This window comes from Bufo bufo, chromosome 2 (genome assembly GCF_905171765.1).
Source record: "Bufo bufo chromosome 2, aBufBuf1.1, whole genome shotgun sequence".
Classification (NCBI taxonomy): domain Eukaryota; kingdom Metazoa; phylum Chordata; class Amphibia; order Anura; family Bufonidae; genus Bufo; species Bufo bufo.
The window spans coordinates 332,389,625-332,461,713 of record NC_053390.1 but is presented as its reverse complement, the minus strand read 5'-3'; the positions used below and the strand labels follow the sequence as shown (position 1 = coordinate 332,461,713).

Sequence of the window (72,089 nt, the reverse complement as noted above, 5' to 3'; positions counted from 1 at the left end):
ATGTTATGTCTGTGTGGACCAGGAATGTGACCTTGTGTGTTGCCAAATAGAAAACTGACTAGAAGAGGAAGATCACACAGTCAAGTTTACTGTGAGCGAAATCACCTCTACTGATATGATGATGAGACCAAATTAAGAGTTAAATTGTCACAGAGATATAGGGAGGTGTGCGCTCTGGCTTTAGGCCAAAAAGGAGTGAAATTATTGCAAATTTTCTCATAGGAGTGAACACGGGACATTCGGCCTTGAATTTAGAACATTCCATTCCAGATATTATCAAAAACAATGCAACCACGACCAGCATGAAAATAATAAAGTATAAAAATTTAGGCTGAACAAAAATGTATGATGAACAGACGAGTAATTATTTTTATATGCCGCTGATACTACACTTCAAGATGGCGCTGAGAGACCCTACCACACCTCCAGCGGCCATCTTAACTAAGGTAACTTCTTCACCAGCAGCCATCTAAACTAATCCAATTTCCGGCCTGGCTGCCATCTTAACCCCTGCAACTTCTGGCCGGCCCAGCGGCCATCTTAACTGAGGGAACTTCCTGCCCAACAGTCATCTTAGTTACTGGTATTTTTTCTTGACATAGCTACAAACACAAGAAAATGCACATATTAGCACCATATAGAGTACTGAATTCAGTAAGTGCAGGAAATACATATACCTGTAATTAGTAATTACTGGTAGTATTGTTTAATTAGATGAAATGCCTTAAATTCCATGTTTGTGTTTCCTTTACTAGGATTAAGTCAGCACTTGGTGGCAACTTCATCTCGATCCATAACAGTTTGTTGTGGTTGGTGCAGATGTCCAGGACTCCAGGTCAAGTGAAGTACTCAGCCCTGGGGGTCCTGCCCATCTGCTAAAATTACAGAAGGAAGGGATTGGGATCGAAGTGGTCTCCAGTCAGATTCTGTTCTTTCTGTCTTTCATATGATGTTGCTGAAGAATGCTAACCTTGAGATAAGATGCTGCACAAGTAGTAAGGAAGAAAGAATGCAGACAAGCAGTGAAGGACATCAGCAAGCTAATGAAATGTGTAGACGTGCCCCCCCCCCCTAGTGGTAAACTGAGAGTAGTAGTGAGAAAAGGCATGTAAGGAAATAAAGGGTGGCTGAAAGATAGCATGCTCACAGAACAGGCAGAAGTCTGGCTGTGAGTAATGAAGAAAGTCTATAGAGGAGATGTAGAGAGACAGAGAAAGTCGGGTTATGAATGTTATATGATAATGTTAAACCACCTCCCAAACAAAGAAAGGAAAAAGTAAGTCTTCCACCCTATAATGTTCCTGGGGGATGGACCTGCAGAGTCTGTGGGACCCAAAACCCAGATGGGAGAGAGTGTTGTGCTGTGTGTGGTACTCCTCATTCACACCACATGAGAGGATTGTATTCTTTGTTGACCGTGCCCGGATCACCGTCCCCACGGACACCCATGTTTTTAGGGATGGCTAGAGAGGCAGTGAGGATGACACAAAGACAGGTGAGCGGGAAAAGTTAGACACTTTAGCAGATTCAAGTCCAGCCCCAATGATATCCCGAACTCTGGGTGATAAAGTAGTCACGTTTTTTAATGATACTGGAGCAACCAAGACAGTTGTGCATAGCAAATATGTCCTCCCCCTGACTTAATCTCTAAGAACACCAGTCCTTGGGCAGAAGTGGATGGGAAAGTAGTACACTCCCATTTTAACAGAACCCATCTGTGTTAGATTTGCCCTTAACCAAGAAGTGTTTGCCCGGTTGCTGGTCAGTGATAACGCCCCCTGTTGCCTTCTGGGTGCAGACTTGCTTGCAAAAGTACATGCCAGCATCTCATACCAGGAAGATGGTACTGTGAAACTTACAGGTGCCCTCAATGACTAGGAACTTTGTTGGCCGTTAGTGATAAAACTCCATGGTCCATGTTTGTGTCAGTACTCCCAGAAGATGAGAAGGAAGCTCTGCTTTCCATTCTCGGGAATGTTGGGACATCTGTGGGCTACTGGACCCACGGATGTTGGCAAGCTCCCCGTTCCTCCTGTGGAAGTGGATATGAAACCTGGCACCCCACTTCCCAGGAAGTTGCAGTATCTCTTGAGTATGGCACAGTCAGATGCCATATCTCAAACAGTCCGAGACTTTTTGAAAAAGGGGTTTGGAGATTGTATCCACTTCTAACTCTCTTTTGTACCCTGGGAAAAAGAAAAGTGAGAAGGGAAAACCCACCCAGTACCAGATGGTACGTGACCTACGTGCTGTCAATGAAGCCACAGTTTGTAACAGCCCCAGAGTGCCCAGTACACACACCTTGTTGGCTCAGGTTTCCACTACCCCTACCCACTCCACTGTGATTGATTTGACAAACGTTTTCTTTTCAGTACCACTACATTCAGACAGTTGGTGGTAGTTTGTCTTCACACATGAGGGTAAACAGGATACCTGGGTGGTACTGCTGCAGGGAACGCAGAAACATGAATGCACTGAGGACATTTTTGGACCTTGTTCCTTATTGCAGACCTTGGATATGCACATTTGATGCAGTCTCTTTATGATTGTTTATCTTTTAGTCCCTTCCAGTTTATAAATGAGGTGGTAGATATCTTTATGCCCTAAACCTGGCAATTTTGTGCTCCGCCGCACTGGGCCTAACAGATTTTTAGATTTAGATTGTATTGTATAGAAGTAAATGGCCATGCCTCAGCTGTCCTCACCCAACTGCATGGCCAGCAACAGCGCCCTGTGGCATATTATTCAGACAGACCTGTAGAGCTGTAGCAGTTGTACAAGCCCTGCGTCATAAAAGCTCTGAGATAGTCCTGAACCACAAAAGTGATAGTATATGTTTCTCATGAAAGCACAACCCAAAAATATTTTTGTTGCCCGCCATTTGAGAATGCAGTGTTCCATTAACAATGTTACTGTCCAAAGGTGTAATACGTTGAATCCAGCCAACCTGTTGCCTCTGGAGCAAGCGGGGAGGGAAGAGTTAAAGCATTTAAAAAACTTTTATTCCAGATCCAGAGGAAGAGGCTCATGACTGTTTGCAGATTATGTCACGAGAGACAGTGGGATTTGACCAGATGGTAAATCAGTCATTATATAATCCAGATCATGTGCTCTTTGTGGATGGATCGAGGTATGGCCAGGATGGCAGGTACTAAACAGGTTGGGCAGTGGTGATTAAACATGACACTAAAAAGATAAGTCCTTACCACCACACATGTCTGCCCAAGAAGCAGAGCTAAGTGCTCTGGAGATGGCTTGCAGATGCGCAGAGGAAAAAAGCAGTCAACATTTACGCTGATTCCAGGTATAGCACATGACTATGGGCCCATTTGAAAGCCAGAGACTTCCTGACTGATTCAGGTAATCCCATCAAAATGGGGAAGCAGTGAGGTCTCTGATGGAAGGCCTTATGTCACCAAGTTGAGTAGTGGTGATAAAAACAAAGGTTAATTTAAAACAAACTCAGAGGAGTCAAAGGGAAAAGCCAAGGCAGATCAGGCGGCAACAATGGCTGCCAAATTGCCTAGGGAGACCCCTTCCTTAGTAGGCACAGCTCAGGTCCCTGAAATAACTTTTCCTGTTTCCCTGGAAGTTCTTAATACATTACAGGACCAGGCAGGAAAGGAGGGAAGGGACTAGTGGATGTAAAAAGGGGGGACTGCAAATGAGGAAGGCCTAATACAGTTCCAAGGGAAACTCTGTCTTCCCAGGTCCCTCTAATTCACGGTGGCACAGGCAACCCAGGCAACTACTTTGTGTGATTTAGTACATGGTACATCCTAGGGTTCAGCACTGTAGCAGCCAGATATACTCAAGGATGTATGATTTGTGCCCAAAACAACGTCAGCAAGGTGGTTAAGATACCCCAGAAACACACGTCTTGCCATTTGTATCTGTTTCAAAGATTGCAGACTACATGGTGGGCTTGTATGAGTATGTATTGGTGTGTGATGACTTGTTTTAGATGGCCAGAAGCATACCCGGTAGCTAAGACCACAGCAAAAAAGATTATGGGGTACCTGAGACCATTGAAAGTGACAGAGTTGTTCACTTCACAGGTGAAGTGATGCAGGAGATGATGAAGGTTTTGGGTGTAGAACAGGCCTTACATGCTTCGTACCATCCACAAAGCAGTGGCAGGGTATTTTAAAAAGAACTGAACGGGACACTAAAGTTAAAGATTCAAAAAGCCATGAACAGAGTGCCTGCTGGTAGCCCTCTTTTCAGTAAGGTATACTCCTAACCGTAAGACAGGCCTTAGTCCCTATAAGGTCCTTTTTGGGTCAGCCCCTAGGACAGGATTGTATTTCCCACAGCCGCTCCAGATGCAACATGGTTGTCTGACAGATTATGTGATCAGTTTACACAAGCATTTGACTAAAATACACTCTCAAGTTTTTGCTTCCCTTCTTGATCTTGATTAAGCACCAGAAACCCACCCACTTGTGTCTGGAGATTGGGTGCTTGTATAAAGACACATTAGAAAAGTGCTCAAACCCTGTATTGGTGGTCCATTCCAAGTGTTGCTGACCACAAGCACATCAGTGAAGCTCAAAGAAAAGCCTAATTGGATCTACGCCAGTCATTGCAAGAAAGTGTTGAGTCTTGTGTGCTGTTGTTCCCCTTTGTGTGACTGCTGATTCTGACTATGGATTTCAAATGAGATAGTAAAAATAGGTTTCTGAGCTGTGAAAAAGTTGTGTAAAAAGAAGAACAAAGCTGTTACAGTCAGACACTTCCAGGCCAGTGATTCATGGATAGTATTGCCCAAAGATTCTCAGTATTAATAGTTTTTATGTTCACAATAATCAAGAAACCACCACTCAACATTGCCCCCATATATTCTGTATTAGGGATAGGTGAGAATCTGACTTCCCATTGTATAAGTCCATTACGAGGGAGTCTATCCAATAGGGATAGGTTGTCTCCAAAGTGGTGAAACAACCAACAGGTACAATGAGACAGATTGTACAGTAGAACCTACTTAGATTAGGGACAGTGTTAGGCCAATTGAAATGGCTTCAAAGGGGGAACTGATAGAGATGTGGATATCATTCTTGATTAAGTAAAATGGCCCCCATATCCTCCAGCTCTCAGCTAACGCCTTATTCACTTAAGTTCCAAGAGGACCAAACCTCCCTGATGTGTCATATATGACGTATGCTGTACTGCTGTTAGAGTGAAGCCATTACAATATGGCGCTTGCACTTAGATGTTTACATAGTCTGCATACCAGAGTTAGTAAAACAATGCACAATGCACAGATGCCAAGTGTTATCTCTTTTCTTGCTTTGGTATTCTAGCCAATGTAACAATGCCACGAGCCTCAGGGGGATGCCCCCTCTGATGTACTTATATACTGCTTGACTTCCTGTAATAAATAAGAAACTGCTTTGACCCTTGCCTGGTGTCAGTGTGGGTTCTTCCATGCATGTATAATCCTAGGATCAGAGCAATTTGGAGCAGTAGAGCAAACATAATTAGCCCCAATTGAGGGCATCTTCAACAGTATTCATGCACACATAGTTCCCCCATACAATAATTATGCCCCCATGGTGCTCACTACACAGTACTTATGCACCCATAGTGCCTCCACATAGTAGTCATGCTGTCATAGTGCCCCCACACAGTAGCTATGCCCCCATAGTGCCGACTACACTGTATTTATGCCCCATAGTGCCTCCACATAGTAGTCATGGCATTATAGCTCCCCCACACAGTGCGTCATATGTTTTATACCTCCATAGTGCTCCACACAGTCTTTATACTCTCATAGTGCCCCCACACAGTATAAATGCCCTCATAGTGCCCACACATAGTAGTCATGCACCCATAGTGCCCTTACACAGTAGTCATACCATCATAGCCCCAGCACACACAGTAGGCATGCCCCCATTGTTCCCCTATACAGTATTTATACCCCTATAGTGCCCCCACACAATACATATACCCTTATAGTGCCCCTTCACAGTATTCATGCCTCTATAATGGCCTGACTCAGTAGTCATGCCACCATTATGTCCTCATACAGTAGTTATGAACCATGTAATTTTAAAATAAACTAACACTCATCCCAGCCCCATTCCCCAATGATTGGAGCACATACTGTGCTCCCCAGCAGATGTGATGCAGTGACACATTGTGCCTGCTGGGCTGTGTAGGAGGAGCACGGAGGCCGATTACCCAGTCTGTAAGCTGCTCCTACACAGCCCAGCAGACTTAAAGTGTCACTGCATCACACCTGAGACATAGCACAGGCTCGGAAACTATGAAGTGTCCTTCCCAGGTCCAAGGGACAGCTACCAAAATTTGGTTAGGAAGTTTTCGGTAGTAAAATGAAACTTGTGCTGTAATTGGTTGATATGGTCAAAAACGAAAGCTGTGCTGTGATTGGTTGATATGGCAACAAATTGTCTTTTAGACAGCACATGTAGAGAGATGAAAGGCAGACTGAAATGCAGAGGAGATGTAAAATTCAACAAACTCTACGCAAAGGGACACTCCCAAAGCAGCTATGAAGATGTTTTCTCTGTGAATGTGTACCTGGGGCAGCCATACATTTTCAATAATTGTTGGCCGATATGATCAGCTATCTCTCTTGACTCTCTGCCAGTTCCCCCATTCACATCGTCTTAGTCTAAACGTATATGTGTTTTTAATGGGGGGGAGAGGAAAAAGCTGCTGCCAGAGAAATCTGGTGGTGGCTTATCTCCTAGGGCAACAAAATTATCAGAAGCAGATGATGTCGGGGGAGAGTTGAGAGCTCCTCATACACATTATTCTGTTCGCCGAACCAGCCGAAAACAGCAGGTTCAGCCAACAATACACTAATGTGCATGGGGGCCTATAAAAAAAAATCACATAAACAACATAAATGTTGGATTTTCTTTACCTCTCTAATTAGGCCAAAGATAACAATGAGTATTTCTAGGAAAGAAATAGCTTTGCAAAATATTTATTTTTAGATAGATGTAGTACACCCGGGCAATGCCAGGTAGATATGCTAGTATATTCAGCAGAATTTTTTTTATAAAAATGTCCCATGTATCTCAAGATAGTATCTCACATCACTATAGGCTCCATTCACCATGGGCGAGCTTTCCATAGCTTTATCCCAGATGCCCCTGGGGAAAAGCCCTGGACCTGACGGCCTTCCAGCCTCTTATTATAAAACATTCAGAAAGCAACTATTACCCCATCTTCTTAATGTCTGTAACCAATCCCTCCAAGGTAGTCCTCTCTCTAGTGACATGACGATTGCTCATATAGCTTTGATACCCAAAGAGGGGAAGGACCCCAAATTGTGCTCAAACTACAGGCCCATCTCACTTCTAAACATTGACCTCAAACTTTTAGCTAAATTACTTGCCAACCGTCTAGCAAATCTCCTTCCTCTCTTGGTACATATGGACCAGGTGGGTTTTGTTCGTAATAGAGAGGGTAGAGACAACACGACTAGAGTTATTAATGTGCTTTGTCATGCTAGACATACCTCTTCCCCACTAGTACTCCTCAGTACTGACGCTGAGAAAGCGTTCGACCGCATCAACTGGAACTATTTAAAACACGTACTAGAAGGCTTTGGCCTACCTGGTCCATATGTGAAAGCTGTTTTTGCTATGTATAATCATGCTACAGCTCGCGTCATGGTGAATGGGGACCTATCCTCTCCCTTCCAAATTCACAATGGAACCCGTCAGGGATGCCCCTTGTCCCCCCTCCTTTTCATACTAGCAATGGAACTCCTCCTCGCCACGCTTCGGGCAGATACTGACATCAGAGGCCTGAATTTAGGTGGTCATGATCATAAATTAGCGGCATTTGCTGACGATGTTATTATAATGACAATTAACCCCAAAATTTCTATCCCTATGATACAGGAACACCTAAATCATTATAGTACACTCTCCAATTTTAAGATTAATGAGAGTAAATCCCTCATAATTAGTACTGGCATATCCCCCCGACTTAAACTTTCTCTAATGGAAAATTCCCCATTTAACTGGTCTTCCCCGACTATTACATATTTAGGAGTCAAAATTAGTCCCAATATTACAGACCTTTTCTCACTTAACTATATCCCCCTAAAAGCTTCAATATTCAAAACAATAGATAAAATCACCAATTCTGCCCCAACCCTCTCCTGGTTCGGTCGAAAAAACCTTCTTACTTCTCTCATCATACCCCGCCTCACGTACCTGAAACAAGTCCTTCCAATTCCCATAACTAAGTCCTACTATACCTCTCTTAAACAGAGATTTAGGGCCTTCATATGGAATGGGAGGAAAGCTAGACTTTCCTACTCTCTCCATCTCGATCCCGCCTATTAGGTGGTATTGGGCTCCCAGATCCGGAACTCTATGGGAAAGCCATATTCCTGTCCAGAATTGTAGATTGGCTTAGAAACACGAGAAACAAATCCTGGGTCGCGTTGGAACAAAGCATCATAAGGATGCCTACCCGCGCTCTTTGGGACACCGCTCTCCGCCTCAAACCAATTTATCTGCATATTCAATTATAAAAGCTGCTCTGGAGGTTTGGAAATGGTTTGGTTCCTCCCATTGCTCAGTGCCTTTTCCCTCTCCCCTAATTACAGTCAGTGATATTTTGGGCTCATACTTCATTGGTCCACGCGACTCCTCCTCCAAAACAGTTAGATCCTCTTCCCTGCCAATTTCCCATCTTCTAGAATCTCAAGGTTCCCTTGCTTCCATAAATAGCCTCAGAACTTTGCTTAACCCACAACCCTGCGAATTCACCCTCTTATCACTTATCAAAACCTTTGTTTCTAGAAACAACATAAGGGGAGAGCTCCTACGTCCCCTTACATGGTATGAAGCTTTAATAGTAAACCCTAACCCCCCTAAAAAACGTATCTCACAGATTTATAATAAACTACGTTCCCCCTTCCTTACCGTTAAGCCTGCGTTCATCCGCACTTGGGAAAAAGACACTGGGATAGATCTGCCCCTCTCAATTTTGCCCACATTTGAAATACCACATAAATCATTGCGATGTGTACACATCCAGGAAAATGGTTACAAAATCTTAACACAGTGGTAAATTATCCCAGTTAGATCCTCACACTTTTCCGGATCCTCTTTGGACAGATGCTGGAGATGCTTAAAGGAGAAAGGTACCTTTCTCCATATCTGGTGGCAATGCCCTACTATTAGTAAATGGTGGTCGGATATCATACAGATCAGTAACCAAATTTGCTCTACATCTGTCAAGATATCCCCCTATGGAGCCCTTCTTTCATACTTCGAAAAGGGTATAACCCCCCCATCCCCCCTTTCTCTTCAAACAACTACTGATCGCGGCTCGCCTTTTGATACCTAAGTATTGGTTACAGACCTCTCTTCCCTCGGTGGAGCAGTGGAGGCTCAAGGTGGATCAACTCTACCGCTTTGAGGAACTTGCCTCTTGGGTGTCTCGTACTCATCCGGCTTTTATTAAGTGTTAAGCCCTATGGACAAAATACAGGTTTCTCAGTACCCAGTAAATTTCAGTCGCAGCCCACTAGCATTTTATAGCTCTACCTTCGGTGTTCCACTGCTAAACAGAGAGAAGCCCTCTTATAGCCACCATTTAACTTAGATGAAAGAAAGGAAAGTGACCTAAGCCGCCTTTTAACATCTCACATGCTTCTATATGGGATAGAAAATTGTTCAAGGAGCACTTGACTGTTTTTCTCTTCTCCCCTTTTTCTCCTGCCAACCTAGGAAAAGTGATGTCTAATAATATTATGATTATCTCCTCTCGAATCTTAAATTTACAAAAAGTATGTTTGTCCAATAACTACTTGAAACCGGCTGTTCATTACCATCCTTTATACAAAATGATGTCTCTATTTGTGTAACGGGGTTCCGAAGGTGCACTCGGTCCCCCATTAGCCGCAGACCTGCTGCTTAGCTTCGGGAGCGAGGATCTGTGTTTGACCTCGTTCCCAGGGCGGCTTTACTAGCTGGGTGGCTCCCTGCTCCTAAGTCTGCCTTGAGCGCCGAGCTGATCACTCGGTGCTCGACAGGTTGGTCTGTCGGTCATGTGACGCTGGCCACGTCACATGACCCTCACTCCCCACTATAAATACAGGCAGCCTGCTGGCCACAGTTTGCCTGTTAATTTAGGTTCCACCTGTGGTTTTGTCTTTCCTAGCGTACTTACCTCCTGCTGAATTCCTGACGATTCTCTGCCTGCTCCTTGTGTACTTTGCTGCTCTCCTGGTATTCTGACCCCGGCCTCCTCCTGACGATCCTCTGCTGACTCCTTTGGTACTACACGACTCTCCTGGTATTTATGACCCCGGCTTCTCCTGACAATTCTCTGCTTGCTCCATTTGTACTTTGTAGCTTTCCTGGTATTGACTCGGTCCGTTCTCATTCTGTTGTTTGGCTGTCTGTCATCCCTGCACTTAGTCCAAGCTAGGGATTGCCGTCCAGTTGTCCCCTGTCATTAGGACTCGCGAGGCAAGTAGGCAGGGCCAATGGTAAGGGTGGAGCGCAGTGGTCACTTCCATCCCCCCTGTGTGTGTGTGTACACGACCGTTACAATTTGACTTTGTATCTGGTACCGTGTTACACCATTGTTGGTGTCTTGTTACTATGTCTTTTTCTGATAATAAAAAAAAATATTTAAAAAAAAGATACTATCTCACACAACTCCATTGGTAGAAAAATAAAGAAAAATGTTCAGGTGTCAGAATATGGCAACACAAAGCAATCTTTATAAAAAGAGTTTCTTTATTTAAAAAAAAAAATAGTAAAACTTTACAAAATCCATATAAGTGTAAAGGCCGATTCATTGGCCTGTATTTGTGGGAGGGGCTTGGCCACCTACTTCAACGGCCGGCACCCTCCCACATGCGTACGAATGCAGAGTTCTGCGTGCGCTCGTACCTGGCAGTCCTTGGTCGGAAGTTTAGGTGAGTGGACGTCCGTGCGGTGGTTCAGCCCTTGGGTAAGTAGGGGCCGCCATGCGCCGGGCCACTGCGTGCCTAACTGTAGACAGCGGGGGGCGGGGCCTCGGCACTACGGGGGGCCCCTCCTGCCCGTTGCAAAACGGCGGTACTTCTTAGCCGCCGGCGGGGGTGGGGGTCCGAGCCTACCGAGACGCACCTCTCTCCTCCACCGCCCAGGTCCGGTCACGGCTTCACTCTCCGGCGGGGGGGCGGGGCTCGTGGTCACAAGAGGACCTCCCCCCGCCCGCCTCCCCGGCCACTTCCGCCTCCCCGGCCGCTTCCGGCCTTCCACCCCGCACACACTGCCAGTGCTACCCCGCTCCCTCACGTGGTGGGCATACGCAGTCTGCGGGGGGCCGGCCCCCTAGCTAGGGGAGGCACCCCTGCGACGAGCGCCCTGCCGGGGAGCGGGGCGGCACCACGTGGCTCCGCCCATCACGACACAGAGTTGGGGATGAGCCACACAAGCTCCCCCGTTACCCCAAGTCTGCCAGGGGGCACCACCGTTCTCCCCACGTGGTGGAGGGGCCCAGCCGGCGGTGGGTCGGCCCCTCATGGAGTAGGGGGGCACCCCCGCACTGGGCACCCCATCAGGGAGTGGTGGGCCCCCCACGTGGCACGCCTTCACATAAGAAGGGGGGAGGCTGTGTCTGATAAGGCCTCCCCCCATGCCAGGGGGCAGCACCGTTTCCCCACGTGGTGAGGGGCCCAGCCGGCGGTGGGTCGGCCCCTCACGGAGTAGGGGGGCACCCCCGCACTGGGCACCCCATCAGGGAGCGGTGGGCCCCCCACGTGGCACGCCTTCACATAAGAAGGGGGGAGGCTGTGTCTGATAAGGCCTCCCCCCATGCCAGGGGGCAGCACCGTTTCCCCACGTGGTGGAGATGCCCAGCCGGCGGTGGGTTGGCCCTCAGAGGTAGGAGGGCTCCCCCGCACTGAGCTCTCCATCAGGGACCGGTGAGGCCCCCCACGCGGCATTTCTAGTTTTGGCTAGGTGAGGCCCTTGACGCCGGGGGCCCCCCCTGTGTCAACTTCATGCCAGAGGGCTGCGCTGCTCCCCACGCGGCAGTAGTGCTCAGACGGCGGGCGGCCCAGCCCCGGGACGGCGGGGGGCCCCCGCACTGAGCACCCTGTCAGGGACACGCGCTGGCTCTCCACGTGGCACCTGAGACATGTTGGCGTGGGGTGTCGGCCGTTGCCCAGAGGACCACCCCCACTTGGTTCACGGTGCCAGGGAGCCCCGCGCTCCCCACATGGTTACCGTGAAGCACGGTGGGGCTCGCAGCGGCCCCGCTCCTCGCCCACACCAAAGTCTGGCACAGGCCGCTGTGCCGCTTAGACAGGTAGGGGTTTTCACCACCAACGTCGGGTAGTGGTCAATGTCAATCAGTACACCTACTCTCGTTAGCCGATCATACTGTCACGGAACCATGAACCAGACGTACAACAAGAGATAAGTGAAAATAAGAAGGCTTTATTGAAAATAAAGCTGTAAAGCAAAAGTCCAAACGGATGGTGAAACCGAGCAGAGTCTTTGCGAAGCCAGAGGTCAGGAACCAGAAGGGTAGTCAGACGAAGCCAGGATCAGGAACCAGCAGGGTAGTCAGACGAAGCCAGGATCAGGAACCAGCAGGGTAGTCAGACGAAGCCAGGATCAGGAACCAGCAGGGTAGTCAGACGAAGCCAGGATCAGGAACCAGAAGCAGCAGCAGTCTTAGAAGCGTGTGAACACAAGAGGACCAAGCAAGGAACTGAAGCCACAGACCTCCTATATATATGAGCTAGGCATCCAGCTCCTCCCAGGGGAAGGAGGAGCCGCAGGGTGGAAGGCTACAAGAAACCCAGGACCCAAGATGGCCGCCAGCACATGTCAAACGAAGGAGAGCAGCAAGCAGGTAAGTCCATGACAGTACCTCCCCCTCAAGGGCCCCTCCTCCGCGGAGCACAAAACGGTTTCTGAGGGAAGCGTGCGTGGAAGGCTCGGAGCAAGGCAGGAGCATGGACATCTGCGGAGGGAACCCAGGAACGCTCCTCTGGACCATAACCACGCCAATGGACCAAAAACTGCAACCGACCGCGGACCAGGCGTGAGTCCAGGATATTGCTCACCTCATATTCCTCACGATTGCCCACTTGGACCGGACGAGGCCGAGGAACCGAGGAAGTGAAACGATTACACACCAGTGGCTTCAACAGGGAGACATGAAACACGTTGGAGATCCGCATGCCAGGAGGAAGCGCAAGGGCATAGGCTACCGGGTTTACCCTGCGAAGCACTCGGAAGGGACCAACAAAGCGAGGCGCCAGCTTGGGAGTGGGCACTCGAAGGTTGAGGTTGCGGGTGGACAACCATACACGGTCTCCGACCTGGTAGGAAGGAGCAGGCGCTCGTCTGCGATCAGCCTGGAATCTCTGGCGCTGCGCAGAGACCTCAAGGGACTTCTGGATCTGTACCCAAGAAGCACGTAGGACGGAAAGGTGATCCTCCACAGCCGGAATATCCTGGGGAGAGAATACCTCCGGTAACACGGCAGGTTGGAACCCATAATTGGCCATGAAGGGAGACGTCCCAGAGGAAGAGTTCACCGCCGTGTTCCTGGCAAACTCAGCCCAAGGCAGGAGGTCAACCCAATTGTCTTGGTGATCGGAGACATAGCAACGAAGGAATTGCTCCAAGGCCTGATTGGATCGTTCTGCGGCCCCATTGGACTGAGGGTGGTAGGCCGAGGAGAAGGAGAGATGAATCCCCAACTGGGAGCAAAAGGCGCGCCAGAACCTGGACACAAACTGACTCCCCCGATCCGACACAATCTCCTTAGGCAAACCGTGCAACCGGAAGACCTCCCTGGCAAAAATCGTGGCCAACTCTTGTGCAGAGGGTAACTTCTTGAGAGGAACACAGTGGCACATTTTGGAAAACCGATCCACAATCATGAGAATGACCGTATGGCCTCGGGATGCAGGGAGGTCCACAATGAAATCCATCCCCAGGTGTGACCATGGGCGCTCCCCGGTGGCTATGGGTTGCAGAAGGCCCAACGGAAGGTGCCGAGGGGACTTACTCTGGGCACAAACGGAGCATGCCGCTACATATGCGGCGATGTCGGAACGTAGGGAAGGCCACCAGAACAGACGTGAAACAGCCCAGGACAGCTGATTCTTTCCAGGATGCCCCGCGGTCTTGGAGTTATGGTAGGTTCGCAACAACCGAGTGCGCAACTCCTCAGGCACAAAACATCTGCCGTTGGGTCTCCCAGAGGGAGCACCAGATTGAGCCGCCAAAATCTGCTCACCCAGGGGAGAGGTCAGGCTGGTGCGAATGGCGGCCAGGATCTGATTCGGAGGTATGACCGAAGTCGGAATCGACTCCTCCCTGGACAGCTCGGAGTACTGCCGTGATAAGGCATCCGCCCTAATGTTCTTGGAACCGGGTAGGTAGGAGACCACGTAATTAAAACGTGACAAGAACAGAGCCCATCTGGCCTGACGTGGTGTCAATCTCTTGGCCTCAGAAAGGTAGGTCAGATTCTTGTGGTCCGTCAGGATGAGAACCGGAACCACCGAACCCTCGAGCAAGTGCCTCCATTCTTTAAGGGCCTGCACGATGGCCAATAACTCCCTGTCACCAATCTGATAGTTGCACTCCGCGGAAGACAGTTTCCGGGAGTAAAACCCACAAGGAAGCAGAGGACCCTCTGGTGTTCTACGCTGAGACAGAAGGGCGCCTACTCCCGTCTCAGACGCGTCCACCTCGAGGACAAAGGGCAACCCAGGGTTGGGATGCGACAGAATCGGAGCCGACACAAAGGCGGACTTTAGGGCCTCAAAAGCTCGGATGGCCTCGAGCGGCCAGACCTGGGAATTACTGCCCTTCCTGGTCAGATCCGTGAGAGGCTTGGCCAGCATGGAAAAGTCCCTGATGAACTTCCGATAATAATTGGCAAAGCCCAAAAAGCGCTGCAGGGAACGAAGACCACTGGGCTGGGGCCACTGTAAGACAGCCGAAACCTTCTCAGGATCCATGGAGAACCCCTCAGCGGAAATGATGTAACCTAAGAAGGTTACCTGGGATCGGTGAAATTCGCATTTCTCAAGCTTACCGAACAGCTTGTTCTCTCGTAACCGTTGCAACACTCGTCTGACATCCAGAATGTGGGCCTCCATGGATTCAGAATATACCAAGATGTCATCCAAATAGACCACCACACACTGCTGCAACAGGTCACGGAAAACATCGTTGATGAATTCCTGAAAGACTGCGGGCGCATTGCACAACCCAAAGGGCATAACCAAGGATTCGTAATGACCGGTCCTGGTGTTAAACGCGGTCTTCCACTCATCGCCCGCCTTGATCCTTACCAGGTTATATGCCGCCCTCAGGTCGAGTTTGGTAAAGACCGTGGCCCCTTTAAGGCGATCGAACAGCTCGGAAATCAAGGGTATCGGGTAAGCGTTCTTGATCGTGATGCGATTGAGACCCCTGTAATCGATGCAAGGCCTCAACTCACCGCCCTTCTTTTTCACAAAGAAAAATCCAGCCCCTGCCGGGGACGAAGATTTGCGAATGTGTCCGCGTGAAAGCGCCTCCCTCACGTACTCCTCCATGGCCTCATTCTCCGCTACCGACAGTGGATAGACTTTGCCACGAGGAGGAACGGCACCAGATTGTAACTCTATGGCACAATCGTATGGGCGGTGCGGAGGTAGGGCAACCGCGCGCACCTTATCGAATACATCCCGGTACTCCTCGTATTCAGGAGGCAACAGAGAGTCCGAGGAAGTACACAGCAACTTGACAGACCCATGGATGCAACTAGCCCCACACTGCGGTGACCACGAGAGGATCTCGACCGATCTCCAATCGAAAGTCGGATTATGCTTCTGGAGCCAGGGGTACCCCAAGACCACCGAGTAGTGTGGAGACGAAATAACCTGGAGGCAGACCGATTCTCTGTGAACGGCACCAATGGCTATCCCCACTGGAAGGGTCTCATGAGTCACGTGTGGCGGCAGAAGGGGTCTGCCGTCTATCGCCTCAAGAGCCAGTGGGGAACCTCGAGCCTGCAGAGGAATGGAATTGGCGGCAGCGAACACACTATCAATGAACAAACCACCAGCACCAGAGTCCACCAACGCCTGGGTCGTCACCGAGCCCCCGACCCAGGAGAGGACAACAGTGATCAGTGGTTTGTCAACACGGGAAACCGGGGACGAGGAGACTCCACCCAAGATCTGCCCCCGACAGGATCTCAGGGTACGAGCGTTTCCCGGACGGTTCGGACATGCCAACCGAAAATGCCCACCAAGACCACAGTACATGCATCGGCCCTCGCGTCTCCGGAGTGCCCTCTCCCCCTCGGACAGGCGAGCAAACCCCAGCTGCATGGGTTCACCCCCAGACAAGTCATCCCCAGGAGGCGTGGGAGGAGAGGGAGGCACGGGTGGGACAGCAAACGTAGGCACCAATCTGTTAGAAGACCTCCGCAGGTTCTCCTTAAAGGAAGGTCTCTCCCTGAGTCTGGTGTCAATCAAAATCAGGAAAGAAATAAGAGACTCGAGCTCAACTGGTAGGTCCTTAGCTGCAACCTCATCCTTCAAGGCATCCGAGAGACCATGAGAGAAAGCAGCGACCAGAGCCTCATTATTCCAGCCCACCTCTGCTGCCAGGGTACGAAACTCAATGGCGTATTCAGCTACGGATCGTGAACCCTGTCTGATGGACATAAGGAGCTTCGCAGCAGAGGCAGCACGAGCCGGCACATCGAATACCTTCCGAAGAGAAGCAACAAAACCGGAAAACTCGGCAACCACCGGATTGTTGTTCTCCCATAAAGGGCTGGCCCAGGCCAAGGCCTTGTCCGAGAGCAGCGAGATCAAGAAGCCCACCTTTGATCTCTCAGTAGGAAAGGCATGTGGCAGCAACTCGAAATAAATGCCCACCTGGTTAAGGAAACCTCGGCACTGAGTTGGCTCTCCCCCAAAGCGCTGTGGAAGAGGGGCAGAACCGGTCATACCCCGAAACACCGCAGGCGCAACAACAGGTGTCGGGGTAGACTCTGGCGCAACAACCGGAGCGGCAGTAGGAGCGAGCCCAGGAGCGACAACCGACCCATCGGCAACGGGAGCGAAATGAGCCATGCGTTCAAGCAGGGTTTGCAACGCCACAGCGAACCGACCCAACAGGTGATCCTGCTGATCAAGTCTGGCAACCAGCGTGGGTAGCGAGGATGGCCCTGTACCGTCAGAATTCATGGCTTGGTCCTAATGTCACGGAACCATGAACCAGACGTACAACAAGAGATAAGTGAAAATAAGAAGGCTTTATTGAAAATAAAGCTGTAAAGCAAAAGTCCAAACGGATGGTGAAACCGAGCAGAGTCTTTGCGAAGCCAGAGGTCAGGAACCAGAAGGGTAGTCAGACGAAGCCAGGATCAGGAACCAGCAGGGTAGTCAGACGAAGCCAGGATCAGGAACCAGCAGGGTAGTCAGACGAAGCCAGGATCAGGAACCAGCAGGGTAGTCAGACGAAGCCAGGATCAGGAACCAGAAGCAGCAGCAGTCTTAGAAGCGTGTGAACACAAGAGGACCAAGCAAGGAACTGAAGCCACAGACCTCCTATATATATGAGCTAGGCATCCAGCTCCTCCCAGGGGAAGGAGGAGCCGCAGGGTGGAAGGCTACAAGAAACCCAGGACCCAAGATGGCCGCCAGCACATGTCAAACGAAGGAGAGCAGCAAGCAGGTAAGTCCATGACACATACCTTCTACTCACAACCCACGTTCTACAATTGAGCCTTACGCATTGACTGGTTCTTTCGTTGTTCCGTTGTTGTTTTCCAGGTTCAAAGCAGTTATTAGTCAGAGAGAAGTTGGTTTGGATCTCAGTTGATTTTCCTTATCAACCAAGGTAGTGGGGGTACACCTTGGGGGACGGGTAGGTGCTGCCTTTGTCAGGCTTGTGTCTCATGCATTACTTTACGTACAGGTTGTTCTGTGTTCATTGATACTTACGCGAAAGTCAGAGTATAGTGCTTCTCAGTTGGTAAGTACGGCAGGTCTCCTTGCATGGACTACCGGGTGGCGGTTCCTGGCCTCTCCTTCACGGCTCTTCTGGTGTCACGTACATTCCTCACGGGGATAGTTCACCCTTTCGTTACGTGATTTAGACTGCTGCACGGTTACCGGCGGTCATTTAGGCTAGACGGTCATTTTACGTTACTGTTTTCACAGCCACGATGTCACATGCATCAGACATCGTCGAGGCGTCAGTGGACGAGGTCGTAGCAGAGACATCCGAAGGGGGCAGTATACCGTCCCTACGTGCTTGGACCATCCCCAGGCTTATGGCGGCGCTGACAAAGCAGGGCGTCCCTTTCCCGGCATCTGCCAGAAAAGCGGAACTGTATCGCCTATGGAAGGACTCCCTGGTACCCAGTACCAATGATCCCCCTGCGGCCACGATGCAAACTTCGCTGACTCAGATACATGTCATGCTAAACAGTCTGACGTCTGCCGTCACGTCCATGCAGGCGTGGTTGGAGTCTATCGAGGCTCGCAGCGCAGTCCTACCAGTTTCCTCCCTCGAGGTTGCGGTCGCCTCCACCTCTGCCGCCGCAGACATTCGCTCTGTCCAGTCCGTCCCCAACGTGACTCCCTCCCACTTTGTCCCGATCAACATCAGGAAGGACATCCTGGAGGGTAGGGATGTCAATCTTGCGTCTCTATTGATAGCCTCCAGGGACCTATCTGACAACAAGGTCATAGCTTGCGGGGAAGTGTCAGTGGTACTGAGAAGCCGCGACCACCGGCTCAACCGCAAATTGTCCATACCGGAATTCGTCATGGCGTTCAGCCTTTTCAGGGATGTGATTTGCACTGCCAGGCCGGACAGGAGGGAGGAACTAGACCTGTATCTCTTTAGGGTCACAGAGTTGGGTCACAGGTATGGAGGGAGCGCATTCTATGACTACCACTGTTCGTTTTCAGCTAAGGCGGCAGCGGCTCTCTCCCAGTTCCAACACGTTACTGACTGGTCCAACCTGGACACTGAGCTTTTCTGCAGGCATTTTGCAGGTCTGAAGGCTCCCTCCTGTTCCGCCTGCCAGTCTATCTTTCACTCTGTCGAGTGGTGCGACAAGTCCGCCGTCAGCACGGCATCCTACCCCTCCAGCTCTACAGCTGGTCCACTCGACGTCTTCAGACCCCCCAACTCAGTAGACAAGCTGGGCCGACCCATCGTTCAGCTAGGGAGGGCACAGATATGTAACAATTTCAATTACGCGTCTTGTAATTTCGGTCAATGCCGTCTGTTACATATCTGTACCAACTGTTTTAGGGCCCACCCCCGAGTAGCGTGCTCATTAAAGTCGGTGAAAAATTATATGAGTGTGGTCAATATTAGCCGTCTACAAGAGTACTTGCAAGGTCATCACAATCCAGGGTTCGTACAGTTCCTGGTGTCAGGATTTCATGAGGGTTTCCATACGGGCTTGATCACGACTCCGGAGTTCACACACGAATGCAGGAACCTTCAGTCAGCCGAAAGAAATCCCGCTTCGGTAGACACACTAATAGAGGCCGAGTTAAGCAAAGGGTTCTTGATCGGTCCCTTTAGTGTGCCCCCTTTTCAACGCTGGAGAGTCAGTCCCGTGGGGGTAGTTACAGGCAAGTTCAGTAAAAAGGAGAGACTCATTATTGACTTATCGGCCCCACACGGCTCCCAGGTCCCCAGCCTTAACTCCCTCATTCCTTCGGAGGAAGTGGGCATGAGATATGCTTCGATCGATCAGGCTATCGCCATCATCATGAAAACGGGCCCAGGGTCCATGTTGTCCAAAGCCGACATATCGGATGCCTTTAAGTTGCTTCCCATCATGCCAGCCCTCTGGCAGTGGCACGGCATCAAGTGGAGAGGCCTGTATTATTTCTCCACCAAGCTCACCTTCGGTTCCAAGAGCAGCCCCTGGCTCTTCGATCAGTTGGCTCAGGCGCTCCACTGGGTCTTGGTTCACAAGGTCCTCTGTGAGTTTGTCATCCACTATCTGGATGACTTCCTGCTGATTGAGAGGCCAGGGGCAGTTCCCCTAGGGCTGGGGAAGTTGCTGAGGTGTTTTTCCCAGTTAGGTGTCCCGGTTTCCCCCAAGAAAGTAGAAGGCCCGGCCACAGTCATCACCTTTTTGGGCATTGAGTTAGACTCCCAGCACATGTTAGCTAGGTTGTCTGCGGATAAGTTAACAAGGATTAGAGAAGTCATCCACAGGTTTACAGTCACAACCGTGGTCACTAAGGCTGACCTTCAGTCTCTACTGGGTATGTTAAACTTTGCCATGCGCATCATCCCGCAGGGCAGAGCGTTCATATCCCGCCTACTGGCGCTCTTAAGTTCCGCCCCGGAACAGGACAGCCCAGTGTGCCTGGACAGTCAAGCCCTAGCGGATCTCCACATGTGGGACCATTTTCTGAGCCAGTGGAACGGGGTGTCCTTATTCGTACCCGAGCTGTCTTGTCGGTCGCCTACAGTCTTTTCGGATGCAGCTGCGGGCTCAGGGTTTGCCGCCATTTTTGGCACCCACTGGGTTGCAGACGAATGGCCTGCCGAGGTGGGTCAAATTCCGGGGTTCCTCCAAACCTCGGCGCTGTTCGAGCTGTACCCCATCGTGGTAGCCGCCCACATTTGGGGCAGTCTTTGGGCGTGTCATTCTGTTCTGTTCGTAACTGACAACGCAGCCGTGGTAGACATCCTTAACAGTGGGCTGTCTAAGTCTAGCCAAGTCATGTGTTTTCTCAGACGGTTAGTGCAGCTCTCCCTACGTCACCACTTTCATGTTTTCAGTGCCCATGTGCCAGGTGCGCAAAACGGGGCTGCTGACGCCTTGTCGAGGGCTAACTTCTCCCGTTTCTTTCAGATCATGCCAGAGGCAGACGCGACAGGCACCACCGTCCCTCCTCTCGAGTCCTTAAGGCTAGTGTAACCAACCACCTTGAGATGGCTCACGCTCTGATACGCAATTCCCTCTCACCTAACACAACCAGGGCATACAACACCGGGTGGAAGACGTTCTGCAGGTTTCGAGGGGAATGTCCTCAAGGGGACTCCAGTTTTCCAGAGTACATCCTGGCGTTCATTGGTTACTGCCACTCAGTGCGCAGGCTCTCCCACGGTACAGTGAGGTCGTACCTGGCGGGAGTGCAACACTTCCTCTCTGTTAGCCATCCCGAACTAGCGTCAGTATTTACCATACATGCTGTCAAAGCCGCTCTCAAGGGTTTGAGCAAGTGCGGGCCGCAAAGCCAAGTACGCAGGCAAGCGGTCACCGGCCCTCTTTTCCGCAAACTGTCCGACGCCTTGGACGGTAATCCTTTCGGGGTTTTGGCCAGCTTGGTACTCAAATCCGCCATCTATCTAGCCTTTTACGGCTTCCTGAGACCTGGGGAGTTCACCTGTTCGCCAGGCAGTAGCAAGTTCCTCACGGTCAGTCAGCTGGTCCAGAACTCCGACGGGTTCATATTACTGCTCAAAACATCCAAGACCTCCCAGATGGGCCCCCCTGTTCCGGTATCCTTCTTTCCCACAGCACACCAATGGTGTCCGGTGACGGTGCTTCGTCAGTTACGGTCTGCCTTGTCCGTGTCATGGTCTTACCTTCTTGCTGTTCTCCTTCGTTTGACATGTGCTGGCGGCCATCTTGGTTTCTGGGTTTCTTGTAGCCTTCCACCCTGCGGCTCCTCCTTCCCACTGGGAGGAGCTGGATGCCTAGCTCATATATATAGGAGGTCTGTGGCTTCAGTTCCTTGCTTGGTCCTCTTGTGTTCACATGCTTCTAAGACTGCTGCTGCTTCTGGTTCCTGATCCTGGCTTCGTCTGACTACCCTGCTGGTTCCTGATCCTGGCTTCGTCTGACTACCCTGCTGGTTCCTGATCCTGGCTTCGTCTGACTACCCTTCTGGTTCCTGACCTCTGGCTTCGCAAAGACTCTGCTCGGTTTCACCATCCGTTTGGACTTTTGCTTTACAGCTTTATTTTCAATAAAGCCTTCTTATTTTCACTTATCTCTTGTTGTACGTCTGGTTCATGGTTCCGTGACAGTCCGAGGCCGGACCGAATAGTCCATTGTTACCCTTCGGGGGGGTTCCACTCACCACCCAACAGTTCATATCCCATGTAAGGTCACTCGTGGCCAGCACGGGCGGTGACCCTGCCACTATTTCAGGTCATTCATTTCGCATAGGTGCCGCATCCGCGGCCTCCAAAAACCGAGTGCCTGCGCATGTCATACAGAAACTGGGGCGTTGGCACTCGTCTTGTTTCAATCGTTACATACCTCACCCCGAGACAGAAATGTCGGCAGCCTTTCAAACTTTGGCTTTGTAATGACTTTGCAATAAATTACTTCTGCCTATCAGTATGTCTTTTTGCCCTCTTTCAGGCGTCCCTCCACGACGCGGTTACGGCACAACTCTGACCGCTTAGGGATAGGGTATACTAGGTAGGATAGGTACGTACTTGGTTGCCACGACCACAAGTGTAAAGGCCGATTCATTGGCCTGTAATTGTAGGAGGGGCTTGGCCACCTACTTCAATGGCCGGCACCCTCCCACATGCGTACGACGTGCAGAGTTCTCCCTCCCACCCACCCCTTTCTTCTGTTACTCTCAAAGGGGATGCCCTCTTTCAGGCGTCCCTCCACGACGCGGTTACGGCACAACTCTGACCGCTTAGGGATAGGGTATACTAGGTAGGATAGGTACGTACTTGGTTGCCACGACCACAAATGTGGTATCTACATAATTGTACTGACCAGCAGTTCAGCTAATTTTTTAAAGTTATAAAATTCTCCTGATGTACCCAAAAATGGTGCCATTAAAAAACATAACTTGCCTTGCATAAAGTAAGCCCTCATATGTTAATATGTTGATGGAAAAACAAAATAGATATGGCTTTTGAAATGTGGAGTTCAAAAGCAAAACAATTAATAAATAAAGCCTTAAATATCAAACTAGACTGAGTCTTTAAGGGGTTAAAGTGTATTTTTTTATATTGTTTAGGATGAAAGAAAATAGGACTGCGTGAAGGAGCTCTTGGTTGAACTTGATGGACGTATGTCTTTTTTCAACCGTATTAACTATGTAAAAAGGAGTCATATTACGTTCCAGCAAAATCAATAAACATAAGTATCATGGGGTATATAGAATATATATCACGGTTCCAGCATAGAAAAAAACCCTAAAAATATCATTTTAATGATATACCTTAAAAGGATCCCAATTGGATCCACTATATAAAGCACAAAAAATACATATAACAAAACAATAACAAACATAGGTGCACTCTGCAGTCTCACTAATTCTCAAACTGATTTTAAAATTGAGAGATTAGTCAACATGTCCTACGGTGTAGAACATGTCTTAAGCCCGGACACCACGACAAGGTTCCTCAAGTAGCCCGGGACCCTCGCAAATGCGCTCCACAGGATACTTCCATCCCCAGTCCATCGATTTAAAATAGAATATCGATGTGTGTCAATCCAAGTAAGGCCCTGCGATACAAAAAGATCATTTCTAGGTCTACATCACGCCATAAAGAAATCCCCATCTATATAGTGGACCCTGACGTTTTCTCCCAGTAAAAACACACCTGCAATATTCAGGTATATTTCTACAACCCATATCATAGCGATCGGTAAATTGGTAGGTAATAGAGGGGGGGTGGACAAGACACAATATTGGGGGGGAGGGGGCACAGTCATTATAAGGCGCTAATCATACAAACCGGATTCCAAAAAAGTTGGGACACTAAACAAATTGTGAATAAAAACTGAATGCAATGATGTGGAGATGGCAAATGTCAATATTTTATTTGTAATAGAACGTAGATGACAGATCAAACGTTTAATCCGAGTAAATGTATCATTTTAAAGGAAAAATACGTTGATTCCAATTTTCACGGTGTCAACAAATCCCCAAAAAGTTTGGACAAGTAGCAATAAGAGGCTGGAAAAAGTAGATTTGAGCATAACGAAGAGCTGGAAGACCAATTAACACTAATTAGGTCAATTGGCAACATGATTGGGTATAAAAAGAGCTTCTCAGAGTGGCAGTGTCTCTCAGAAGCCAAGATGGGTAGAGGATCACCAATTCCCACAATGTTGCGCAGAAAGATAGTGGAGCAATATCAGAAAGGTGTTACCCAGCGAAAAATTGCAAAGACTTTGCATCTATCATCATCAACTGTGCATAACATCATCCGAAGATTCAGAGAATCTGGAACAATCTCTGTGCGTAAGGGTCAAGGCCGTAAAACCATACTGGATGCCCGTGATCTCCGGGCCCTTAAACGACACTGCACCACAAACAGGAATGCTACTGTAAAGGAAATCACAGAATGGGCTCAGGAATACTTCCAGAAACCATTGTCAGTGAACACAATCCACCTTGCCATCCGCCGTTGCCAGCTGAAACGCTACAGTGCAAAGAAGAAGCCATTTCTAAGCAAGATCCACAAGCTCAGGCGTTTTCACTGGGCCAGGGATCATTTAAAATGGAGTGTGGCAAAATGGAAGACTGTTCTGTGGTCAGACGAGTCACGATTCGAAGTTCTTTTTGGAAATTAGTGATGATCGAATATGCCCATATTCGAATTCGCGATATTTCGCGAATATTTCGTAAAATATTCGCGATATATTCGCAAATTCGAATATTCGTATTCGTCATCATTTAATTGCGCAAGATCATTGTTACTGGCAGGCAAAGGCAGTATTCGTACAAAATCGATTACATCATATTTACCTAGTGCAATAAAATATACCATCTACATGTTATCTGCTTTTCAATCTTTATTTACCATGTATTAAATAATCGCTAATATTGCGCATGCGCATTGCGATCAATATTAATTAGAATAACGCGACCGGCGGACATGACGTCTTTGTATGCGACGCGACGCGACGCGCAGTTGGCTGGCAGAGTTGCAGACAGTAAGAAGATGGTGCGCCGCACATTTAGCGATCGAGAGGAAAAACTGCTTATAACTGTAAGTATCAACTTTTAGTCTTGTTCTTAATGTGAATGCATATTAAAACCTTTTATAGGCGCGTATGCGAAATTATGCAAATTTTTTTTTTATGTCTTGATTTTTCTGGTGATTTTTTTTTTTGTGGCTTGGATTTTATGTATATAAAGCTGACAAGTAATTAATTACATGCATACTGTACATCCATCCACACAATAAACACCACACATATAGTTCGAAACACTATATACCACTTAACCACTTCAGCCCCCCTAGCTTAATCCCCCTTTATGACCAGACCACTTTTTAGAATTCCGCACTACGCTACTTTCACCGTTTATTGCTCCGTCATACAAATTACCACCCAAATGAATTTTACCCCCTTTTCTTCTCACTAATACAGCTTTCATTTGGTGGTGATCAATGTGGATGAAAAAATCTCTAAAAAATGTGCAAAAAAAAAAAAAAAAAGAGGGGAAAGCTGTAAAACTGCGATCGCTAAGGGACCCTTAGGCCTCATTCACACGTCCGCAATTATGTTCCGCAAAATTTTGCGGAACGGAATTGTGGATACATTCAATTCCATGGGGACAGGCTTTGTCCTGCTCAGATCCGGAATTGCGGATCCGCATTTCCGTATCCGCAAAAATGTAGAACATGTCCTATACTTGTCCGCAATTGCGGACAAGAAAAGGCATTTTCTATATAGTTCTGGCAATGTGCGGATCCGCAAAATGCGGAAAGCACATTGCCGGTGTCCGTGTTTTGCGGATCCACATATCCACAGATCCGCAAAACACATACGTTCGTCTGAGTGAGCCTAAAGGGGGGTGATCAGTGACAAGGGGGGGTGACGGGGTGATCAGGGGGGTGACATGGGTGATCAGGGGTTAATCAGTGAGAGAGGGGGTGGGGGGGGCTCTTGTGTGGTGATTGGTGCAGATACTTTCATTTTCCTCCGGTGGTCCCAAGCAAAAGGGACCACCAGAGGAGGGTGTAGGAGCCATATCAGACGCTGTTCACAGAACAGCGTCTGATATGCGTTTTTTTTAACAATCTGCAGCCTGCCAGCGACCGATCATTGCTAGCAGGCTGCAGATTAATTTCTCCTGCGGCGATTACAGCTGCGCACCGCGCAGGCGGCCCGGCGCATCTTCTCGTCTCTAGCGAGAGGACGCGCCGGCGCTTCCAGGAGGAAAAAACCTCCCGCCGGCAGGACGCGATTATGCGTCCGCCGGTCGGGAGGCGGTTAACCGCAAACACGGGTAATCTATAGATCCGAGTTTATATTGTCTGTCTGTCAAAATCTTTTTCGGCAGATCGCCAGTATTTGCTGGTTCATTTAGCATTACCCAGGGTGCACCACGGGGAGGCGAACCAGCTGTACACCCCATAAAGTACCATCACTTAATAGACGGGTACTATATTCTAGGCACTATATAACGCACCAATACTGGGCATGAAGCTCCTGTTCCACCACATCCCAAAGATACTCTATTGGGTTGAGATCTGGTGACTTTGGGGACCATTTTAGTTCAGTGAACTCATTGTCATGTTCAAGAAACCAATTTGAAATGATTAGAGATTTGTGACATGGTGCATTATCCTGCTGGAAGTAGCCATCAGAGGATGGGTACATGGTGGTCATGAAGGGATGGACATGGTCATAAACAATGCTCAGGTAGCCCGTGGCATTTAAACGATGCCTAATTGGCACTAAGGGGCCTAAAGTGTGCCCAGAAAACCTCCCCCACACCATTACACCACCACCAGCCTGCACAGTGGTAACAAGGCATGATGGAGACATGTTCTCATTCTGTTTACGCCAAATTCGGACTCTACCATTTGAATGTCTCCTAATCATCAGATCAGGCAACATTTTTTCTAGTCTTCAACAGTCCAGTATTGGTGACCTCATGCAAATTGTAGCCTCTTTTTCCTATTAGTAGTGGTGATGAGTGGTACCCGGTGGGGTCTTCTGCTGTTGTAGTCCATCCGCCTCAAGGTTGTGCGTGTTGTGGCTTCACAAATGCTTTGCTGCATACCTCGGCTGTAACGAGTGGTTATTTCAGACAACGTTGCTCTTCTATCAGCTTGAATCAGTCGGCCCATTCTCCTCTGACCTCTAGCATCCACAAGGCATTTTCGCCCACAGGATGGCCGCATACTGGATGTTTTTCCCTTTTCACACCATTCTTTGTAAACCCTAGAAATGGTTGTGCGTGAAAATCCCAGTAACTGAGCAGATTGTGAAATACTCAGACCGGCCCGTCTGGCACCAACAACCATGCCACGCTCAAAATTGCTTAAATCACCTTTCTTTCCCATTCTGACATTCAGTTTGGAGTTCAGGAGATTGTCTTGACCAGGACCACCCCCCTAAATGCATTGAAGCAACTGCCATGTGATTGGTGACTAGATAATTGCATTAATGAGAAATAGAACAGGTGTTCCTAACAATTCTTTAGGTGAGTGTATATTATATGCTTGTATCTTTTATCTTGCAGAGAATGGTAAAGAAGGGGTATGACCGTACCAGGCGGCATGACTCAAAAAAAGAAATAGTTCGCAGCATACAACAAATGCTGAGAGAAAAATTCGCCCGCGAGCACTCTGAAAGTGCAATAGTAAAGAGGTGGTCGGACCTAAAAAGGCGAGACCCAGAATTCGTCAGAGAAATATCTGAAAGAGTCTGCCCCGGTAAGATGCTTACTGTAACATTACACAATGTGGATGAGAAATAATGTAATGTACAGTGATGTCTAGAATTATTCATACCCTTGTCTTATTATCACATAAAGTTACGTTTAATCCAAAATACAGCTATCATATATACAAAGACGTTATTCACACTAAAATTAATTATAAGCGATGTACAAAAGGCATTATTGTGGTCCCCCTTTCCATACCAAGGAGAGAAATTCCTGTTTAATTGCAAAAAAAAAAAAAAATCTTGGTATCAACATAGGAAATAACATTAAAGTAATAGCAACATATATACAAAGAACAACTTCACATTAAACTGAAAAATTATAAATTAAACTATACCATACGCTAAGCTATAGATGAAATATAGAATGTATTTTAAGTATTATTTTTTGAAACTATTTACAAGTAATACTGGAAACCCTACCCTTACTATAAAACTAGCTAAAAGACGTTCTACTACCCTAATAATAAACGATGTACCAAAGGCATTATTTAAAAAATATATATATATATATTTCCTTGTGTACTGTTTTTTTTTGAGTAAACGTAACTAATTTCACATAAAATTATGTTATTGTATGGTCTCTGATTATTATGCTTATTGATCAGGTTTCCACCATTAATTGTCTCTTGTCAAAGTTCTAAATTTTGGTGAAGACCAAGTCCGCCCCTGAATTTTGTCCTTGTAGTTGTTAATATGTCAAAGGATAGACCTTTCTATCCCCCTTTCCATACCAAGGAGATAATTTCCCTGTTAATTGCAATAAAAAAGCTTCTGGGTATCGACATAGGGATTCCCTGTCAAAAAATACATAACTCCAGGGAGGCTGATAATTTTAACAAGGTTAACATGGCTAACCCAAGAGACATAGATGTCTCTCCAATCATCAACATTTGACTTAATATTAAAGGACTTTAATAAAAAAAAATTAAAAATCAACCGCATAAGATACAGATTAATGGTTAAATTGTTTAGTTATATTCGTTGATTTTCCTGTCTAAATCATTAACAATGTGTAATTACAGGCCAGCCTGTTCCAACAGTGCGCTCAACACCTGCGCACCGGGATATCCACGTGGTGGAGGTCTCTGAGGAGGAGGAAGAGGAGGCAGGCCCCCCCACCGCGATGGAGACGAGCGACACTGCTCCCCCAGATGTCGCCGAACATGTGGAGGTGGAGGTGGAGGAGGAAGGCGGTCCCTCTCAACCCCACACCTCACCGGCTGCCGCAATACCTCCGGCCGAGGTGACCGAGGAGGAGGAGGAGCAAGAGGTGGCCGCACAGTCAGAGGAGGAGGAGGAGCTTGTTACCACCCCACAGCAGGAGGGTAAATATCTACAAAAATCTTTATAAAAATAACTAACAAACCTAATTCAACTTAATTATACTATCAAAGGTAGTTTTGTAATCTTGGTTAGAATTTTTAAAGTAAAAAGTAAGGGTGGGGTTTGAGCAAGGAATGATGGGTGAATGATAAGGGACAGAGCGGCTAGTTTTAACTGGTCTCCCTGTGTCCCTGAGCCAACACCCTGCTGGGTAATGAATGGCAAAGGAAAACAGGGTAGGGAAAAAGGAACAGAAAACCAATACATATTACAGTACACATTTAAACAAATAAAAAAAAGCCTTGATGGCGGTCAGGACACACAAAATGGAATTAAAGTGTAGCCAGAGTCCAGGTACACACACTAAACAGTCAATAATATTAATGTAATAGCAACATATATACAAACAACAACTTAACAGTAAACTGAAAAATTATAAGGTAAACTCTACTAAACTCTAAACAATTCATGAAATATATAAATTTTTAAACTATTGTTTTATCAACTATTTACAAGTAATACTGGAAACGCTAGCCATATTACAAAACTATATGTTAACATACGTACAAAGACTTCATTCACAATAAGCCTAAATAAAATTATTTTAACACTAATCTAGTCTCAAAAATCTTCAAAATATATAATTCTATTGAACACTATATAAAAATCTATTTACAAGTTAAAATGGAAACACTAGCCATACCATATAACTAAATGCTATCTTACATACCTAGACTATATTAACACTAACCCTAGTAATCATTTAAACGCTAATAAACAAAATAAATTAATATAAATTATTTAATTTTTTAACATAAAGTATACTTAAAATATTTACAATTAACAAAAAAGGAAATACTAGCCATACTACAAAAATAATTGATATAATATATACAAATACACTGTTCACACTAACCGTAATCACTAATTTAACCGAATAAAAGTATAACCTAATAAAAATATATATATATAATCTTTTGGAATAAATCATATTTCATACATTTAAACAGTTAACTATTAACACTAACAATACTACAAAACTGAATTCCATCAATGCCTACAACTGTGACTGATTATCTCTATTTTTATCTTTCACCATAGGGATAAATAATCTAATTAAAAAAATAAAAGGGGTCATAAAAGACCAAAAAAAAAAAAGCGAGGCTTTCCGCCTCCAAATGCAAGAATTGGAGAAGAGGCACCGGCTCCTGGAGAGGCAGAACCAGCGGGATCTGCGCGAGGTCCTGGACCAATTGGAACAATTAAAGAAGCACCGTTAGCTTCTTTGTTTTATTCATTTTATATGTTGGGGCTGGGAGGGGATTGTTATTTTGTTTTATATATATATATTTTTAATTAAAAAACAAAAAAAAAAATCAGATAGAGCATAGTCTGATTAAAATATTTTTTTGATTCCAAATTCAAAGTTTCTGTTCTTTTGTTAAAGTATGTACTATATAACTTTGAATTAAGCAAGATTTAGTCCAGTTTGTGAATTATGCAGAGTCCAGTCAGAAAGTGTAATGTCATATATATATTAACAGTGCAGTATAATGCCTACACATAACTTAATCAGGACATTGCAGCTAATCAATTTTATTAGGTATACTTAAAGCAATACAAATTACCTAAATTTAATCCAAAAAAACAAAATGTAAGATAACGGTGTCGTGTAAGGCCCACACAGATAAATACACTAGTTGAGGACAGCAGCAGTGTAAAATAACGGTGTAGTGTGAGGCCTCACGGATTACATACACTAGTGGAGGACAGCAGCATTGTAAGATAACGGTGTAGTGTGAGGCCTCACGGATTACATACACTAGTTGAGGACAGCAGCAGTGTAAGATAACGGTGTAGTGTGAGGCCTCACGGATTACATACACTAGTGGAGGACAGCAGCAGTGTAAGATAACGGTGTAGTGTGAGGCCTCACGGATTACATACACTAGTTGAGGACAGAAGCAGTGTAAGATAACGGTGTAGTGTGAGGCCTCAAGGATTACATACACTAGTGGAGGACAGCAGCATTGTAAGATAACGGTGTAGTGTGAGGCCTCACGGATTACATACACTAGTGGAGGACAGCAGCAGTGTAAGATAACAGTGTAGTGTGAGGCCTCACGGATTACATACACTAGTTGAGGACAGAAGCAGTGTAAGATAACGGTGTAGTGTGAGGCCTCACGGATTACATACACTAGTGGAGGACAGCAGCAGTGTAAGATAACGGTGTAGTGTGAGGCCTCACGGATTACATACACTAGTGGAGGACAGCAGCAGTGTAAGATAACAGTGTAGTGTGAGGCCTCACGGATTACATACACTAGTTGAGGACAGAAGCAGTGTAAGATAACGGTGTAGTGTGAGGCCTCACGGATTACATACACTAGTTGATGACAGCAGCAGTGTAAGATAACGTTTTAGTGTAAGGCCTCACGGATTACATACACTAGTGGAGGACAGCAGCAGTGTAAGATAATGTTTTAGTGTAAGGCCTCACGGATTACATACACTAGTTGAGGACAGCAGCAGTGTAAGATAATGTTTTAGTGTAAGGCCTCACGGATTACATACACTAGTTGAGGACAGCAGCAGTGTAAGATAACGGTGTAGTGTGAGGCCTCACGGATTACATACACTAGTCGAGGACAGCAGCAGTGTAAGATAACGGTGTAGTGTGAGGCCTCACGGATTACATACACTAGTGTAGGACAGCAGCAGTGTAAGATAACAGTGTAGTGTGAGGCCTCACGGATTACATACACTAGTTGAGGACAGAAGCAGTGTAAGATAACGTTTTAGTGTAAGGCCTCACGGATTACATACACTAGTGGAGGACAGCAGCAGTGTAAGATAACGTTTTAGTGTAAGGCCTCACGGATTACATACACTAGTTGAGGACAGCAGCAGTGAAAGATAACGGTGTAGTGTGAGGCCTCACGGATTACATACACTAGTTGAGGACAGCAGCAGTGTAAGATAACGGTGTAGTGTGAGGCCTCACGGATTACATACACTAGTGGAGGACAGCAGCAGTGTAAGATAACGGTGTAGTGTGAGGCCTCACGGATTACATACACTAGTGGAGGACAGCAGCAGTGTAAGATAACAGTGTAGTGTGAGGCCTCACGGATTACATACACTAGTTGAGGACAGAAGCAGTGTAAGATAACGGTGTAGTGTGAGGCCTCACGGATTACATACACTAGTGGAGGACAGCAGCAGTGTAAGATAACGGTGTAGTGTGAGGCCTCACGGATTACATACACTAGTGGAGGACAGCAGCAGTGTAAGATAACAGTGTAGTGTGAGGCCTCACGGATTACATACACTAGTTGAGGACAGAAGCAGTGTAAGATAACGGTGTAGTGTGAGGCCTCACGGATTACATACACTAGTTGATGACAGCAGCAGTGTAAGATAACGTTTTAGTGTAAGGCCTCACGGATTACATACACTAGTGGAGGACAGCAGCAGTGTAAGATAATGTTTTAGTGTAAGGCCTCACGGATTACATACACTAGTTGAGGACAGCAGCAGTGTAAGATAATGTTTTAGTGTAAGGCCTCACGGATTACATACACTAGTTGAGGACAGCAGCAGTGTAAGATAACAGTGTAGTGTGAGGCCTCACGGATTACATACACTAGTGTAGGACAGCAGCAGTGTAAGATAACAGTGTAGTGTGAGGCCTCACGGATTACATACACTAGTTGAGGACAGAAGCAGTGTAAGATAACGTTTTAGTGTAAGGCCTCACGGATTACATACACTAGTGGAGGACAGCAGCAGTGTAAGATAACGTTTTAGTGTAAGGCCTCACGGATTACATACACTAGTTGAGGACAGCAGCAGTGAAAGATAACGGTGTAGTGTGAGGCCTCACGGATTACATACACTAGTTGAGGACAGCAGCAGTGTAAGATAACGGTGTAGTGTGAGGCCTCACGGATTACATACACTAGTCGAGGACAGCAGCAGTGTAAGATAACGGTGTAGTGTGAGGCCTCACGGATTACATACACTAGTGTAGGACAGCAGCAGTGTAAGATAACAGTGTAGTGTGAGGCCTCACGGATTACATACACTAGTTGAGGACAGCAGCAGTGTAAAATAACGTTTTAGTGTAAGGCCTCACGGATTACATACACTAGTGGAGGACAGCAGCAGTGTAAGATAACGTTTTAGTGTAAGGCCTCACGGATTACATACACTAGTTGAGGACAGCAGCAGTGAAAGATAACGGTGTAGTGTGAGGCCTCACGGATTACATACACTAGTTGAGGACAGAAGCAGTGTAAGATAACGGTGTAGTGTGAGGCCTCACGGATTACATACACTAGTTGATGACAGCAGCAGTGTAAGATAACGTTTTAGTGTAAGGCCTCACGGATTACATACACTAGTGGAGGACAGCAGCAGTGTAAGATAATGTTTTAGTGTAAGGCCTCACGGATTACATACACTAGTTGAGGACAGCAGCAGTGTAAGATAATGTTTTAGTGTAAGGCCTCACGGATTACATACACTAGTTGAGGACAGCAGCAGTGTAAGATAACAGTGTAGTGTGAGGCCTCACGGATTACATACACTAGTGTAGGACAGCAGCAGTGTAAGATAACAGTGTAGTGTGAGGCCTCACGGATTACATACACTAGTTGAGGACAGAAGCAGTGTAAGATAACGTTTTAGTGTAAGGCCTCACGGATTACATACACTAGTGGAGGACAGCAGCAGTGTAAGATAACGTTTTAGTGTAAGGCCTCACGGATTACATACACTAGTTGAGGACAGCAGCAGTGAAAGATAACGGTGTAGTGTGAGGCCTCACGGATTACATACACTAGTTGAGGACAGCAGCAGTGTAAGATAACGGTGTAGTGTGAGGCCTCACGGATTACATACACTAGTCGAGGACAGCAGCAGTGTAAGATAACGGTGTAGTGTGAGGCCTCACGGATTACATACACTAGTGTAGGACAGCAGCAGTGTAAGATAACAGTGTAGTGTGAGGCCTCACGGATTACATACACTAGTTGAGGACAGCAGCAGTGTAAAATAACGTTTTAGTGTAAGGCCTCACGGATTACATACACTAGTGGAGGACAGCAGCAGTGTAAGATAACGTTTTAGTGTAAGGCCTCACGGATTACATACACTAGTTGAGGACAGCAGCAGTGAAAGATAACGGTGTAGTGTGAGGCCTCACGGATTACATACACTAGTTGAGGACAGCAGCAGTGTAAGATAACGGTGTAGTGTGAGGCCTCACGGATTACATACACTAGTGGAGGACAGCAGCAGTGTAAGATAACGGTGTAGTGTGAGGCCTCACGGATTACATACACTAGTTGATGACAGCAGCAGTGTAAAATAACGTTTTAGTGTAAGGCCTCACGGATTACATACACTAGTGGAGGACAGCAGCAGTGTAAGATAACGTTTTAGTGTAAGGCCTCACGGATTACATACACTAGTTGAGGACAGCAGCAGTGTAAGATAACGGTGTAGTGTGAGGCCTCACGGATTACATACACTAGTTGAGGACAGCAGCAGTGTAAGATAACGGTGTAGTGTGAGGCCTCACGGATTACATACACTAGTGGAGGACAGCAGCAGTGTAAGATAACGGTGTAGTGTGAGGCCTCACGGATTACATACACTAGTGGAGGACAGCAGCATTGTAAGATAACGGTGTAGTGTGAGGCCTCACGGATTACATACACTAGTTGAGGACAGCAGCAGTGTAAGATAACGGTGTAGTGTGAGGCCTCACGGATTACATACACTAGTGGAGGACAGCAGCAGTGTAAGATAACGGTGTAGTGTGAGGCCTCACGGATTACATACACTAGTTGAGGACAGAAGCAGTGTAAGATAACGGTGTAGTGTGAGGCCTCAAGGATTACATACACTAGTGGAGGACAGCAGCATTGTAATATAACGGTGTAGTGTGAGGCCTCACGGATTACATACACTAGTGGAGGACAGCAGCAGTGTAAGATAACGGTGTAGTGTGAGGCCTCACGGATTACATACACTAGTTGAGGACAGCAGCAGTGTAAGATAACGGTGTAGTGTGAGGCCTCACGGATTACATACACTAGTGGAGGACAGCAGCAGTGTAAGATAACGGTGTAGTGTGAGGCCTCACTGATTACATACACTAGTTGAGGACAGCAGCAGTGTAAGATAACGGTGTAGTGTGAGGCCTCACGGATTACATACACTAGTGGAGGACAGCAGCAGTGTAAGATAACGGTGTAGTGTGAGGCCTCACGGATTACATACACTAGTTGAGGACAGCAGCAGTGTAAGATAACGGTGTAGTGTGAGGCCTCACGGATTACATACACTAGTGGAGGACAGCAGCAGTGTAAGATAACGGTGTAGTGTGAGGCCTCACGGATTACATACACTAGTTGAGGACAGCAGCAGTGTAAGATAACGGTGTAGTGTGAGGCCTCACGGATTACATACACTAGTGGAGGACAGCAGCATTGTAAGATAACGTTTTAGTGTAAGGCCCACACAGATAAATGATTTGGAGGACAGCAGCATTTTCACGTAGAAGATTATATTACTAAGTAGATTCAAGATCTACTTATAGCTCGTCAAAACATAGCAGAAACAGAATGCAGCATATTCTTATCTTGTATCAGGTAAGTGTTTAAAGGTAAGTTTGACAGTGCTAATAACATTCTTTCAATAATAATGAGACTTGTAAATTAACAAATTATATTATTCTGAGATTTTTGACAAAAATTTTTTTAATGCAACACACAATATTTAGTATCGCAAGCATTGTGTACATTTTATTTGTCTACAAAATAATATACACATCATATATTTTGTGATGGTTTTTTATAATATAATTTAAAAAAAATTTATTAAAATGTACGTGGACTAATTGTGTTTGGGGAGACTATAATCGGTCCATTATTCTCCTATTTTTAAAAAATATTTATAACAACAAAAATAATAATTGAAAAAAAAGCTGATTTGATTCCAAAAATAATGTTGTGGCTATTAACTAACCAGCACGGATTACCAAAAAAACACAATAGTGTATTTCGGATTTATTATTTATTATTTAACAATATATATTAACATCATGTGCCCATAATCCAAAAATGTTTGTCAAGAATTATCCTATAAAATATTCATGTATTTTTTGCTTAATAAATGTGGCAATAATGCTCTACTCACAAATACGGATTTCCACACGGATGAGTATAACGCCAGTCACACCCAACCATGTAGAGAGGTCAACACGGAAGTCCAGCATCCTTTCCAGGACGACAGACAACACCATGCTAGTACCCAATTCCGTATTTAAAAAAAACGAAATAAATAAAATTAAATGAAGTTATTAGGTTTATCAATCGGTCGTGTAACATGGTCAATGAACAAGACCTTTTGAAAAGGGAAGCCCTGGTGCGTTGCCCACCATGATATAGTGAGAACCACATCCATTGCCCATTAACCCAATTTCTTCAAAATAATAAAATATTTAAATAAAACAAAACAATTTTGTAAATGAAGCATAACACCACATGATATTTTAATAACTTTTCTTATTATTTAATAGATTTATTTAACTCGTGACAATACCTTTTGAACTAAGCACATGTGCCCACATAAAAAGTTTATAACAAATAACAGTCAAATTCCAAAAATTTAATTTAGAAAATAATATGGATAAAATATGGTACATGCTGGTAGTCTCCACATAATCATTCTGAAAATACAGCATAAAAAAATAAAATAAAAATAATGATCACAAAATTTATAAAAAATTTGAAGTTGCCATAACAATGGCACACAATATTCCTAGTAAGCCAACAGTTTTAGGCATACACACTGTTTGACCGAAGCTCTCAATTGTATATCGGATAGGCTCATGTAAATGTGAACTTGTTATTTTATTTTAATTTGTAAAAAAATGTGTACGCAGGGATGGGAATAACTGTGGATTCTTGAATTCTTAATTTCATACTATCAGTCATTTAAAAAAAAAATTCTATAGAAAAAAGCTATTAATAACACTATCAAAAGCAGCAACTAGATGTTTATCATTTAACTGAATGTCTAAACATATATTGTAGACCAACATAGGATGACAGGCAGCAGTAGGCGCTAGTAGCTACTGCAGCATTTAGAAGTTTATGGGTCAACCTTTTGACTAATAATATATCTTGAACTAAGTGAACTGAACACAACGTGTAGCAGCACGGTTGGAGTGTTTTATGCGAACCAGAAATATCCTCTCAGGAATGGGCCCCCTCCCAGACCTGGACAGCAGCAGCAGCAGCAGCGTGTAGTATAGTCGACTGGCAGAGCAGCAGGTATAATGGTGCAGCAGGAATATCCTCTCAGGAATGGGCCCCCTCCCAGACCTGGACAGCAGCAGCAGCAGCAGCAGCGTGTAGTATAGTCGACTGGCAGAGCAGCAGGTATAATGGTGCAGCAGGAATATCCTCTCAGGAATGGGCCCCCTCCCAGACCTGGACAGCAGCAGCAGCAGCAGCAGCGTGTAGTATAGTCGACTGGCAGAGCAGCAGGTATAATGGTGCAGCAGGAATATCCTCTCAGGAATGGGCCCCCTCCCAGACCTGGACAGCAGCAGCAGCAGCAGCAGCAGCGTGTAGTATAGTCGACTGGCAGAGCAGCAGGTATAATGGTGCAGCAGGAATATCCTCTCAGGAATGGGCCCCCTCCCAGACCTGGACAGCAGCAGCAGCAGCAGCGTGTAGTATAGTCGACTGGCAGAGCAGCAGGTATAATGGTGCAGCAGGAATATCCTCTCAGGAATGGGCCCCCTCCCAGACCTGGACAGCAGCAGCAGCAGCAGCGTGTAGTATAGTCGACTGGCAGAGCAGCAGGTATAATGGTGCAGCAGGAATATCCTCTCAGGAATGGGCCCCCTCCCAGACCTGGACAGCAGCATAAATAGATAAAAAGAGCAGGTAGATCAGGATGTTCCATGTGTGCAGCAGGATTGTGTTAAAAATGACGCTAAGTTCTATATTGTCCAATGTCTACAATGTACATCACAAATACATTTGCTCCACACGTTGGCTGCACAGGGCTGCTCTCAGTTTCCACATCTGGCACATCCAGTGTGTGTAGCAGAACACAGTGGTAAGGCATCCAGCCTCCCTGTGTGCAGAACCCTTCACGCCAGAGGGCAGTAGTAGTGGCGGGGATTAGCCGCAGCTCTCTCATCCTCCATGTGTCTGTGAGGAGGAAGGGATACCGGCTGTCTCCACACCCATACATGATCATCAGCGCCCACACGCGGTGCTCCATCCTACCGGTGGACCTATCCTTCCTGCACCGGTCTGAACACCGAACTCAGTGAAGATCCAGCTATTCTCAGCAAGGATCTTGACGTGTCCGTAGTGCCTGCTAAGGCTACTTTCACACTAGCGTTCGGAGCGGATCCGTCTTATGTTTCATCAGACGGATCCGCTCCGATAATGCAGACGTTCGCATCCGTTCAGAACGGATGCGTCTGCATTAAAACTTAGAAAATTTTCTAAGTGTGAAAGTTGTCTGAGCGGATCCGTTCAGACTTTACATTGAAAGTCAATGGGGAACGGATCCGCTTGAAGATTGAGCCATATAGTGTCATCTTCAAGCGGATCCGTCCCCATTGACTTACATTGTAAGTGTGGACGGATCCGCTCGCCTCCGCACGGCCAGGCGGACACCCGAACGCTGCAAGCAGCGTTCAGGTGTCCGCTCACTGAGCGGAGCGGAGGCTGAACGCTGGCAGGCGGATGCATTCTCAGTGGATCCGCCTCCACTGAGAATGCATTGGGGCCAGACGGATGCGTTCGGGGCCGCTCGTGAGCCCCTTCAAACGGTGCGCACGAGCGGACACCCAAACGCTAGTGTGAAAGTAGTTTTAACCCGTCATGTCTAGTTCACGTCCCTCCCCAGTAGTGTAACAGAAGAGTCAGCTGTATTCCCCAGCTACGGGGATGGCGCTTTGTGGCTGACTCCAGTGCTCAGCACTGATCATCGATCTCATCTCATGGTGCTGAATAAGGCCTTATAGGCGACATATCTCTACAAAGGGTGGAGTATTACTTTTCCCCTTTAAGGCTTTCCCAGAAAGGGTATGGCTATCAAAGTGCTGCAACTTCACTTTCACTAAGCGGGGCCTAGTAAGGATTCTGGTATGAAGGCATTATGTGTCTGGGTCTTGTATTGATTTTTGGATAAACTATACCTAGATAAGGACAGTAGCTGTGCTACAGTTACTTGTGCTTGAAATCAAAATTGACATTAAAATTAACTACAATAAATACATAAATAGGATTGACTACAATGCAGATTACGTGAAGTAGAGACTATAGAATAATGCAGACCTTCACAGGAGTGAAGTGTTATTTATTAAAAAATATATATTGATATATACTATATGTATATTTATATATGTGTGCTGTCACACTACGATATATATATAGAACCTTTCACTTCTGAAAAGTGAATTATGGAAAATTTACATCCTCCGGATAGCAGCATTGCAGATGATTGTGTTAGTGGACTTTATGTAAGAATCTTAACTACTCCTTTTTTTATATTACAACTCAACTAAAATGAAGCACAGCTGCAGTGCATTGGGTATGCAGGTAAAGGTAAGCTTTAAACGATAGTTCTTCTTAAAACCCAGACACATAATGCCTTCATACCAGAATCCTTACTAGGCCCCGCTTAGTGACAGTGAAGTTGCAGCACTTTGCTAGCCATTCTATTTCAGGGAAAGCCTTAAAGTGGAAAAGTAATACTCCACCCTTTGTAGAGATATGTCGCCTCTAAGGCCTTATTCAGCACCATGAGATGAGATCGATGATCAGTGCTGAACACTGGAGTCAGCCACAAAGCGCCATCCCTGTAGCCGGGGAATACAGCTGACTCTCCTGTTACACTAGCGTGGAGGGACGTGAACTAGACATGACGGGTTAGCAAGCACTACGGACACGTCAAGATCCTTGCTGAGAATAGCTGGATCTTCACTGAGTTCGGTGTTCAGACCGGTGCAGGAAGGATAGGTCCACCGGTAGGATGGAGCACCGCGTGTGGGCGCTGATGATCGTGTATGGGTGTGGAGACAGCCGGTATCCCTTCCTCCTCACAGACACATGGAGGATGAGAGAGCTGCGGCTAATCCCCGCCACTACTACTGCCCTCTGGCGTGAAGGGTTCTGCACACAGGGAGGCTGGATGCCTTACCGCTGTGTTCTGCTACACACACTGGATGTGCCAGATGTGGAAACTGAGAGCAGCCCTGTGCAGCCAACGTGTGGAGCGCTGTATGGCTACTACATTGATTATAGTTGAATAGATTTTTGATTATAGTTCAATAGATTATTGAGTTTTTTCAATTTAAAAAAATGATATATATTAAAACATAATCCATATTTAAGTCTATATATACATAAAAGATATGTTTAAGGGAAAATTCATATAATTATTTTCTATAATTCATATATTTACACTACACAACACATGATTAAAGAAATTTAGAGACATTATTAAAATAAATTATTAAATAAAATTTCTTTATCAGACTCTGTACATGATTCACCAAAATTAATAAATTAATTCAAAATATATTGACACATATATACATATGAGAAGATTAAATTTAATAAGTAATTTTTTCATAATTAAGTAGATTTGATTAAAAAAAATAACTTAATAAAGAATATTAAAAATCAGATTAAAATCAATAAAAAATTCATCAATAAATTCATAAATATATACAACACATATAAAAAGAAATTCATAAATAGGATAAAAAATAACTTCATATTAAGATAAGACAATAAATTAGTTAAAAAGGTTAAAAAACAACGGATTTACGGAGGGAGAGCGAGGGAGAGGGATGGACAAGGGACCCTTCAACGGCCTGAACCGACAGCTGGGGCCAGGAAGTCACTGCCGATCCAGGACTCGTTCATTTTGATGAATGTCAGTCTGTCCACGGAGTCAGTGGACAGACGGGTCCTCTTGTCTGTGACCACCCCACCTGCCGCGCTGAATGTCCGCTCAGACAGTACGCTGGAGGGGGGGACAGACAATAACTCCAGCGCATACTGAGCGAGCTCACGGCAGGTGTCCAGTCTGGCAACCCAGTACTCCATGGGGTCGTCAGTGCTCATGCTGTCGGAAGCACCAACGGACCCCATGTAGTCTGCCACCATGCGGGCCAGCCGCTGGTGGTTGCTGCTGCTGCTGCTTGCACTGGGTCTTGCAGACTGGTAGAACAGCCTCATCTCACCCATTAGGTCACCTGCTCGGCTGGTGCTGCTGGGTCCAGCCACCTGCTGGGTGAGATGGGCGGGGGAAACTGGAGCTGGAGGCCGAGGGGTAGTCTGCTCCAGACGCTTGATCAGACAGGCCCGCAGTTGTTCCATCCGGGCCTGCCGCCGACTTGATGGTATAAACTGTTCCAGTTTCCCCTTGCATCGTGGGTCTAAAAGGGTGGCCAACCAATAATCATCCCTCCCCTTAATACTCTTGATCCGGGGGTCCCTCCTGAGGCATCGCAGCATGTGGGCAGCCATGAGGAAGAGGACAGCCCGCTGTGACTCGTCATGGCTGCCCGGGACCATGACCTCTTGGTCCTCCTGCTGCTGTTGCTGCTGCTCCCGGTTGGAGCTGCCCCACCCCCGGACTAACGGTGCCCCCATCACCGGCTCTCCCTCCTGACCAGGCCCAAACTCCTGGACGTCCACTGTGTCATCCTCCTCCTCCTCCTCAACGTCCTGGGCCTGGTCCTGGTGGAGCAAGGCAGCCTCATCTTGCTCCACCAAGGCACTCTCCCCAGCTTCAAGCAGGCGATCGAGTGTCCTGTCCAGCAGGAACACTAATGGGAGCACGTCATTGAGGCCGACATGCTCCCCGCTGACCATCTTGGTCGCCTGCTCAAAAGGGGCCAACACGTGACAGACCTGCTGTATCTGCCCCCACTCCGCATTAGTGACATAGGGGAGTGGGTGTGATGGCCCTGAAGTGCCTAGGTCCAGCAGGTATTCCCTCACCGCCCGTCTCTGCTCCCACAACCTTTCCAGCATGTGGAGGGTTGAGTTCCACCGCGTCACACTGTCCACAATCAGCCTGTGAGGGGGCAGGCTGTTGTCCCGCTGAAGTCTGGACAGGGACGCGGTGGCAGTTGGGGAGCGTCGGAAATGGCTGGCAATCCTACGTACCCTTAACACAATGTCACTCAAACCTGGGTACGTACGGAGGAACTTCTGTACCACTAGGTTGAGGACATGTGCCATGCAGGGCACGTGGGTCAGACTGCCAGCCTGAAGGGCGGCGAGTAGGTTGCTGCCGTTGTCACAGACAACCAAACCTGCCTGGAGCCTACGGGGTGTCAGCCACTTCTGGACCTGAGCCTGAAGTGCGGCCAGAACTTCAGGTCCAGTGTGTCTCCTGTCTCCCAAGCTCACAAGCTGGAGCACGGCCTGGCAACGGACGTGCCCCACACTTGCATAGTTACGGGGACGCTTACTGGGGGGCTCAGCAGCAGTGGAGACAGTGGCTTGTGGGAGAGCAGCAGTTCTCCCCTGGACACCCCGCGGCGGCACCACAAACTCTGATGCCGCCGATCCCTCCCCGGCGCCTCGGAGGGACACCCAATGGGCAGTAAAACTCAAGTATCGTCCCTGCCCATGTCTGCTAGTCCAAGCATCCATTGTGAGATGTACCCTGTCGCTGACAGCATGATCCAGCGACAGGCATACTTTCTCCACAAGGTGCTGGTATAGGGCAGGGACGCCAGTCCTGGCAAAGTAATGGCGGCTGGGGACACGCCATCTGGGTTGTGCCTGCTCCAACATCTGCCGGAACGGATTGCTGTCCACAAGATTGTAAGGGAGCAGATGTTGGCCAAGAACCCTTGCCAGGAGCCCATTGAGTGAACGCACACGTCGGTCCCCGGGGGCATAGGGCGCGGTGCGTTCAAAAGCGTCAGCAACTGATGGCTGGCGCCGGACGGCAGTGGAGGAGGAGATAGAGGAGGGTGCAGTGGAGGCAGAGGTATGGCTGCCGGTCCCAGTACCTCTATGAGAGGGAGTGGCGGAGTGGGAATGACTTACGGGGATCTGTTGTGGGGGCTGCTGTACTGTGGCAGGAGCTGCTGTCCCCTGCACACTGCTGGTGGCGCTGCTGCTACCACCCTTCATCTGTTCCCACTCCCGCCAGTGGTTGACCCGTAGGTGCTGGTTCAGTGCTGTAGTACCCAGCCGAGCCACCACCCTCCCTCTCTTCACCCTGGCACGGCATAGCTGACAGATTGCTACTGTAACATCGTCAGCTGCCAGGGTGAAGTAAGCCCAAACAGGCGACTTATGCACCGACCGCCGGTCAGATGGGTTGGTGCTCACTTGCGTCTGTTCGGGCTCGGTGCGCACAGGTGGAGGTGGCTGCTGCTGCTGCCTCCTACTGCTGACATTACCAGTGGAGCCCCTGCTGCTAGACTCACTGGTAACCTGGCGCACCGTTTGCCTCCGGTGCCGACCTTCCTCCTCATCAGTGCTGCTGATGCCTGACAAGGGAGGTGGTATCCATTCTTGGTCACCCTCCTCTTCATCCCCCGATGTGTCAGACCCAGGGCCAAGCCTTGGTGAACAGAGGGGAGCAGCTGACATAGAGCCCCTGACCGGGCTCTGCTGTCCCCTCGCTGATGCCTGGGTCTGACTAGGTACAGGGGTTATGTGGCTGACACCACCTGCACCTATTGGAAGGGATGTCACTGGCACCATCTCCCCCTCCATCTCTTCCAAGAGTTGCTGACCATGGGGAGGACTGAACTGCAGTTCTGCCTCCTGTTCCTCCTGAGTTGCCTGCCCAAAGATATCAGAATCAACATCCTCAAAAAGATCAGGTGATAAATTTTCGGGGGTGGGGGTTGATTCTGCAGGAGGCGGAACCCTGCAGATGCTGCTGCTGCTGCTGGTTGTGGCTGGGCCGGAGGACTCTGTGGCACTGGACTGTGCCATCATAGCCACAACTTGTTGGGCATCCTGAGAACTAATTGGGCGGCTGCCACGCCCAAAGAACTCTCTGATTAGTCGGACGCCCCTCACACTTGAACCTTCGTGGGTAGAGGAGCGGTCCCGTGCAGGCAGCGGTCCAGCACTGGAACCAACTCCCCTACCACGACTTCCAGAACGCCCGCGTGATGTCATACTGGTCAGAGATTGGTCTTACTGTCACAGACAAATAAAAAAGTGTGGGATTTGGGGAAAACTTTATTGGGATGGGGAATCTGGGGCTAAAATGAAAAACGAATTCAATAAATTAAATCAATAAATTAATAAATCCTAACCTCTATATAATTTTTTTTTGTTTTTTTCAACTATGAAAAGACGCAGACTCTGACGCAGACAGACACAAAAGCAAATAAACTATTCAACAACTACCCTATATAAACTTTTTTTTTTTTTTTTCTTTTTTTTCAAACTAAAGGAAGACAAGGACACTGACGCAGACAGACACAGAACCTAGTAGACTAAGGAAAAACTACCCTATATAAACTTTTTTTTTTTTTTTTAGCTAACAAAAGACACAGACACTGACACTGACAAACACAAAAGCTACTAGACTAAGGAAAAACGACCCTATATAAACTTTTTTTTTTTAGTTTTTTTCTTTTTTTTAACTAAGAAAAAGACGCGGACTCTGACGCAGACAGACACAAAAGCTACTAAACTATTGAACAATTACCCTATATAAACTTTTTTTTTTTTTTTTTTTTCTTTCAACTAACAAAAGACGTGGACACTGACACTGACAGACACAAAACCTACTAGACTAAGGAAAAACTACCCTATATAAACTTTTTTTTTTGTTTTTTTCAACTAAGAAAAGACGCGGGCTCTGACACAGACAGACACAAAAGCTAATAAAATATTTAACAACTACCCTATATAAATTTTTTTTTTCTTTTTTTTCAACTAACAAAAGACGCGGACACTGACACAGACAGACACAAAACCTACTAGACTAAGAAAAACTACCCTATATAAACTTTTTTTTTTCTTTTTTTTTTTTATCTAACGTAAAACACGGACACTGACAGACACAAAACAAATACTACACAAACTAAACTATTATAACCTAAGGAAATACACTAACACACTTAACTAAAACACTAAAACTAAACTAAACTAAAGCCTACAATATAACTAAACTTAAGCTCCCTCAATCTACACTAATCACTCCCTACTACTACAACCTACACTATAGAATTAATAATTAGATTGTGAAATATATTGCTTTTAAAAAAGCACAATTCCACACCACACAGCACAGCACAGTTTTTAGATCCTAACACAACCAACTCCAAGTAAAACTGCACAGAATGGCTGCTGGGAAGAATATTATATAGTAAAGAGGTGGGGAGCTTTCCGATTGGTTGCTAGGGAGGTTGCTAACCTATGACAACTGTAGGTACATCATTTTCATTGGACAAAAAGACAGAAGGGCGGGATCTATGTACTTTGACGGAAATGATATATTCGCATAAATTCGCATTACGAAAAAAAATCGCAAACTGAACTAAAATTAGTGTAAACTTTATAATTAAGTGATGATTGGAAGTCTCACCTCACCCTACCAATTTAATTTCCACCACAAGCTACAAGCAGCCTGCTTCTAGCTTGTGGTCCAATTGAGATTTAGATAGTTTATACTATGCAAGGCATAGAATATTCGTGTATGCGAATTTTCGAATATATTCGCAATTCGCAGCGTTTACGAATTCGCAAGCGGGAAAAAAATCGCATGGCAAAAAAATCGCAAAAACACTTTAACTTTCATGGCCGGGATGGTCAAGTCAATCAATGCGCAGGAAGAATAGCACGTGTGAAAGAAATCGCATCGCTTAATAAAAATCGCATTACGAAAAATCGCAAAAAAGGCAGGATTTTGGCTATGGCTTTGAAAAAGAGCCTTGATGCAAAACAACACCTTAAATGAATGAAACTCAGAGTCACTCAAACTCATTTATCAACACAAGTGAACTGAAGTTCGTGAACTTATTGTGTATCATCTAATTTAATCAACGCGAATATTCGCAATATCGAATTTATGGCATGATATTCGAAAAAATCGCGAAATCGCGAATATGCGATATTCGCGCGAAATATTCGCATTGCGAATATTCGCGCCCAACACTATTGGAAATCTGGGACGCCATGTCATCCAGACCAAAGAGGACAAGGACAACCCAAGTTGTTATCAACGCTCAGTTCAGAAGCCTGCATCTCTGATGGTATGGGGTTGCATGAGTGCGTGTGGCATGGGCAGCTTGCATATCTGGAAAGGCACCATCAATGCAGAAAAATAGATTCAGGTTCTAGAACAACATATGCTCCCATCCAGACGTCATCTCTTTCAGGGAAGACCCTGCATTTTTCAACAAGATAATGCCAGACCACATTCTGCATCAATCACAACATCATGGCTGCGTAGGAGAAGGATCCGGGTACTGAAATGGCCAGTCTGCAGTCCAGATCTTTCACCTATAGAAAACATTTGGCGCATCATAAAGAGGAAGGTGCAACAAAGAAGGCCCAAGACGATTCAACAGTTAGAGGCCTGTATTAGACAAGAATGGGAGAGCATTCCTTTTTCTAAACTTGAGAAACTGGTCTCCTCGGTCCCCAGACGTCTGTTGAGTGTTGTAAGAAGAAGGGGAGATGCCACACAGTGGTGAAAATGGCCTTGTCCCAACTTTTTGGGGATTTGTTGACACCATGAAATTCTGATTCAACATATTTTTCCCTTAAAATGGTACATTTTCTCAGTTTAAACTTTTGTTCCATGATTTATGCTCTATTCTGAATAAAATATTAGAAGTTGGCACCTCCACATCATTGCATTCAGTTTTTATTCACGATTTGTATAGTGTCCCAACTTTTTTGGAATCCGGTTTGTATAATATGGCAGCAGTTATGTGAATGAGGGTTCCATACATAATCACAGAATACCCTAAATGCATTGCAGCTAGAATCACAGTAATCCAGTGTATATACTTTTAAAAAAAGTATCCACAGTCCGTGGCTACCTTAAGACAGAGACCAGTTGGCAGGTCGCTAATATCCATAATGATATTACATAATATTTCATGCTTTACGCATGTGGTCTAATTTTTGGTACACTATAAAAAATCACATGAAGCTTGGCTTATAGAGGAATGGGAACATCCTAGACATAGCCACACTCATAGGAAACAGGTGAACGTCAGTCTTTTATTAATGCCTAAAGGTGCCTGGGATCTAAATTTATGGATCCATACACACTCCTTCTGCAGTATTTTCTTGTCCCAGTCCCCACCTCTAGGTGATGGTGGTACCAGTTCCAACACAGAGAATTTAAGGCATAAGGGATCCCCCCCATGCACTTCATTATTGTGTGAAGCTACTGGAGTGGCGTTCGTTTTGATGACGTCATTAACATGCTCGCTGTCACGGGGTTCCGAAGGTGCACTCAGTCCCCCATTGCCCGCAGACCTGTTGCTTAGCTTTTGGAATGAGGTTCTGTGTTTGACCTCATTCCCAGGGCGGCTTTACTAGCTGGGTGGCTCCCTGCTCCTAGTCTGCCTTGAGCGCCGAGCTGATCACTCGGTGCTCGACTGGTTGGTCTGTCGGTCATGTGACGCTGGCCACGTCACATGACCCTCACTCCCCACTATAAATACAGGCAGCCTGCTGGCTACAGGTTGCCTGTTAATTTCTAGGTTCCTGGCTATTTGTTGGACTGCTGAATACTTACCTGATCCTGTTCCCTGACCATCCTTTTGCCTGCTCCTCCTGTACTGCGCATCCGTCCTGGTATTGTGACCTCGGCTCCCACCTGACTACTCTCTTAGGACTCCTCTTGTACTTCTCTGCTCTCCTGGTATTTATGACCCCGGCTTCTCCTGACAACTCTCTGCTTGCTCCATTTGTACTTTGCAGCTTTCCTGGTATTGACTCGGTCCGTTCACGTCCTGTTGTTTGTCTGTCTGTCATCCCTGCACTTATTCCAAGTTAGGGATTGCCGTCCAGTTGTCCCCTGTCATTAGGACTCGCGAGGCAAGTAGGCAGGGCCAGGGGTAAGGGTGGAGCGCAGTGGTCACTTCCCTCCCCCCTGTGTGTGTGTGTGTACGCGACCGTTACAGATTAACAGGCCCAATAACCACTGTATTATGAATCCTCTGGTGACCCTGACTGACCATGTCTCTAATCTGACGCAGAGGGTGCAGGAGTTAGGGGAAAAACTCAGTTCTTTTGAGTTAGGGCAAGGTTCTTCCACTCCTCAGGCCTCCAGTCCGCATTTTGAGCCCCAGATTAAGCTCCCAGAACCCTTTTCTGGAGACCGGAGGAAGTTTCTCACTTTTAAGGAGAGTTGCAAACTTTACTTCCGTTTGCGCCCCGTGTCCTCTGGCCCCGAGAGTCAACGCGTGGGCATTATCATTTCCCGATTACAGGGTGATCCCCAGGACTGGGCTTTCTTTTTACCTGCTGGCACCAGTTGTTTATATTCTGTGGAGGGGTTCTTTCAGGCCTTGGGTACCCTCTATGATGAACCAGACAGGGCTCTAGTAGCCGAGACGGCTCTAAAGGCACTGGTTCAGGCCATTTTACCAGCGGAGGATTATTGCACCCAGTTCAGAAGGTGGTGTGTCCCCTCAGGATGGAACGAACCAGCCCTGAAGAGTCAGTTCAGGTCAGGTCTGTCTGATAAATTTGAAGGATCTTCTGGTCAGTTATCAACTTCCAGAGACCTTAGAGGAGATGATGACCCTTGTTGTCCGACTTGACCGACGGGTTAGAGAGAGACGACAGGAACAACAATTCTCTTCCCAGATGGTGGTCCAGCCAGAGGCCTATTCCAGAGACAATGCTGAGGTCTCCACCGAGGAACCCATGCAGGTTGGCATGACCCGAGGGAATCTTCGCCGCAGACGTGGAGAATGCTTTTACTGTGGAGATCCTGACCATTGGATCAACCAGTGTCCTAAGAAGGTCCTCTCTGTCAAGTCTCCTAAGACAAGGCAACCTAAAGATTAGGTACACCCTGAATTTTCTAAATGTAAGCTTTCGGTACCCATTACGATTTTTCTGGGAGTAGATAAATGGCCGGGTAAGGCCTTTATTGATTCTGGCTCAGCGGCTAGCTTTATTGACTCTGAGTATGCTGTAAGATTGGGTATTCCTATGTTTGCCTTACCAACTCCTATCCATGTCATGGCTATTGATGCTACTCCTCTTATTGGTGGTACAGTGAGCTTATGTACCTCTGAGATTTCTCTAACCGTGGGTGTGTGCCACTCAGAGAGATGTTCGCTTCTAGTCCTGGAGAACCTACCTGCTGAGGTGGTTCTAGGGTTGCCATGGCTCTGACTACATAACCCCACTATAGATTGGTCCAATGGGGAGTTGGTGAGATGGGGGCCTAAGTGTGACTCGTGCTTGTCCGTGGTACAGGCTGGGGTCTCAGTAAAGTCTGATACTTTACCCTCTGTTGTTAGAGAATATTCTGATGTATTCTCATCACCAACCCCGGAGGTTCTACCCCCCCATAGACCTTATGATTGTACCATAGAGCTAGTAGAGGGGGCCAAGTTTCCTAAAGGACGAATTTATAATCTTTCTATGCCCGAACGCAAGGCCATGGAAGATTATATTAAGGAGAGCCTTGGTAAAGGACATATTAGACCTTCTGTCTCTCCTATGGGGGCGGGGTTTTTCTTCGTTAAGAAAAAAGATGGTGGTCTTAGGCCATGTATCGATTACCGGAGATTAAATAAAATCACTGTCCAGAATAGATACTCCCTCCCATTGATTCCGGATTTATTTAACCAGGTTCTGGGGGCAACCTGGTTTTCCAAAATTGACCTGAAAGGGGCATACAATCTAATCCGAATCAAGGAGGGAGACGAATGGAAGATGGCGTTCAATACTCCGGTAGGACACTTTGAATATCAAGTGATGCCTTTTGGACTCAGCAATGCCCCAGCTGTGTTCCAAAACTTCATGAATGACATTCTTGGGGAGTACTTAGGTAAATTTGTTATTGTCTATCTTGACGACATTTTGATATTCTCTCCTGACTTCGAATCCCATGTGTCTCATGTTAAACAAGTATTAGAGGTGTTGAGGGAGAATCAGCTATCCGCTAAACAAGAGAAATGTGTCTTTGGTGTACAGGAGATTCTGTTTCTAGGGCATGTTCTGACTCCTCACGCCTTCAAGATGGATCCTGGTAAGGTACTAGCAATTAAGGAATGGGTAAGACCTTCATCCTTAATGCCTTACAACGGTTCTTAGGTTTCGCCAATTACTATCGTAAATTTATTATGAATTTTTCCATAATTGCTAAACCGTTGACGGACCTTACTAAGAAAGGGGCGGATTTGGAGAATTGGTCTACTGAGGCCATTTCTTCATTTGAAAAATTAAAAAAGGCATTCAGTAGCGCTCCCATTCTGATCCAGCCTGATCAGGAGAAACCTTTTATTGTGGAGGTGGATGCGTCCGAGGACGGCGTAGGAGCAGTCCTTTCACAAGGTCCTGCTAGCCTCACTAATCTGAGACCATGTGCCTTCTTCTCCAGGAAATTCTCTCCCACGGAGAGATACTACGACATAGGGAATAGGGAGCTGCTGGCCATTAAATGGACATTTGAGGAGTGGAGGCATTTCCTGGAGGGGGCAAGACATTGTGTAACTGTTGTCACTGACCATAAAAACCTTATGTTTCTCGAGTCTGCTAAGAGGATGAATCCCCGTCAAGCCAGATGGGTTTTTTACTCGTTTTGATTTTTCCATCACGTTCAGGCCGGGAAGTAAAAATGTGAAGGCGGACGCATTATCTCGGAGCTTCCAGGCTTTTCAACCTACTGAGGTACCACCTGAATCCATCCTACCAGCAAAAATCTTCTTAGCAGCTCTTACCCAGGATATCTCGGCTCGCATTAGGTCTGAACAACATCTGGCACTGGTATCCACCCCAACAGATAAGTTGTTTGTTCCCGTACAATTTAGTCTCCAGCTGTTGGGTGAGTGTCACGATTCTGCCTTTTGTGGACATCCGGGTGTTGAGGGCACTAAGGATCTGGTTTCTAGATCTTATTGGTGGCCCACTCTAACTAGGGATGTCAAGTCCTACGTGTCAGCCTGTGAGGTTTGTGCCAGGTCCAAGACGTTTAGGACTCGCCCTGCTGGTAACCTACGACCCCTACCCATTCCCAGTAGACCCTGGTCCCATATCTCGATGGACTTTATAACTGACCTACCGCTGGCGGAGGGTAAGACTGTGGTTTGGGTAGTGGTCGATAGGTTTAGCAAGATGGTTCATTTCATTCCCCTGTCTAAACTTCCGAATGCTAAAACCCTGGCGTCTATTTTTGTGAGAGAGATTGTTTGTTTACATGGCATCCCGGAAAATATTGTTTCTGACAGGGGTGTGCAGTTTGTGTCCAAATTCTGGAGGGCCTTCTGTCAAAGATGTAACATTTCATTGTCTTTTTCTTCTGCCTACCATCCTGAGAGTAATGGGCAGACTGAACGCCTTAATCAGTCTGTGGAACAATTCTTGAGGTTGTATGTTGCTGTTGACCAGCAATTATGGGTCAAATTCCTTCCGTTGGCTGAATATGCTTTGAATAACCGTGTCAATTCTTCTGCTGGGGTCTCCCCTTTCTTTTGTAACCATGGTTTTCATCCCCGTTTTCATTCTGGGTCGTCCGTCTCCTCCTCTAACCCTGAAGCGGATAAACTCTCCTCCGAACTGTGCACAGTTTGGGCCCGGGTTCAATCGAACCTAGAAAAGGCTCAATGTTCTCAAAAACTCAAGGCCGATAGGAGACGTTCAAGGGGGGTAAACTTTCAGGTTGGGGATAAAGTATGGTTGTCCTCCAAGAATCTATCTCTCAAGGTAACTTCTAAAAAATTTGCTCCTCGTTTTATTGGACCATATAAGATCACGGAAGTGATTAACCCGGTATCTTTTAGGTTGGAGCTGCCTGAGTCATTCCACATTCATAATGTGTTCCATAAATCTCTGCTTAAAAAATATTTTGAACCGGTAGTACCATCAAAAGCCTCGCCTCCGGCGGTTCTTGTTAATGATGCTGTTGAGTATGTGGTGTCTAAAATAGTGGATGTCAGGAAGGTGCGTAATTCCTTGCAGTACCAGATTCACTGGAAGGGGTATGGACCTGAAGAGAGATCTTGGGTACCTGCCAGGGAGGTTCATGCTCCTAGACTTGTTCGTAAATTTCATTTAGAACACCCTGAAAAGCCATCGCCTGAAGTCTTGGGTCCGGTGGCCCCTCGTAAAAGGGGGGGTACTGTCACGGGGTTCCGAAGGTGCACTCGGTCCCCCATTGCCCGCAGACCTGTTGCTAAGCTTTTGGAATGAGGTTCTGTGTTTGACCTCATTCCCAGGGCGGCTTTACTAGCTGGGTGGCTCCCTGCTCCTAGTCTGCCTTGAGCACCGAGCTGATCACTCGGTGCTCGACTGGTTGGTCTGTCGGTCATGTGACGCTGGCCACGTCACATGACCCTCACTCCCCACTATAAATACAGGCAGCCTGCTGGCTACAGGTTGCCTGTTAATTTCTAGGTTCCTGGCTATTTGTTGGACTGCTGAAAACTTACCTGATCCTGTTCCCTGACCATCCTTTTGCCTGCTGTACTGCGCATCCGTCCTGGTATTGTGACCTCGGCTCCCACCTCACTACTCTCTTAGGACTCCACTTGTACTTCTCTGCTCTCCTTGTATTTATGACCCCGGCTTCTCCTGACAACTCTCTGCTTGCTCCATTTGTACTTTGCAGCTTTCCTGGTATTGACTCGGTCCGTTCACGTCCTGTTGTTTGTCTGTCTGTCATCCCTGCACTTATTCCAAGTTAGGGATTGCCGTCCAGTTGTCCCCTGACATTAGGACTCGCGAGGCAAGTAGGCAGGGCCAGGGGTAAGGGTGGAGCGCAGTGGTCACTTCCCTCGCCCCTGTGTGTGTGTGTGTACGCGACCGTTACACTCGCACACTCTCCTACGTAGCTCCCTTATCATTTTCCCTATGTAGTCTTTGGGACAAGGACATTGGCAAATATATATGGCCCCTTTGCTCCGACAGCTACAGAAGTCCCTGATGTCAAAGACTTGTCCAGTGACCGTGCATGTTATTGTTTTGGCGGTGGATATGTATTTGCATGTTTTGCATGCCCCGCACTTAAACATGCCTAGTGGATTACGGTCCAGCCAGGTAGCCTCCCTCATGGGGGGAGTGTAGTGGCTGTGGACGAGACTGTCCTTGAGGCTTTTGCCCCGCCTATAGCTGACACATGGTTTCTCCGTCAGAGTGCCAGATAGATCTTGGTCCATTCATAATATGGGCCAGTATCTATTAAGCACTTCCATGATATCCTGATTAGCTGAGTCATAAGTTGAAATGATGCGGGGTGGTTTGATCTAATCTAGGTCTCTCAACTTCGGGACTAACAGACTAGTGAGGTCCTGTGTTACTGCATATTTGAAGGCTTCATTAAGGTGTTTCTGAGGGTATCCCCTCTCTCTAAACCTTGTTTGTAGTTTGCTTCCTTAACCCCTTAAGGACTCGGCCCTATTTCACCTTAAGGACTTGGCCATTTTTTGCAAATCTGACCACTGTCACTTTAAGTGCTGATAACTTTAAAACGCTTTGACTTACCCAGGCCGTTCTGAGATTGTTTTTTCGTCACATATTGTACTTCATGACACTGCTAAAATTGGGTCAAAAAAGTTAATTTTTTTGCATGAAAAAATAAAATTCTTACCGAAAATTTTGAAAAATTAGCAAATTTCAAAGTTTCAGTTTCTCTACCTCTGTAATACATAGTAATACCCCCAAAAATTGTGATGACTTTACATTCCCCATATGTCTACTTCATGTTTGTAGCATTTTGGGAATGATATTTTATTTTTTGGGGATGTTACAAGGCTTAGAAGTTTAGAAGCAAATTTTGAAATTTTCAGAAATCTTCAAAATCCCACTTTTTATGGACCAGTTCAGGTTTGAAGTCATATTGTGAGGCTTAGATAATAGAAACCTCCCAAAAATGACCCCATTCTAGAAACTACACCCCTCAAGGTATTCAAAACTGTTTTTTAAAACTTTATTAACCCTTTAGGTCTTCCACAAGAGTTAATGGCAGATGGAGAAACAATTTAGAAATTTATATTTTTTGGAAAATTTTCCAATATAATCAATTTTTTCCAGTAGTAAAACAAGGGTTAACTGCCTAACAAAACTCAAAATGGGTTGCCCCGATTCTGTAGTTTGCAGAAACACCCCATATGTGGTCGTAAACTACTGTTTGGCCAAACGGGAGCACATAGAAGGAGGGGAACACCATATGGGTTTTGGAAGGCAGATTTTGCAGGACTGGTTTTGTTTATACCATGTCCCATTTGAAGCCCCCTGTTGCACCCCTAGAATAGAAATTTCAAAAAAGTGACTCCATCTAAGAAAGTACACCCCTCAAGGTATTCAAAACTGGGTTTACAAACTTTGTTAACCCTTTAGGTGTTCCACAAGAGTTGATGGCAGATGGAGAAACAATTTTGAAATTTCTATTTTTTGGAAAATTTTCCTATATGATCAATTTTTTCCAGGAGTAAAACAAGGGTTAACTGCCAAACAAAACTCAAAATGGGTTGCCCCGATGCTGTAGTTTGCAGAAACACCCCATATGTGGTCGTAAACTACTATTTGGCTAAACGGCAGGACATAGAAGAAGGGGAACGTCATATGGTTTTTGGAAGGCAGATTTTGCTGGACTGGTTTATTTACACCATGTACCCTTTCAAGCCCCCTGATGCACCCCTAGAGTAGAAACTCCACAAAAGTGACCCCATCTAGGAAACTACGGGATAAGGTGGTTGTTGTTTTGGGACTATTTTAGGGGTAAATATGATTTTTGGTTGCTCTATATTACTCTTTTTTGAGGCAATGTAACAAAAAAAAAAATCTAAAATTGTTTCTACATTCGCTATTTAGTTTTGTGGAACACCTAAAGGGTTAACATAGTTTGTAAAGTAACTTTTGAATACCTTGAGGGGTGTAGTTTCTTAGATGGGGTCACTTTTTTGGAGTTTCTAGTCTAGGCTACATCAGGGGGGGCTTCTAATGGGACATGGTGTCAAAAAAAAAACTGTCCATCAAAATCTGCCTTCTAGAAACCATATGGAGTTCCCTTCGTTCTATGCCCTGCCGTGTGGCTATATAGCCATTTACGACCACATATGGGGTGTTTCTGCAAACTACAGAATCAGGGCCATAAATATTGAGTTTTGTTTGGCGGTTAACCCTTGCTTTATTACCGGCAAAAAGGATTCAAATGGAAATTTTGCCCAAAAATGGGTGTTTTGGCACCGTTTTTATTTTATATTTTTAACACCGTTCATCCGAGGCGTTTGGGCAAAAGTTATTTTTATAGCGACGACTTTTACGCACGCGACGATGCCCAATATGTATGGTTCTCAGACTTTGGAGACACTAAGCAGGCATCCTAAAAACTGCGGCCCTCCAGATGTTGTAAAACTACAATTCCCACCATGCCCTGCTGATGGCTGTAGGTTGTCTGGGCATGCTGGGAGTTATAGTTTTACAACATCTGGAGGGCCGCAGTTTGAGGATGCCTGCACTAAAACTAATATTTTTTTGGGAAAAAAAAAATGTTTCCGTGTCTCCAAAGTCTGAGAGCCATAGTTTTTTATGTTCTCTAGTGGACTGTTGGGGATTATAAAAATTTAGTACTCCATGGAAGTGTGATACTCCCTGAAGCAATCGATAACGCAGAGGCCCGGATGATCGGGGCAAGTGTCGCACTGAGTAGTGGTGTCCTTCCGTATCCCCCTCCTGTGACACACTCTGCACTTTTTTTGGGTTCGTCCCTTCTTTCCAGTATGGGGGACCACACCTGGAAAGTGTTGGCCAGGGACGATCCGGGCGCCTCCAATTCCCGAGGTACTCCGGCCTGCTCTTTCCCGGTCCGAAAAGATCAGGTCCTTGAGGACTGCTTCATAGAATTGGAGGAATGTCCCTGTGCTGCCAGAGCTTCGGGATAGTACAAAAGAGTTGTACATGGCAACCTGCACCAAGTAGACCGCAACTTTTTTGTACCATGCCCGGGTTTTGCGCATGGCGTTATATGGCTTGAGGACTTGATCCGAGAGATCAACTCCTCCCATATACCGATTGTAGGCGACGATACAATCGGGCTTGAGGACCATTGCAGCGGTACCTCGCACAGGGACAGGGGTGGTGCTGTTACCGTGGATTGTGGACAGCATAAGGACATCCCTCTTGTCCTTATACCTGACCAGCAACAGGTTTCCACTGGTAAGTGCACGGGTCTCACCCCTGGGGATAGGTACCTGGAGGGGGTAGGCAGGGAGGCCGCGTTGATTTTTCCGCACGGTCCCACAAGCGAACGTGGATCTGGCGGCAAGGGACCTGAACAAGGGAATGCTCTTATAAAAGTTGTCCACGTACAAGTGGTAACCCTTATCCAGCAGTGGGTACATAAGGTCCCACACGAGTTTCCCGGTAACACCCAGAGTGGGGGGGACATTCTGGGGGTTGAATCCGGGAATCTCGCCCCTCGTACACACGAAATTTGTAAGTGTACCCTGAGGTACTCTCACAAATTCTGTATAGCTTCACGCCATACCTCGCCCGCTTTGTGGGAATATATTGGCGGAAACTGAGTCTCCCCTTGAACGCAACGAGAGACTCATCAACCGCGACCTCCCTTCCAGGTACGTAGGCCTGCTGAAATGTGGCCCCAAAGTGATCGATGACCGGCCGTATCTTGTACAGCCGGTCATAGGCAGGATCACTTCGGGGGGGGGGCATGCTGCATTATCGGAATAATGCAGACATTTCCGGATGGCCTCAAACCGGGGACGTGTCATGACCATACTGTACAGTGGGGTCTGGTATAGGACGTCCCCACTCCAGTATTGCCTGACACTGGGTTTTTGGACTAGACCCATATGCAGCACGAGGCCCCAAAATGTCCTCATCTCGGCTGCACTGACCGGCGTCCAGCCACCGGGTCTAGCCAAAAATAAGCCTGGGTTTTGAGCGACGAACTGTTGGGCGTACAGATTAGTCTGCTCCACCATCAGATTCACCAGTGGGTTACTGAAAAAAAAACTAAAATAGTCTATTTCAGTAAACCCCACTGTGGGAATCTGGATTCCAGGATTGCCAGCAAAATCCGGAATCTCAGGCTCAAAGTCCACTGGGGGACACCAGCTAAGTTCATCGGCAGGGGGCTCCGGTGGACTTATTTGGTGGGCCGGGAAACCAGTACGAACCCCAGGGCGGCTTGTACTAGGGTGGGCCACAGGATCCCTAGCATGTGGGGCCCCTGGCTCCGCCTGGTGGCGTCTCCGCCGCCTTGGTGGCTCATCGTCATCAGATGATGATGAGGAGGATGCGGATGATAAAAGGAACGTGGGGTCATCCTCATCCTCACTGGGGCTCTCAGAGTCGGAGGCAATCTGGGCGTATGCCTCCTCGGCCGAGAACATCCGGCGGGCCATGGGTGTGTGTGCGTGTATGGGTGCGTGTGTGGAAACCTTTATTATATGTGCGTGTGTGTGGGGGCAACGGGTGTTCGCGTACTAAAAAAGGCAAAAAAAGAAAGGGCAAGTGTTAGGAAAAAAAAAGTTCAAACTTGCTGATCAGCGGTACAACGCTGATCAGCGGTCGGTGGGGTGGTGGGGCGGGCGATGCGCTAACACTGGACGGACGCTAAAAAGTGCCGGCCAGTCAGCGCACGCAGAAAAAAAAAAAGTGGTGGTAAGGGGGCTGGTGGTCATGGGGGGGGGGCTGGTGGTGGGGAAGGGGGGTGGGGGGGTCTGGTGGGGGGGGCAAGTGGCAAGGGGGGATCTGGGGTCTGATGGATGGATCAAAGAAAGTTTGGAAATAAAAGTTATTTTTTATTTTTTTTTTCCTAACTAACTTTTCCCTTCTTTCCCTGCCTAACGGTGCCTCTCCCTCACTGACCCTAACCTACCTGGGTGGCGATGGGTGCAGGAGGGTGATGGATGCCGATTGTGGGGACACAGGAGCTCGTTCTGGACGGTGCTGCACGGTCAGGGTGCTGGACAGGAAGAGGAGGGGAGAGAGGAGCGCAGGAAGTTTGAATCTCGCGCCTCTCTCCCCTGCACCAATCAGCACCCTGGACAGCAGGCATCTGCACCAGGGCCAGCACCGCCTCTTCAAATCCTCGGACTGCGATAGGTGGTGTATAATTACGCCACCGATCGCAGTCTTTTTCCGGTTCATCGGGTCACAGGACACCCGAATGGACCGGAAACGCAGAAAACCGCAGGTCTGAATTGACCTGCGGTTTTCTGCGATCGTCGATGCGGGGGGGTCAAATGACCCCCCCCCCTGCATTGTTACGGGATGCCGGCTGAATGATTTCAGCCGAAATCCCGTTCCGATTAACCCCTGGGGCGCCGGAATGCCGATTTCAAGTTAGGACGTACCGGTACGCCCTGAGTCCTTAAGGACTCGGGAAATAGGGCGTACCGATACGCCCTGCGTCCTTAAGGGGTTAAAGAAGGCTTGATTATCCGAGCAATTTCTTCTTGCACGGAGATACTGCCCCCTCAGTATCCCTCGTTTCAGGGGAACCGGATGGTGGCTATCCCAGTGCAAGAGGGAATTGGTAGCAGTTGTCTTTCTGTATATGTCAGCTATCAATTTGTCACCGGTCATCGTGACACGGACATCCAGAAAGGCGATTGTCTTTGGATCAATCTCAGATGTAAAACGAAGACCAATCTTACTGTATTTATATTAAGCTCGGTGACAAACCTATTGAATTCGTCTGACCCACCTTTCCAGACCAGAAACACGTTGTCGATATAGCGTGTCCAGACTATGATTTTGTCTGTCCACCACATGTTCTGGTCCGGAAAGATATGGGTGACCTCCCACCAGCCCAGGAAGCCTCTGGAAAACCTTAATCAAGCCTTCAAATATGCAGTAACACAGGACCGCACTAGTCTGTTAGTCCCGAAGTTGAGAGACCTAGATAAGATCCAACCACCCCGCATCATTTCAACTTATGACTCAGCTAATCAGGATATCATGGAAGTGCTTAATAGATACTGGCCCATATTACGAATGGACCAAGATCTATCTGGCACTCTGACGGAGAAACCATGCGTCATCTATAGGCGGGGCAAAAGCCTCAAGGACCGTCTCGTCCACAGCCACTACACTCCCCCCATGAGGGAGGGTACCTGGCTGGACCGTATGTTTAAGTGCGGGGCATGCAAAGCATGCAAATACATATCCACCGCCAAAACAATAACATGCACGGTCACTGGACAAGTCTTTGACATCAGGGACTTCTGTAGCTGTCGGAGCAAAGGGGCCATATATATTTGCCAATGTCCTTGTCCCAAAGACTACATAGGGAAAACGATAAGGGAGCTACGTAGGAGAGTGTGCGAGCATGTTAATGACGTCATCAAAACGAACGCCACTCCAGTAGCTTCACACATTAATGAAGTGCATGGGGGGGGATCCCTTATGCCTTAAATTCTCTGTGTTGGAACTGGTACCACCGTCACCTAGAGGTGGGGACTGGGACAAGAAAATACTGCAGAAGGAGTGTGTATGGATCCATAGATTTAGATCCCAGGCACCTTTAGGCATTAATAAAAGACTGACGTTCACCTGTTTCCTATGAGTGTGGCTATGTCTAGGATGTTCCCATTCCTCTATAAGCCAAGCTTCATGTGATTTTTTTATAGTGTACCAAAAATTAGACCACATGCGTAAAGCATGAAATATTATGTAATATCATTATGGACCTTAGCGACCTGCCAACTGGTCTCTGTCTTAAGGTAGCCACGGACTATGGATACTTTCTTTAAAAGTATATACACTGGATTACTGTGATTCTGGCTGCAATGCATTTAGGGTATTCTGTGATTATGTATGGAACCCTCATTCACATAACTGCTGCCATATTATATGATTAGCGCCTTATAATGACTGTGCCCCCTCCCCCCCAATATTGTGTCTTGTCCACCCCCCCTCTATTACCTACCAATTTACCTATCGCTATGATATGGGTTGTAGAAATATACCTGAATATTGCAGGTGTGTTTTTACTGGGAGAAAATGTCAGGGTCCACTATATAGATGGGGATTTCTTTATGGCGTGATGTAGACCTAGAAATGATCTTTTTGTATCGCAGGGCCTTACTTGGATTGACACACATCGATATTTCATTTTAAATCGATGGACTGGGGATGGAAGTATCCTGTGGAGCGCATTTGCGTTCCACAGGCCGCTAGTACAGGAACCGGAAATAGGCTTCTGGACCAGATGCCGCATCTTGGAACGCACATGCGTTCCACAGACCGGAATGGTGGCGATTGATTGACCGGACTATATTGAAGCCCCGAGGTAACTGGAACATACGCTGGGTGGAACGCATGTGCGTTCCAACAACAGGAAGTGAGGCCAGTCCGGGAATGAAGTGAACCACCAATGGGGCGTTTTGGTGCTAATTGATAGCGCTTTAAATGCAGTTGCAGTACTAATTACTAGATCGCCTACCAGGGGGAACGGTGATCGAGGGGAGCCCTTCACTATGTAAGTGTAATTTACCTTGGTCAATGTAGCTATAGGTCTTTCACTTTCTGATGTGTTTCTGGTGTAAGCACCACTTGTATCTGTCACAGTGATACAACAGGAATGGTATCCTGCTGGGATGTATCATATCATCTGAACTGTGAGTTTACACTGAATTATAATCTTGCTTATGGTAGTGGTGGACAATGCACTGATTTGGGTATATGATTATCTCTTGCCCTACAGGACGCGGAACACATCTTTTGGCCCCAAGGGACTCCGACTCAGGCACCACAACCAATGTTTGCTTATGACTGGCCTGGAATGGTGCTATAAAGCATGTCTATTGGCCTGAATACAGCCCCCTGTATCAATTTATTGTAGAGCGACCATCTGACTCTATCTGTGTGACCTGGCTTTATGCCAGTATTTATCTTGTAAAATCGCATTGTATATCGCATTGTATAGACCAACAGTGTTTTATTGAACCTCCTGATGATCCCATAGCATTGTCTAGGGGGAAACGCATCGAGGTAACCCAGGTGTATGACCTTTTAAGTCAACCCTGACTATCTGTATGTTTTGTATATGTCTGTACTATGTGTTCTGTTTTTTGTCTTTCTTCCATCCAGTTTATTGATGTACTAATGGTACTTTATTATCCCCACCTCATACCTGGGGCACTCTAGAACTATCCCTTTAATACCCCTCTAGGGACTTTTGAGGGATAGAGTCTAGGTACGCGGACAGGGGGCCTCCACCATTAGGAGCCTTCCCTGGGCTGAGGTTGTAGGATAGGGGTAGGCATAGGGACAATTCTTTTCCCATACCCCAGGTCATTATCAAATGCTGGATGTGATTATCGGTCACATATCCTGTGTGCTTTATATAGTGGATCCAATTGGGATCTTTTTAAGGTATATTAAAATTATATTTTTAGGTTTTTTTTCTATGCTGGAACTGTAAAAAGGAGTCACCAGCGACCTCTCTATACAGCTGTTTGCATAGACACATAGCTGTGGTTCACCTGATTAAAATGCTGTTTTTCTTTTGTTGAAATGAGGCTCCATTCCTGAGTTATGATACTTCAATATGCAAATTAGGCATTTGGTGCAATGGGGAATGCTTGTCTTGTTTCACCCAATCTCCATTCCTTTTTATGGCCAGCCCCTCCCTGGCTGCTTTGATTGACAGAGAAAGGCAGTGACAAAGCAGTGAGGATTGAATGGTTACAGAATGGAGCTTGGGTACAACAAAAGCAATGGGGACACCCACATTGCACCAAATGCCAAATTTGCATATGGACGAATGGAGCCTCAGATCAATTTAAAAAAAAACTGTGTTTTCATCAGGCGAATCACAGCTATATAGCGAGGTTGTTGTTGACAGATTTGCTTCAACCTGTTAGTTACTGTCAGTACACTTTTTTACAGCAGTCACATATTGTCCTTGGGCTTGGCCACTGCCTTTTACTGCGGCCTAGTCTAAAGCACTAGCTGGGCTCCTGATCTAATAGCCCGGATGGCCAGAAGCACCGATCTGAGCCTTTTAATAGCTTAGATGCCACAGTCAATAGTGACCACAGCATCTAAGTGGTTTAGAGGAAGGGAGCTCACTCTGTCTTCCATTGGCACCCGACAATTGAGATTGTGAGGTGCTAATGTCTTCACATAGCAGCCTGGGGCCTAATGAAGCCCCAGGCTTGCCTACAGTATATCTGTATCGGGCTATGCCTCGCTGGTGCAGCTTACTGGTCACTGTCAGTATAGCATTGACAGTATTGTATTCTGTACTGTATGTTACGTATGAGAAGCGATAAAAGGATCACTTGTTGAAGTCCTCTTGTGAATAGTAAATTGTTAAAAAAGTTTAAAATTTTTTATTAAATTTAAAAAAATTCCAAGTAAAAATATACACCTTTTTTTCATAAAAAAAAAGCTTTTCAATGGAAACATTGCAAAAAATCAAATCTCTGGTCCATAACCCCCACACTACACAGTTATCATGTAATTTATCCTATACAATGAATGCCATAAAAAAAAAAGCCAAATGCAAAGCGCTCAAAAGGTATTATGTATCCCAAAATGACACAAAAAATGAAAGCCACAAAATTTCTAATGTAAAAGCTCTCCAATCTCAAAATTATCCAATCTCCCTCAGAAAGAGTTAATACAAGTTATCCAGTAAGTTATGTGTACCCCAAAATAGTGCCAATAAAAACTACAAAAAAAACAAGTACTCATACGGTTATATTAACTTAAAAATAAAAAAAAATTATAGTTCTTGGAATGAGAAGATTAAAAAAATAAAATAAAAAATCTCTTGGTCACTAAGGCCCAAAACAGGCAGATCACTAAGGGGTTAATAGTCGGAATGAATCATAGATCAGAATGCTAATCTTTAAAATTATTTTTAAAATGTTTATTGTCTATTTCATTAGACTTTGTTTCACCCACAGAGGTAATCCAAGGAATCTTGATATAGAACGATCTACAGGGGTAGCATTTTTCTTCTTGACTATGATATGTTACCTATTTATTTAAATGGTTTCTTAGCTCCTGTGGCAGTGTTGATAATTCAAAGCGTGGACATCCAGTGCGGCACCTCAGAGTCATTTATTCGCTGTGATAGATGAACATCACTTTTATTGCCTAAATATTGAAGTTTATCTTCTGTCAGTGAGATTAACAACTGCCTGCCTCAACATGGGGAAATTCTTTGAAATTCTGCATTTTCCTAAATGTTTTGCTTGATGGTATAGCATATTTATCGCTTTCTATCATTCTTTTATATATCATCAGAAAGATTTGTGAATAGTTACAATAACTTTTTATCTTAAATCATTTAAATACATCTTTAGGAAAAGTGAACACTTCTCAATAAAATAATCATCTTCATAATTTGTATACACCCCTGTTATTTGCTAATACAAATTTAAAAAATCATCCTTTAAATGAGTTCTCAATCTCCAGTAATAATGACATTTTACTAACTGTCAGCAGTCTGCCCCACTAAGCTAAGGATTCTTACCTACCTGCTCCCTGCCCCTCTGGTTCTCCGTGCTGCCTCTGGTATCTTCATGTTCCCATCCTCACAGTGTTTACTTGCAGTGCAGTATGGGCATAATCACATGCTCTGCTGCAGCTAGGGACTTGCTTCAAAGGTGACATGGCCACAGCAGCCATGTCACCAGCATATGTTTCTGTTATGCAGAAACATACTGTAACAGCAGGTTTACTCTTGTTGTGTCATCTTCTCCTGTCTATTACTTTGTTTCTTACAGCTGATCCATAATTGTGGGTCAGCTTGTAAGATGTGATCAATGCCCACCTTCAAAAATTGGGACTCTGCACTACATCCGGGACGATGTTGAACAATATGGTGTAATATAATTTGTTATCTTGTGTTATCTTATCTTTTAACAAGTTATTTTATTCCAGGTTCCCACCTCTTTAAATGTACTGTGATTAATGCCTGTCTACCCCTGACATGTAAAGTAGGCTGTGCTATGCTAATAGTAATTAATGGTGGGGAACTGTGGGGATGGTGTGATGTGTGGGAGGTTAGAGTTTTAGGAGTGTGAGGATATTGGAGTGCAGCACCACATCACTCATAGCAGAAAAGAGATTGTTGGCCAAGGCTGAGGCACAGGAGAGAAGCTAGAAGGCGGCTGGAGACTGCAGGGGAGAGTCAGCAATGGTGACTAGGGTTAAGTGAATCAAAGTCCGATCTGATTTTCAGGATAAATTTTATTTGCCTCAAAGCCCAATTTCCTCGTGCTTCGTAGTAGTGAATCGATTTAACCTGAAATGGTCTAAAAAACAAAAAAATAAATCATAATTACCTGATCCATTTGCTCACTCACGACGGGGTGGCTGGCGCCACCTCACACAAAGTTCCATGCGTGGTTACATATGATTTAGTGCCAGCTGCCGGCGAATGGCAAATGGATCAGGTAAGTATGTTTTTTTTACACTTATTTATATCAGATGCCGCGATCATGTATGAACACGGCATCTGAGGGTTACAATGATTGTCATTGCACACACTATTTACAAAGAAATGCACTTACTTCATGACAAAATAATTCATGAAGTGTATTTTTTGGGAAAATTCAGCGAAGCAGTCAAATCAAATTTTTTAATATCTTGCTCATCTCCAGTGGTTTCTCCTAAGCGACAGGTGCATGGAGGAGTAGAGTTGGCCCTCTGCTGTGAAAGAAGCTGGAGGTCTGTCTGTGAATGGGAGAGATGCCGAAAGCAGTGTGGAGCCATGGGTGAGTCACTACTACATAAGCAACAGGCAAAAATGAGTTGAAGGAGAGGCTGCTGTTATAGTCATATACAGAGGGAGTAGAATGGTGCCTAAAGAGATGCTGAACAGAGGCTGCTGATAAAGTAAAAGGAAAGTTATTCTCCAGGGACTGGCTGTGAAGAATGGGTTGACAAGAGAGAATCTTCTGCTGGGCTGCGGTTGTATAAAGAACACCATGTTCACCACTCTATAGATTGTCTTTTGTGGTGGTTTATATGACATGAGAGGATATTCTGCTGCAGGGCTCTGGTTGTGTAAAGGACGCCATGTGCACCACTTTATGAATTGTTTATTATGCTGTGTTACTTCCATGTGTGGTAATTCCCCAAGCACAAAACATAACTGCTTGGTGTCTGTTGTGGTGTCTCAGAGAAAGCTCGTTGGAAGAACGAGTGAAATGTTTTCAAGAAATCTACAGTAAGTCCAGTTGCCTTGATTTATTCTTTACAGATATACATTGATGTCATATGCCCCATTAATATAACCAATGAATAAAAGAAACATTACACAATTTAGAATTAAACAAGTATCTTTATTTAATGGTTGGGTATTTAAAGGCCGCAATGCTTATTACTTTACCAATTAAATAATTACTGGTTAAATAATAAAACTTTAATCATCAATTATAATCATAAATATTTAAACCAGTCTCCATATCAACAAAGTCCACTCACAAGAGTGACTTAACCCCTCGTCAATAAGCAGAGCGACAGAAAAATAGGGAAGGGAGGGAGGGATCTTGAGGTATACTTACGCGAATGCGCTGAAACCGTTATTTTCTGCTCTTTTATAGGTTCAAGAAGATTCAGTTACTGAAATCTCCAATCAACACTTCCCAAAACCACACGAGCAACCAAAGCTTCAGGATTAAACCATTTCTTAAGCAGGTAAGTAATAATTATTTATTAAACCGTTAATTATTCAATGTTAGGTGCCATGACATCATGGCTCCCCACATTGAATTTACAATATGGTTCGCTCCATGATGTCATATGCCCCATTAATATAACCAATGAATAAAAGAAACCTTACACAATTTAGAATTAAACAAGTATCTTTATTTAATGGTTGGGTATTTAAAGGCCGCAATGCTTATTACTTTACCAATTAAATAATTACTGGTTAAATAATAAAACTTTAATCATCAATTATAATCATAAATATTTAAACCAGTCTCCATATCAACAAAGTCCACTCACAAGAGTGACTTAACCCCCACATCGCCACATCAAACACAAAGTGGCCTAATAAACATTGCAAGCCTTTAATTAATACCAAAATCAATCATGTTCTGTAAATCCGAAATAAATATATCACATCCAATATCGGATAATTGATCATATTTATCATGGTAAATTCCTCTAATAAAACCTTCGAGTTCAACATGTCTGTAGGAACTATGTCCTAATTCTTTCAAATAAATCTCCATTTTTTTATTAATTCTTTTTCTAATTGTTTCTAAAAAAGATAATTCCTTTTTGGACCAAGAAAACTTGGGGATGATATCCGAAAATATAATGACAGTGTCATTAAGTAACTGACTAATATTACCTAACAAATCTTTTAATTCATAAATTAATAAGTGAGTTTTACATTTACCCAAATCAGAAGTACCAATGTGTAAAATAATTAGATCAGGTTTAGACATTTTTGAATACATGTTGATTTTCTCATAAATATTAGAAATCTTTATGCCTGGGAAAGAAAACCAAATTATAGAAAAGTCCTTGGGGAAACCTAAATTAACCGTAGAAAGTCTATAAGAAGATCTTCTCTCAGCCAATTGAATCAATTTGTCCCCAAAAATCCATATAACTTTTGAAGATCCTAAAATTAATGAATAACAAGGTTAGGCCGAATATAATGTTTATAACAATTGGACCTCCATCTACCTATACGTTTAATAATAGAACTATCTAAACCTAATTGATCAGCAAATGTAGCTGCACCAATTCGAAATGAGTGTGCAGCAAATTTAAAATTTTTATAACCTAAATCCTTGAGACATTTATGAAAAATAAAATTAAATTGGAATTTAGACAAATGTGAGCCATCAATGTGGTTAAATAAAGCATTGGAATCAGGTTTTCTTACCTGGAGCCATTTTATAATATTTTTGACCGGACAAATTGACTTAATAGGATAACTTTTTAAAATTAAACAAATTCCCTTGTTAAATTGATCAGTTTTGGATTTTTTAATAAGAAGTTTCAAAATATTGTTTTCTATATTTATGTCTGTCTGCAAAATTGGAGGATTTGAATTTTTATTGTCAGCAGCAATCTCGCTTATCCTTAACGCAGCGAAAAAAGCCAACGAAAAAGCTGCTGAAAATAAAAAGACTTCGTATTCAGAAGAACAAACAGACACTAACATACATAAAACTTTTTGTAGTAATTCAATAGATAAAGGTCTAATTTTTTCATTGGGAACTGAATTTCTTTTAATTCCTTTAATAACTTGTTTAATCATGAAATTATTTAAAATAGAATTGTGACCATTTAGTTTGAAGAAAAAAGAAATGCCTGACAATTTTTTAGAAATAGAATCAGCCTGTAAACCATTTTTATAAAGATTGAGAATAAATTTGATAAAATTATCAGGATTAAATTCAAAAAAGGAAAATTTTTGAGATAAACAGAAAAACTTCCATTCAAGCCATGCGGCAGAATAAGCTGCCCATGTATTCTTGGCTAATGAACTAGAAATTAGTTCATCAATTAATCGTCTGTTATCTCCCAAAGCTGAGTAGGACAAGGAATTCCCAATCGGGAAGCTCGCGGTGCCATTGAGAAGAACTCCTTGAAGCGCTGTCGGGACAAATAATCAGCAAGATAATTAGCTTTTCCAGGAATACATTTTGCTTTTATCCAAATATTCATTTGTAGGCATAATAAATTTTTTACGTTTTCGTTTGAAGAAGGAAGTAAAGAAAATATGTCTATATATTCTTTTCTCCATATTTTTTCCTTCAAACTTAACGGCAAATGAAATCCTAAAGGAGAAATTTGACAAGTGAGAGCTTCCTTCACAGATGTCTCCTTTATTCCTGAACTAAAATCGAGTTCAGGAACAACTGACACATCTGGATTAAGATTAGATACTTTAAACATATTAGATGAAGGTTGACTGTTTGAAATAGCTTCAGTTACACTATTAATTGCATTAACTTGGCTGACATTAATCACATCAGACCAGACATTAGAAGGAGATTCTTCCTGTTTAGATAAATATAATAAAAAGTCATTAAACAAACGAATCTTCGGATGGGAAGAATCGATGCTAAATGAATTGGTATCCTGAATGATAGTGCCCTGCAGATTGCAGTCACTTAAATTTTTTAATGAGTTTAGCTCACCAGTAACGGATCTTGCCTGAGGATGATCGGCAGTTGGAGCTGTGGCAGGAGATGGCTCTTGTGCGACAGTTGATTGAAGATGACGCCGCTTGAAATTTCTGCCCACTCGATTAACTGATGAGTGAATCTTTTTGTTTCTAGGAGGAGGCGCATATTGGGAAGGAGAATATGCCCTCTTGTCCTTCCTCTGTCGTTTTTTGGCCGGAGATACAGACGCTGTGTTACTGCGCATGCGCGCGCCAGTAACAGAAGATGAATCGATGTGATCGGAGCTCGCGCCAGGTCCTACGCAGCAGACAGGATCTGTGGATGGAAGAAGATCTTCTTGCTGTACCGGAGCATTTTGTAAGCATTTCTTCAGCCATGCTTCCCCTCCTTGACTCTCCGCTTTGTAGATAAGTTGCTTTAGAAGATCCTCCATCGCGATGAAGACTGCAGGTATGTATCTTGAGGTATACTTACGCGAATGCGCTGAAACCGTTATTTTCTGCTCTTTTATAGGTTCAAGAAGATTCAGTTACTGAATTCTCCAATCAACACTTCCCAAAACCACACGAGCATCCAAAGCTTCAGGATTAAACTATTTCTTAAGCAGGTAAGTAATAATTATTTATTAAACCGTTAATTATTCAATGTTAGGTGCCATGACATCATGGCTCCCCACATTGAATTTACAATATGGTTTTCTCCAAACTGTAACTGCTTGGTCACATTATAAGCTGATTACTGGTGTAGGTCAGTGTCTTTTTGGAAGCAGTTTCTGACTGGATAGCCTTTCTTTAAATATTTTTGTACTCTGCTGTGATCTTGCCGGTGATAGGGTACAGAGCTTTTGCTATCACCAACATGATTACAGCAAAGGCTGTCCAGTAAATCTTTGCATCTTGTATCTATTATCTAGTTACTTTCCTAGTTGCTCCTAGTTTGTGTATTATGGTTCTCACTATTATTCTTGTCCAGATATTTTAGTTTTTAGAATGTAGCCTTGGTTTTTAAGTCTATCTTGCTTGTTTTCAGTTCAGCTCTTCTCAATCTAGTTTTTGTGTCTCTGCGACCTAATGCACCTTCCATTTGTTTCAATGGGTAGATATTGACATTCAGTGGTATGGTGTACAGAGAAAAACTTTGTGTAGAGTTAGTGTCAGCTTTTGTCTGTTTATCTTTAGTTATCCTCACCTGTCTACTTCCTTACCTGACTATCTCTATCATCATCTCTCTGCTTCATTACCTGACTGTCATCCCATTCATCTGTTTATGCCATCACCCACTTACCATCATCATTCAGTTCCTGTCATCTATTGGGGAATTTCTGTCTCTGATTATTTGTTAACTTGCCATGTCCAGGTATTCTACAAGTTGGTCCTACTGTAAGTCTTTGGGGTATTTGAATACCAGAAGACACAATTAGTAAATGGAAAAGGCGACTGCTATAAATAGAGTCCAATCTGTAGCCATGTTAACAACCAATATAATCACAGTTTCATCTATAGAAAATTTGTGGCAAAATGCATGCAGTTTGGCCATTTGGCACACTACACTACATGTGACCCTGCCTTAAAATTGATTTTGGTATTGAAATAGAACCAACTCATAGTATCCACATGCTCAATTTTTGTCCAGGAGTTTGCCCCAGAAGCAGCCATGAGGTGACTTACTAGCAGATAATACCAAATGACCTGGCATGAACTTTGAGGATTTAGAATTGTATTCTTAGTACATTATATACTGTTACTTTCCAAACTTGAAAGTACTGTTTCTTGCACAGGGGCTATTGCAAAATAGCAGTTTGCCAAGAGTGCCAATCTTAAATAGATGACCTATCCTAAGGATTGGCCACAAATAGTTCTGTCCTGGATAACCCTTTTAAACACCAGACCAAGTTAGTTTTGGCCTTAAGGACACAGACACTTTATGTGGTAATAACTTTGCTTACTCCAAATTATAGATTTTTTTCATGACACGTTGTTTATGTTAGTGATAAATGTTAGTCTATGTACTTTATTTTGTTGTATATAAAATCAAAATCCAAAATGTAATAAAAATTTAACAAAGTTTTCAATTTTCCACATTTTTCCTCCTTTTAAATCAGTCATAGCTAATAGTGATGAGAGGCATAGGCAATATTTGAATTCGTGAATTTTTGACCGAATAAGCGCCATAAGTTCGCAAATTCGAGAATTCATGATCTCCAGTCATTATTTACTTGATTTCAAAAATCAGCAAGGTAATATATTCACGATAAAAATTCGCGATTAGAATATTTGCTATCAACACTAAGCGGTAGGCAACTTTCCTATTGGTTGCTAGGGATGTTGCTAAGTGAGGATATTCGCGATAAAAATCTCTATAAATTTGCGATTAGAATATTCGCAATCAAGACTAATACGAATATATAGCACTATTTTCTAAATATTCATTAATTCTCGAAGTAGCGATATTCACAATTAAAATTCGCAATTCGAATATTCGCGTTCAACACTAATAGCTAACACAATAGTTAAAAATTAGTATTTATCATGTGCCCACTTTATGATGCCATTACTTTTCAAATGCACTTTTATTTTTTCGAGACATTTAATGGCTTGCGATTTTAGCACCAATATGTATATCAAATTTTTAACAAAATTTTTAAAACCTATATTTTATCTTTATTCTGTTGATTTGTAATTTAATTCCTAAAAATATATAAAGATAAAATGAGTAAAAAATATTATTTATGGTCATTTATTTATCCAATATCACATCTCTGTGAGTGACAAAAGTATGTAAAACCTTGCTTTTTAGTCTAGGGTGACCCCTTTGTACAGCAATAACTGCAGCTTGGTGGATTTTTAGCTCATTCCTCCATACAAAACAGCTTCAACTCTGTGATGTTGTGTTTCCTAAGATAAACTGCTCACTTCAGGTCCGTTGGCAACATTTGTATTGGATTAAGGTCAGGACTTTAACTTAGCCAATCCTTCCTGAACTCATGAACAGATGTCCTGACATTTTTCTTTAATTTTGCTGATATAATTATGAATTTATTGGTCTATTAATGATGGTAAACCATCCTGGCCCAGGTGCAGCTAAATAGGCCCACACCATGACATTACCACTACTGTGTTTCACAGATGGAATGAGGTTTTTATGCTAGAATGCAGTGTTTTCCTTTCTCCTGATACAACGCATCTTATTTAATACAAAGTCTAAAGTGTTTAGAGATGGTTTTGTAACCTTTTCCAGTATGGTGAGCATCAAGACCTCTTCTTCTGTGGTCCTCAGAAATCTCCTTTGTTTGTACTATGAAACACTTCCCCAAATATGCGGTGAATATCAGACTTATATACAGTAGATCCCTGTTCTTCAAATAAAATCATTCGCCCACTCACACCTGATCGTTATCCCATTGATTAAAATCCCCTCACTATAATTTCACCATCAAATTATCAGCAAATCCTAAATTTTCACATACTGCCGCTAACAGATGTGATATTGGATATTTTTCATTAGTAAATAAATGACCAAATCTAATTTTGAATCATATGCTTGATTTGGTTATCTTTATCTACTTTCAGGACTTGTGTGGAAATCTGATGTGGTTTAAGGGTAAATTTATGCAGAAATGCATACAATTTGCAGCGGTTTACAAACTTTCAAGCACCACAATATGTGAATAATACAATGCAAAATTTAAATTTTTATTGTATTATTTAAATTTTTATTGTACTATAAAATGAATTTTTAAGTAAAAAAATCT

The 72,089-nt window shown here is 45.1% G+C and overlaps 1 protein-coding gene across 1 annotated transcript; it reads left to right on the top strand.

Annotated features, from left to right (window-relative positions):
• Positions 1 to 27,412: 27,412 nt before the first annotated feature.
• Positions 27,413 to 67,521, top strand: LOC120990862 (neuromodulin-like). Its single transcript, XM_040419746.1, has 5 exons — positions 27,413 to 27,668; positions 28,704 to 29,006; positions 64,841 to 64,907; positions 65,786 to 65,879; positions 67,498 to 67,521. Exons 1-5 carry the CDS (start codon positions 27,452 to 27,454, stop codon positions 67,519 to 67,521), a joined length of 705 nt encoding a protein of 234 aa, XP_040275680.1. The 5' UTR covers positions 27,413 to 27,451.
• The last annotated feature ends 4,568 nt before the right edge of the window (positions 67,522 to 72,089 follow it).

Excerpts from the sequence above, each read along its gene's own strand:
- LOC120990862 (XM_040419746.1), top strand. The coding sequence starts at position 27,452 with ATGCTTGTATCTTTTATCTTGCAGAGAATGGTAAAGAAGGGGTATGAC. Across the intron at positions 29,007-64,840 it reads TACCACCCCACAGCAGGAGG|TGGTTTCTCCTAAGCGACAG; the intron begins GTAAATATCTAC and ends GCTCATCTCCAG. Across the intron at positions 64,908-65,785 it reads TGCTGTGAAAGAAGCTGGAG|GTTCAAGAAGATTCAGTTAC; the intron begins GTCTGTCTGTGA and ends GCTCTTTTATAG.